The sequence below is a fragment of the Chamaea fasciata genome, unplaced genomic scaffold (assembly GCF_029207755.1).
Source record: "Chamaea fasciata isolate MVZ Bird 193981 ecotype frontalis unplaced genomic scaffold, bChaFas1.0.hap1 SCAF_9, whole genome shotgun sequence".
Taxonomy (NCBI): Eukaryota; Metazoa; Chordata; class Aves; order Passeriformes; family Sylviidae; genus Chamaea; species Chamaea fasciata.
This window is the reverse complement of record NW_027094094.1, coordinates 5,825,397-5,897,485: the sequence shown is the minus strand read 5'-3', so window position 1 is coordinate 5,897,485 and position 72,089 is coordinate 5,825,397. Positions and strand designations below refer to the sequence as shown.

The window sequence follows — 72,089 nt, the reverse complement described above, 5'->3', positions numbered from 1 at the left end:
GAAAGGCTTGCCAACAATAAAAACAATTTTTCCTGAAGCCTGTCCTGCACAGCAGCCGCTTATGAATGACTTTAGATGGTTTTACCTTGGCTGCAGCAGCGAGCCCCAGGGTAGGGATGAGGGTGTGACAGAGCAGCCCTGGGGGAAATGCATGAGAACAAAGGAGCTTCGTACAGTACAAAATCTAAGTAGAGGAGAGACAATGGAAATGACCCATTCCCAGACAGCCCAGAAACTGAATTCCTGCCGTCAAAAGGCATCCCTAATCTCTTAGTGCATTAAGGGATTCGGCAGTCCTCGCAATCGCCTAAGCATTTAAAGGTTAATTGCAACCAGGATCTCTCAATGAAGTTATGTCAGGGAATAAAGGTTTCAGGAAATTCAACCGCTGTAATTAAGAGATTGATATCACAGATTCACATCTTCCGGAGCTTTGTGCGGTGCCTAACACTGACTGCTCGGTTTCTCTCTGGGATTCAGAGCAACACGAAAAAGTCTCTGTGAGGCTGAAGGCTCCAAAGTCCAGCTGATCTTTTCTTCTGGGTCTAACTACTAAACCCAGGGCTGTATGGGAAGACTCCAGCCATTTCTTTAAAACTCCTGGATGAACAACAGCACCCCAGATACAAACATTATCATCTTCTTTCTTGTGGCCTTTTCGTTAAGAGTTTTGCTTTTGCTTCTCCTGCAAACGTCCAGATTCCCACAGTGACCCACAAAGGCCAATGCCATGAAAAGCCTGTTTCTGTTTCTGGTGTGACTGCTGTGAGGCTCTTGCCTGGGATTAAGGAAAGTGGGGAAGATGTAAAAAAGCTTCTGGATGTGACACCAGGAATGGCTGGACATTAGATAAGAGTGTAAGGAGCTGATGAGCCTTACAGACAGCACAGAAGGAGGATCTGTGTTTGGGGGTAGTGGCAGAGGAGTCATGTGGGGAATAGCCAAATTTCACATAATTGAAGGACTGAGTTGCTGGTGGGGAGCAGAGCCAGCACTGCCCAGGTAATCAATCACATCTGTGCCATCAGCTGCAGAGCTGGCAGCCGTGACACACACAGGCAGAGCTGGATAACAATTCCATGCCCTAACCCTGCCAGAATCAGCTCATTCATTTAGTGTCCAGCCCATTTAATACACAGGGTTCAGAGAAGAGTGTTTAGGAGCAAAGCAGACAAAACCCACATCATCTGCCTGCTTAAAAAACTAGAAAATACCCTCCTAATCAACTGGTGTCTCACAGCTCAAAGGCTCCTGTTTTGGGACAGGGAATTTCCTCATGGAACAAGGTAAGAACAAGCTGACATGTGGGGCTGGCATCCCAGATTCTGTTCCATCTGGGCAGTTTCCACAGAGAACGTGTCTGGAGTCTTAGCAGACCTGGAGGAATCCACCTGGCTTCTAGTCAGAGAATGTGTTGCAAGATGCATTTGTACCTTCGTGTTTCAGTTCTAAGGCACTCCCTAAGATCAGAATTTGTGGTTGATGAGTGGGAAGGGAGCACAGTCCAGGCCTCTCCAAACCTGGCAGCAGCCACTGCTGTCAGGCTGACCTGAAAGGCTTCACGCCCTGCAAAGCCTCATTGCCAGGAGCAGCAGAACTCCACAGGCCGGCAAAGGTGAGCCTAAAACTTCATGTCCAAGAGGTGAAAAATCACAAAGAGCTCATACAATCTTGTCCTGGCAGAAACAACAGCAAAACAAGCATCCCTGGGCAGGCAAGAGAGATGCTCTGTAATGCACTTCTGGAAAGTGCCCTGCAGATGTACTGACACTACCTGCCCAGCTCAATAACAGCCACAGAACAGAGAGCAGGCAGGGGGAAGGTCAGGTGGAAATTAGATTCCGAAAGAGACACTGTGCATTTAAAATTCTCCAGCCTCGGGAGGACAGAATTGAGTTGTTTATTCAGGAGGAAGCATGTCTGGCTAACATTGAGTTTGCATTTAATTGGCACTGATGAACAATAAAGTTGCAAACTCCTTTCAGCAGTGCATGAATGTGCAGAAAACAACCTGCCACAGAACATTATATAGGAAATATTGTCCTTTGGCATCCTGCAGCCTTCTGCCATGTGAATCACAGCCCATTTAACAATGACATGGATGCCGGGCTGCTCAGGGGAGGGAAAGGCAGCTCTGACCATTACACACCAGCCAACATCATTAGAGTCAATTACCCCATTAGCACTGAAACAGACCTGATACGTGAATAGGGAGCCTCAATGCTCTTCAAGTACAGCTTTCAACTGGAGATCAAAAATGGGCACAGGAAAATATCCAGCTGCTTACAACCAGCGCTCAGCACCCGGCAGCATTGGGTCCCTAATTAGGATTTAATAAGCTGGTAATTGTAATGGCAGTGGTCTCATTAGCCTGATGCCTCATTACTGTGAGCACAGATCAAGTTGAGAAAGCCAGTCAACCTTGCAAGCCTTTCCAAACAACCAGACAAGAGCTGATTAAAGCGAGCGCTGCTTTTGAGGCAGTTCCTAATGAAAAGTGAAATCACTGCCAATGGGAAACCAACAGTAATTTGTGTCACTCTTTTAAAGAACATCTTTAGTGAGAGGCATGGGACCAGGAAGTTTGTTAATACTAAATAAATGCCCAAAATAAAAAGGAAGAATTTGTAGTCAGCACTACAAAATCAGGAACACCGAACTGGGACAATGCTTGCCCCAAAGACAGTCCATGGAAGTTACTAATGACTGCTCAGGGTAAAATCTCTAAAGCAGACCAACACGTCTCTGAATCTCTAAGAACTTCATGGCCCTTGGTTACTCTCTGTGTTTATTGAAGCTGTCACTTCAGGTGCCCACTTGGACACTGCTCAATAGCAGGTGAAATCATGCTGCGTTCTCACTGCAGTGCTCACAGTGTCTTTGATCCAACAAATCTGTCTGATGACTCTCATCTGCCTCTGTTTGTGCAAGCTCATAGCTAAAGGTCTAAAATAAAGTTGGGCGTTTATCAATAACAGAAATCCAACGTGTTTTATAAATACTTTTGGTTTCAGGAACTTAGATAAAAAACTAGACTATTTCATGAACAAAACTGGAGCACAGATGCCATCTCATGCTGGGTAATCCCCTAGAAACCAATCAATCAAAAACTTCTGAATGCAAATCAAAAAGCCTTTAGGCTCTGTTGCTCACCTTTTTTCCAATCAAAAACATTAAGGTTACTGAGGCCAGGATTTTGCAGCAAGTCATTTTACACCACCTTTTTCATCACAAGAGAGCGACACATGCAGAGAATTGGCAAAATGAATTCAAAATAATTAATTCATTAAAAATAAGTATCAAAGTGGCTTCATTAAAATCAAATCTCTAACAAAAAAAAAAACCGAACATTTCTGAGCTTGATTTCTGAGTATCCAACTAGACAGCTTTAAAGGTACTGTGAGTGGTTAACAAGGCAGACACATGTAAAAAATCTTATACAGGAGAGAATTGAAGGATTAACCTTTTTTTCTTATGAAAAGATGCCTGCAGAACAAATCTTTATATAGGCTGCCTTTCATTCTCATAAAATACCTCGACCTAGCACAGACAGAAAATTCTGCTCGTACCCTCATGAGTAATTTTGGGAAGGCAGAGGATGTATTTGCACAGAGGCCTCGGAGCAGCAGCCACCCCACGGGCTGTCACTGGTGTCACTCAGCATCTGTTACGTCCCTGTTCAGAAAAGTAGCAATGGTCATGGCCACCAAAAATAGAGGAACTCCTCAGGAGCCTGAAAATGAGATTTTATTTTTTAAGCAGTTAAGGGGGTCTTTCTGTGCTGATATCAGCACTAGTAGTCCCAAGCGCCACGGGCTGCTGTCTGTCTGAATCTGCAGGAAGGTTCAGAGAGAACACACAGCAAAATCCTCTCCTTGCCTGGTTTTGCGTCTCCCAGCAACATGAAATGTGTGCCTTGGTGGGAAAACCCCCAGTGAGTTTGGATCAGTAACTTTACAGCATTATCATAAGGGGACCTTTTGTTCCAGTCACAAGATCTCCTTTCCTTCCTTTAAAATGAGATTTCTCGTGGTGTAACTCAATGACCTCCACAAAGCACAGTTATCCACTAACATCAAAATTAATGCTAATGCTAGAGTAATGCAATTTATGAACAATCCAAAAAAGCATTCAGCACTTACAATTAGGACATAATTACGAGTTTGAAAGGAACCCAAATAACTATACCTGCTTTTCCTCACACAAGTTCCTGGTCTGAGTATACAGACCCTTGCAAAACAATTCCACAGATCCTCCTGGTGTAATGGAGTAAGGAAGTCCTGGTCTTTCAATGGCATTTGGTGCAACATTCTGTTGCTACTGGAACCCACAGGTTTCCCTATATTTACCCAGAGGCCAGGCAGCTCTGTTATCTGATGGAGAAATCTATCCATGCACTCAGAGGCTTGAAAAGGTGGGATGAGTTTTGCCTCTCCTGCCCAAAGCAATTGGGCATTTACCTCACATACTCCTCAGCAGCACCATGTTGGCTGTGGGGAGCCAAGGAATGGCCCAAAGGGCACCAGGGCAATCCTGTGTTTGGCAGATATTGCAGTCTGACCACTTTTCTAGTCACAGATGTATTTTCTTTAGCTCTTTAGGTACTGCCATCCCTCAAGTGGTGTGAGCAGAGCCATTTCCTCAGGGGAAGCCTTTCCACCACTAGGGCTCAGAAAACACTGCAGGCAAACTGAGCCCACATCATCTTCTTTACTGTTTCTCAGTGAAGGAAATGATCTGCAATGAACTCTCTGAGGTCACAGACCACAGCAGACTCTAAGAAATTGTGTAATTTATTTTCTAACCAGACTCTGTGTGGATCCTTCCCATGTCCCAGTTTAACATAACATCCCTATTTGGTTTGTGCATAATTTAAGGAACAGCTGAGTGCTGTTTCCTTTCCATGTGCAAGACGGGATGCAGCCACATGTCTGAGCACTTCCCTGCACAAACATCTCAGCTCAAAACTGCAGCATTTGGGATTTTGCAGGGAAGTATCTGTCAAGTTCAGCAGAGACAGAACTTCAGTCTGTGTCTGTACCCCTGACATCCTTCACCACTGGTTTTTGTCGCCTCATTTCACTGTTTTCCTTACAACCATCACTTCATTTAGTGGTGCCAGTTTTGTTCTATGGTTTAGAGGAACTTAAAGTATATTTTCTTATTAAAATCTGGACAAGAAGTTATTCTGAGGTGAAACAAACCCCTGACATGTTGAAGCAATGGCCAGCACTGATGGCTGGCCAGACACATCCATCTTCAGCATATAGATATCCCCAAAGAGCCCCTCCCAGTGTCTTTCAGTAATCAGGCAGATTACTGAAAGCTGGGTGTTTTTATCTCTTCAACTTCCAGGAATTTTCCACCAAGTGGGAACAAGCCTTTCTGACAGCTCTGAGCCAGAGTGAAAGGCAGAAAAAGTGACAGGCTTGTATGACTTGAGAATAAAACCAGAGAGAACACATCTGCAACTTCATACATATTGAAGCAGGCTACAAAAAAGTGACAGCAAAAGAAAATCATACAATGTTGGAACCTACAAATCAGGAGAACCTGACTGACAGCACAGCAACATCTAGAGAATAACAGACTACAATTGCTGGTAGAAAATTTAAATACATTTAAATTAATTCTCCCATTCCCGAGAAAGCAATTATGTTGACGCTGGAAGTACCTAAGATTTCAATCTGTTTTGAAATATCAAGCTGTCAATATTTTCATCCATTTTGCAAATAACCATTAAGGGGAATTAAAATGCAACATTGCTCAAGGATTGCCAGTACATCATCCACACAGGAGAGAGATTAAAGCTGCCTTGACAGCTGCAGCCTCACCCAGCTGCAGCAGATGAACAGCCCACTCCAGAGCAGCACTCAAGGACAGGAGCTCGGAGGGGAAAGGATGCAGACAGCTCTAACAGGGTGTAAAGGCTCTCCAGAGCACATTTGGACGGCCAGAAGCACAGAACAGGATTGCTAAACCCAGAGGAATTCAGGTCATGATGTTTCTCCTTAGAAAAAGACAGCGGGACTGTCTACGTGCATTGGTGTTCTCCCTAAACTAAAGAGTCTTGTCCTTTCCCAGCCTTTCCCCTGCAATCATCTGCTTTTACAGACACACAGAGTAGTCCAGACTGTGCCCTGGGCTAGGGGGGAAGATGGAGATTTGAAGGTGTCCAGCATCACCCAGTCAGAAGACACTGGATAGCTGAAATAGAGACAATACTTGAAAACCACATGAAAAGTCGCAAATTTCAGACACAACTCAGGCAACACACTGCAGAAGCTAAAAAGACCTGAAATTGTGCCTAGTGGGGCACACACAGGTTTTGCAGAGTCTCAGTTTGTGGTCAAAGATAAGCTCTTCCAAGTGGTGAAATGCTCCCTCCATTCTGCTCATGAGTTGTCACGCCCAACATGATCCAGGACTTCTTTATTAGTTCTTTAGGATTCTGAAACTTCTCAGAGATTAACACTGAGGGCCAAGCCTGTTGTTTGAAATTTATCTAGCCAAGAGAAGAGCTATTTCTTCTGTTTGAATATCCTTCTTTTGCTTTAAATTCAGTTTATTAGCCTTAATTTGACTGATGAAAAATCAAATAAGTCACATGGTTCAATTCAAAGCAGCCAGACATGTTGGGCTTTTTCCTGTGCATGTGTAGGCCACAAACAAAGAGAATAATATAATAATGGCCACAGCATTTGTTTGTATTCACCAGAAGAAGAATTCATCAGACTAAAGCAATCTTAAACGAAGTCACTCTGAGGATGCAAACCAGCAGAAGGTTAAATTAGCTCCTCTAGGAACTAACTTCACATGTATTATATTTTCAGGATGTTTTTAAAAATCAATAGAGCTCTTGAAGTACTTTACACACAACCAACAACTGGCTGCAAAGCAGCTAAATCAGTTTAAGGGTGGTTTGTCCTACCTGGGAATGGCTAAAAGGAAGCACAAGCGGCATTTGGTGGTACAGTGACATCCTGCCCCCCTCAGCACACAGCTCCCAGCCTGGCTGAGCAATCCTGCTCTTCTCAGAACACTTTTACCAGCTCTAAACTTTGGAACACCTGGAAAAACGCCCTTGACCAGCCAGGAGCAGTCACTGCTGCTCTGGCAGGACAATGGTTTTGTAGTTTGCCCAGCTTGATTCGGCTTTCTGCTCCTTTCTTCCCCAAAGCCCACAGGAGAGCGGTGTTTTCACAGAATCACTGACTGGGTTGGGTGGGAAGGGACTTGAAAACCCATCCAGTGCCACCCCTGCCATGGGCAGGGACACCTTCCCCTGTTCCAGGGTGCTCCAAACTCCATCCAGCCTGGCCTTGGACACTGCCAGGGATCCAGGAACACCACAGCTTCTCTGGGCGCCCTGTGCCAGTGCTTTACCATCCTGAGTAAAAAACTTCTTTCTAATATCCAACCTGCTCTCTTACAGCTTAAAGCTGTTTTCTTCTCACTTATACAAACACAGAGCAAAGGATAATCTTTTGTTTCCCTGTTTTCTAGGCAAACCACCTCCCATTCCTGAAGGTTAACCCTGGGCTACACACATTTCATTACACCTGTAATTAAAAACCTTCCTGCAGCACATGTGGCCCAGGCCTGAGGCTTTGGGGACCACTGTGCACCAGCCCCTGCAGAGCTGAACACAGACCCTCCGTGCCCATCCCACCCAGGATCTGGAAACAGGAAACCACGATTTGGATTTCTTACAAGAGCCCAGAGATGACACAGCTCAGGGAAATGTGCCCCAAAGGTGATTCCTGACCTCTGCAGATCACTGACTGTGGCTGTTTTCAAAGTAACAATCCGAGAAGCGAATGTGATGACGAGGCATCAAAGTGCCCTGTAGATGAAACAGCAGCAACTGTGGATGTGAAACGTCAGCCAGAACAGCTGGGGCTGCTGCACTGCTCTGCTCAGTCTTCTTTGCTCAGTTTGGACCTTCAGGTGCCTGGAGATTCTCCCAAAATGAGCAGCTGTGCTGGCAAGCTAAGAGGACCTGGCAAGTGTCAAACTTTTCAGTCTGAGTTTCAGAGAGTTTGCAGCAGACTTGCCAAAACTTTTTGCTTATTAGAGTAGATGAAATATTATGCTAAAAATTTTGTTTCCTTTTACCCAAGGAAATCCCCAATTCATCAGCAGGGTCAGAGTGTGAAACCACAAATTTCCACCTGAACTTTTGTCACCTGTGATTCGTGAGAGTTCAGACCTTTAGGTCTGCCCAGCAATTCCTGTAATGGAGAAGCTTTTTCACATGAAGAAATTGCCACTGGGAAGCCATACAGCAGGAACTGTGCTTCCAACAGAGAGAGGTCACCATGACAATCCCACAGCACTGGGGTCCAGCTCATTGCTGTGCTCACAATAAGCCAACAAGGAGGTGAACAGTGAAACATGAAGTTTCACACCCAGGGAAGTGCAGAACATTGACTACGAAGAGCTACGGGACTTCATTTCACTCAGCAAGGGGGGGGTGAGAGCTCCAGACCACATCTGATTGCAGTGACTTACGAAGTGATGCACTGAGAAAATGTGATCCTAATTCTGCTTTCACAAGGAAGAGCTGCCACTATCCACAAATGGCATCTCGGCACTCTAATAAACAGCTCTAAGGAGGGTTGGTTTGATATACAGCAGTACAGTAAGAAAAGGCAAATTCAAAGCTGGGAAACATTAAAAAAGAAATAACAAAACATAATTATGCCGGAACATGAATGAACTGAAGGTGCAGTATTTCATTCCATGCCACATTCCCAGAAGGAACCAGGAAACAGAAGTATGGAAGCAGGATTTCACTTCATGGGTGTCTCTCCCCTGCATATCTGTAACTATGGCATTCTCTGCAGAAGACTGGAGCCATAACTGGAAAGCAGATTTCACTTGAATATGCATTCAGAAGTTGTAACTGAGGGAACAAATAGGATAATGAGATTATTGCCAAAACAAGTAGATAATCACCAGGTATGACGCATCTCTGCATTTTAAGGGAAATGATTATCTTACAGCTTGGATGGAATTCTGCCTCAGATCCATTCCAACAGACACCCAAACTGTGTACCTGAAACAACTGAGGCTGCCTGAGCAACTGGGAACAGCAGGTGCCCGCTCAGTAAAGACTTAACACAGAAGGAATTAAGAAAAAAAACCCCAACAGGCCTGCTTTCCTTCAGCTCTTGCACAGGTAGGACTGGTCCTGTTTGCCAAGTTCTGCTTCCAGCTCCTTCCACGGGGTGGGTTCAAGTACCAGCAGCCCATGGCCAGTAACTGGCCCCAAACCAGAAATCTGGGAGCACATCCATTTACTGATGTGTGCTGGAGAAATCTTTTGTTTCACGTTGACCACAGAGGAATAGATAATATGACTCAGGAATAGATAATCCTTAGATTTCAAGTCCTGACCTGTTTCAAACAGGCTGAATGTCACAGCTGAGCGACTCCAGCCACAGGAACAGGCAGCTGTGGAGGTAAGAGGTGAGCTTACAGTCCATCAGCTCTCCCACGGTGAGTGTGTAGAGGCATTTGGGGTGTTTGCTGGCAGTGCAATTCACTCCATGCTCACTGGATGTTTCCCTTACCCCAGGGATCACCTCAGCAACTCAGCAGAGCCTGCGGACCCCCATCCTTCCCATCCCTTGAACAGGAGCTCTCACCCTGGCAATGCACATCACCCACAGGGCACCATCTACCAGCCATCCTGAGATATTGATTTATGAACCGCTCTCTGCACAAACCCATCCAGTTCGCTGATAGATGGCAAATGGTGCAAACCATGAGTAACAACAAATAAATTACCTGCTGCTCTCCAACAGACTCCAGTGCCGACCCAGGTCATCGTAGCAACTGGAACAGTTTTTCTTAAGGAACAACTAATTGAAAAACAAGACTAATGAGGCAATAAGTGCTATTACTAAATCCATTCTGTTGTCATCATTAGGCGAGTCAACATTCCTGTTCTGGGCTAATTAGGTCAGATAGCAGAAGCTCAGAAAGAAGAACATTAACCAAGCATATCTGGAGCATTCCAGAGACAGCCAGAAGGGATTTCTGAGTACTCACTGCCTATGGAGTTTTGGAATCCCCTTAACAAGTCATTCCAGTTAGATCAAGATACATTGTTTTAATCCTTTCCCTCACTCTCTCTAGCAAAGCACGAAGCACTTTTTCAAGGTGCTTTCAGCTGAGGCCAAATCAGCAAGTTTGTCTTGTTTCGCTCATGCAGTAATGCTGATCTTCTGTGCTTCCTGATACACACCTCACAGGTGACTCTGGTCCCCATTCAAGGCCACTCTATTTCAGTGCTACAAGGATGAAATTTAGATTCTCCACCCTTTTTCTCTTAACAGGCATTAGGGAGACATAAAAATATCTTGGTGGGCCAGTATCCCACTGACCTGTGCTAAATCTATGAAGTAAATTCCCATGGCTTGTAACTACTGGAATGACACCTGCCAGACTAAGTCCACACCTGGTTCATATCTGCCATGATTACCAATAGCTGAAGTTTGTAAGCTTAAAAAAGATCCTTGTTTATCCCAGATGAAATCCAGGATGGTTGCAGTCAACTGATCCTAAAGGCCCACACTGTGAGCTGAACTAAGGGCCCCTGGACACCTTGTGCATGTCAAGGCATCACGCAACAAAACCAAAACAAAACAAACCCACAAAATTCTTTGTTCTCTCTCTGCTGGAGCTGGGTTGAAGACAGGAGTCAAATTCAAGGGGTTGTTTTTTATTCCATAGTTCAACAGAATACTCCTTTCACTATGGTTGTCACAGTGTACATGAGAAACATTTTTCAGTCACTCAAAACATGCCCTTTGTAGTTCTTGGGGGTTTTGTTTGGTTTTCTTAATTGTAAAAAGTAAATAATCGCGTCAGGGACAAATTAAAAGGGATGAGTCTGGTTGATCACATTTCTATCAAATGATAGGAGTCAAAAACTTCTTCAATGCATTAATCTGTAAACATTTCCCCAACAACTGCAGGAAGGAGATGCAGCTGAAGAAGAGTTGGGTACTTGGTTAGACCCCCCTCCCACCCCACCATTCGTACCAAAGACCATCTTAAACCAAGTATCAACAACTGCCAACCATTAGTCAGCATGCTGAATTTAAATATTTCAACTTCTCAAATAAAGAAATGAAATTAATCTAAAAATATTTTAATGTAGCAAGCTTGGCTATAGAACCAGTGCAACATAAAGAGGACACCCATTGTAGAACCAGCTTTACTGCTTAACAGAGTAAGCTACAGATGCAACAGATTCACCACAAGTTGGTTAAATTAACTACTGAAGTTAGGATCATGCTGTTGGTAATTGTGGTTTTACAGTACCAATGCTCAAGTTGGCTTAGTTTGACTGTAAGTAAAATGCAAGTTTACAGAGAAACAAAATAATTTAGTATAGTATCCTGAATTCTGTTCCGTGCTCAGTCACAATGATAATGTCTTCAACAGATAAACAACATTTCAGCATTATGTAAATAATGCCAAAACATACAGGAATTGTAATGCCAAATTTACAAAGTAATACAGTGCTTAACAAACAGATTCCTCAGGCATGGGGGCCAGTGGTGACAACGCTAAACAGGACTAGAAGCATCCAAGCCCTACTCAGTGCATACACAGTGGACCACAATGACAGGAATGCTTTACCTTTTGATGGAATTGTCACTCTGGGAGTTTGTGTCCCAAACGTAACGCAATGGAAAATGAATGTTAAACCCTCGCTCAGAGATGAAGCAAAAGCACTACATGTTATTTACAAACCTGAACCAGTAAAACCACTTTAAGAACAGAGAAAAACTGTGATCACTTGACAAAGATGACAGAGCTTGGTTACTGTACTGTGTGAACCAGGATGGTAATGAAGTTGTAAACAAACTTTAACCAAATGAGGTTAATGCATCTATTCTTAACTCAAGAATATTGCCATTTCAGCAGACAGTGATTTTTAAAGCTAAGGACACTATCAGAGGTTTTATTTTTGTTTAAAGCCAAAATTTTAAAAACCTGGAAGCTGGAAAATTTTATTTGTTCCTCATTAGCCTTATTAACTTCTCCACAGCACACTTCAACAAGATTTTCAAACCCTTTGATTTTATCTAATTCTGCTCCAACTTAAGTAGCTGGTAGCAAAGTTGAAGTAGACACTACCAACGCCTGAAAATCCCTTCTCAGAGTGGCTTCGTTTCCACCAGGGGATGAGTTCAGACTGCTGGCATTGCTCTCCACTGAACACAAAGCACTGAAGCATTAGGTCTTAATTTGAAAAGAAACACTTCTTCACAATTAAACAGGCTTTGCAAATATGCAAAGGAAGACATAGGGAAATCATATTTGAATGTCAATCCCAGCAGTGTCAAACTCATTCTTCCTCCCTCACCTTCCAACCAAACCACACTGCCAAAGTGGCTGATGAGACACTGATGGAATTAAATCCACTGACATAAAGCCTGGATACAAAACAAAAAGAAACTTTGTCCCTGCCGCATCTATTTTTTTCTTTTTTTTCTTGCATTTTGTAATGAACCCACACAAGCATGAAAGGAGTTGTATTGGTGTTTTGTGTTGTTTTTTAAAACAGGCGTAAGAGTTGTGTCAGACAAAACTGAACAAACTTTTATTTCACTTCAGAAAGATTTTTTTTTTATATTACCAACCTATTTCTCTTCATAACTAAAGGTGATAAAAAATAAATCCATAGTAATGAAAAAACCCCCAAACCCTGTAATCAAACTGCTTTTTCAAGTATGTTTCTCCCCTCATGAAAGAGCTGCATTAGCCATCCTGCTGATTAAAACCCCCATCACAATGAGCAGACAGCCCTTAGGCCCAGATCCCCTGAAAATGGGCTCAGCTGGATCTCCAGGACACCAGACTGGAGGCAGATGGACACATGCACATTCTATATCACTCCTGAAATCCCTGATTTTGACTACATCCACTGCCACAGCCCCATCACATTACCCCAGGCAGGAGAAATGGCACAGGAGCCACAGAGTGATGTTGGACAGGTACCTTTGTTCAGCCCAGTGCAAGTCTTGTGCTGATGGAGATGCACTTTGCAGAGCTACCAGACTGGAGACTTTTGCCCACAATGTTTTTACAGAGCACAACATAAAGCATATCCTGGTATTTTGTTCAGTCTGGAATTCTCATCTCCATCTATTGCAATTATGAAATCATAGAATCACAGAGTAGTCTGAATTGGAAGGGACAAGGATCATCCAGTCCAACTCCTGAGGCCAATGAAAAGTCAGTGAGGGGGATTCTACAAGAGTTGGTCCCTGCATTAAACACTAATACATGTGAAAAATAAATGGGGACAAACTTCCAAGTTACAATTAGTGATGGTGATAGGTTCAACTTTTCTTCCTTCCTCCTTATTTTCACTTCCTATTAATGCAAGAGAAAAGTGCAACTTTGCAGCATGTTTGTTCACATCAAGTTTTTCCTCAAGAACACATTTTGCAGTAACAAAATATGGTCTATAAAGTCGCAAAGTGCACAAGCTGAAGGCACAGAGTACAAACACATAGGAAAAACAGATTTCAAAATACCAAGTAACAAAAAAAGAGACAAAAGAAAAATCTGGAATTCAAAACTCCCTGACAGAAGATACATTTATATGGGACCAACTCTTGAAAGGTGACAGGTTTTAAACTAACGAACAAATACTGCAAAATAATGAAACTTTATTCTTATTATTTAAGTAGAAGCTCCAGAAAATAACTTGAAGTTTAAAATCAAATACACTGACGTGTTAACTAGTTTTAAGAATGTCCTTAATATTAAGAAAAGAGTGCAAAAAGGATTCTTTCATTCTAACGCTTTTGGAAGCTGCTGATTTCGGCTGCCATTCCCACTTTGAAAGGATTGTTTTTCAAGGTGCATTCCTCACAAAGGTCACAGAAGAAGAACTTGTTGATAGGCCAGACCAAGGAATCGTGTCTTTCAAAGTCATCCCAACTGTAGCAGCAACTGACATTTTAATATATAAAGAAGAAAGTCTAAAACTCTTCTTTGAGGCATAGTTCGTGTCAGAGCTTGAGTATCAGCAGTTGCCAAAGGAGGCTCCAGATACCACCTGTGCTCCTCCAGTGTCTGTTCTGGCTAGGAATAGAAGCTGATCCAGTATATTCACTATCTGTATCCCCTGGAGCTTGCACAAGCTGATGAGCCATCTGAAATTATAGAAAAACGTTGAGAAATCCTCTCATATTAAACTTCCACATTATGTCCCTTGCAACCCTTCCCTCAATACACAGCAGTGTCTGCAAAACATTCACAGTATAAAAAGAAGCTGATACACCACATAAATGGCCATTCAGTCATCTCAGCCTATAATAGGAGTTAATCATAAAACTGTGAGACATTTTATGGTAGGGAATAAAGCTGAACATACTCAGCTGAAAGCACATGAGGAAGCTTGGTGGTAAGAGGGCCATAAAAATGAGCAGAAGTTAACAACAGTACCAGAACAGATACAATTCCCCAGTGGCTCTACATCTAAGCAGTTTGTATTATTTCTTGGCATGGTAAAGGTTACATTGCAGGCCGCTGTTACATGTGGAGATGCAGCTTCTGACATCTCCCCACCCTGAGAGGCCACAAGTCCACCAGGACCTGACTGCCCAAGCTGTGAGGGGCTGGAGCCTGCTGGGGACCAGGGTTGGAGCTGTACTTACTGTAAGTTAACTCTTCTCCAGCTCTCTTGCGTGACTGGTCACCTCTGTGGGAGAAGGCAAAGAAAGGTGTTTTCATGATAACCTCAACTAAGTATGTCCCTGCTCCTCTGGACCTTCAAAGGTCCCTACCAACCCCAACCATTCCGTGATCTTCGAAACAACAGTGAAACACCTCAGCACAATCAGCAGCTTCTACAGATTTAGAAAGAAAATGCAAACATAGTAACAATACTACTACTGCAGGAATCTTCATTTACTGGAAGTACAAGCTGTATTTCATAGATTTAATTAGCTCATCCTTTTGCTACAGACAGTAGGCCTGACCTCATAGGATAATCTTTTACAAAATGAAGATGAGGAAAACATGCATAAAATTGTTTTCCTCACTTTGAGCTCCTCAACCAAACTTTACAGAACTATGTGAAAAAAATTCTGCATCTGTCAGTCTGAAAAAATGCTCCTGAATCTTAGAGACTCTAAGCAAGTCTGAGCTGACAACATTTGCTCTTTAAGCAGAATAGATTTTAGCACTTAATGGTGTTGATAAGCAGTTGCTCTTCAACTAGAAGCTGACGTGCAATTACTGCTACTGAATACACCTCATTGTGCTGTGTTCCTCATGGTTATTGCTTTCAATCTTACTAATTCTGTAGGTGGCTGATAATAGTTCTGCTTACAAGTGCATTTCACCAGTTTCACACTGCTCAGAGAACTAATCGTGGCATTTCAAGTACTAACAGTCTATATCCACAAAAACAACCGGTTTGAGAAATGTTTTTCTTTAGTTACCTGAAAATGAGAGACTTGGCTGTGAAGTTCTTTGGCTGGTTCTGTAAGGAGCAGAGACTGTATGAAAGGTTGGGAAGGGTAGGAAGGGACACCGACCATTGCAAGGCAAAACACATTTCAAAATACCAGCTGTTTCTGTGGATATAGACTGTTAGGGGTTGAAACGTCACGTTTAGCTCTCTGAGCAGTGTGAAACTGGTGAAATGCACTTGTAAGCAGAACTATTATCAGCCACCTACAGAATTAGTAAGATTGAAAGTTTGACAACACCAAATTGTTCCCTTTTCTGTTTTGTTCTGTACATTACATTCCTTGGTCAGCATTATACACCTACTCAGTTACAAAGTCTCACGCTTCTATTTCTCAGGTCAAACGCACTGCTTTTCTCAGCCCAGGGTCTTAAGGTTTTATTTTTATGTTTATCTCTCAAAAAATTAGTTTCCTCAACAGACAGCCTTACAAGGAAAGTGTCTGCACCACTTCATTTGCATTTGGGTCAACAGCAGAGCTCTGAAGCTCAATAATTTACCAAGCTCTGAAGAGAGAGATGACCTTTGAGGAAAACCACTGGGGATGAAATCCAGAAATACACCCAACACTAAACATACCCACATCTAGTGGATGTTCAAATTACAGGGCCAGACTCTCAGCATTGCAAAGGTAACAGGAAAAATGAAGATTTTTTTTCTCTTTATGAAGAAATGAACCCGTTGGGAGTAGAACACAAGGCTTCCCCAGCCTGATCTGAGATTGTCAGAGTACTGCAGAAATGGAGAAAAGTGCTGTGCCTCTACCTGGGCAGTAAAATAGAACAGCACAGAGCAACAGGCACTGCCCAGAGGGAACAATTTACAGTATGAACGTTTTCTGCTGTGCCTTTTATTGTTCCTCTCCCTTTTCCTCCTCCCCGGTTCAACACTCAGATGGGAAATGTCTATTTAAAATAAACACCTTGCCTGTATAAATAACTCTGAAAGTAGAGTAAGGAGAAAACTGACATTTTCAGAAGCACCGTGAATAAAAGAGAGTTTATAGAAAATAAACAGCCAAAGTAAAGGTTGGAGTTGAACAGGAGCATGATCAGGCAGTGGAAGCACAACCAAAAGCCAGGGATGTATGAAGTGCAAGCAACCTGATTCAAAAAATTTCAAGCCTTACAATCATCTACTTTTTAGGTACCACCTGTGGAGCTGTTAGTGCTCAAAAGATATTGAAAATAAGGCCATATTTCAGAATTGTGAAAGTTCTTTAACTCTTAAATTATTTCTTCAGCATTTTTAGGTGCATCCATTTTTACCATTTCACCATTGTGCACTGTCCTGCACAATCACTACCGAAGATCAGCAATTATTACCTAGTAAATCCATTCTGAATAAGCTCTCTTTGAAGTTTCTGGTCTTGAGCAGCATATTCCTGAAGCTCAGATTCCACAGCAGGGGGTAGAATATTTGGGATGAATTTAGAAAATAAAGCTGGTGCCATCTGTACCCATTCTGTATGAAGAGAGAATGCAATAACAAAATACACAGAAAAGATATTTTGTGAAAATTTTACTGCTTGACAAATGTAACTTTATTTTGAATACATATTAGGATCCATTAAAAAAAAAAAAAGGAAAAAGAAACCCCCCTCCCAAATCCACAGAAACCATGCCTTAAAGCAGAACAAATATTGAGACTGTTGATATCAGATGTTTCCATGCAGATAGAAGAATTACTATTTTTCTCAACCTCATTATCAAATTGAAATTCAGTTCTTGCTGCATCTCACAGGACCTGCAGAGTCTCTGGACACTACTAAGGACAGGCAACTGATGATCAGCAGACTCACTTGGATAATTAGATAATGATTGTAACACTTTACTTTGGGAAATTTATCCCCAGAATGCACTCTTCTCTCCCCTGAGCCTTACTTCTAAAAAGCACAGTAGTATCATCATACAACCCTACTCCTCCATCCCCATTTCAAAGGAATTCATGCATTTCTCTCACTGATCTTCCAAAGCTTTGACAAACACTTTTTCAATGTTCATAATATAATTCTAACCTGTACTAGTTCAGCTTCAGGACAGAAATGTGATTTAATTTCACTACACTGAACATTGTTTTACAGGAGCAAGACAATTTACCTTGAAGTTGCTTCAAGGCTTTAAGACTAAGAAGGGACAAAAATTGGCTTTACAGCAACTGTATAGCAAGTTCCGAGAAAAATACCCAGCCCTCAACTATTTCTGCAGCCAGACTCTCCACAGGCTGTAAGAGTTACCTGAAATTTGATCTTTACGTAGAAAAAAGGGATGCTTTTAAATTCACCAAGGAATTTATCACGAGCCCATCACCTACAATATGAAGTGTGGTCAAGGAACAACCACTCTGAATTGCTTTCAGAAGAGTAATACTTTTATACCTATGTATACAAACTTCCTATCTTTGGGCCTGAACACTTCCTAAAATTGAAATTAACATTGCCTTAGAACTGATGGAAGTATGCTAATTTTGCTGATGTAAAAATAATCTTGAGTACAGAAAGTGCATTTTGTACATGTAGAGTCCACTATCATCCTGGTTTGTACACATGATAAAAATTGCACTGAAGCTTTTTGTAAAGGATTCCCATTCTCACTTCTATTTCCATAAATGAAGACTGCAAAAATAGACTGAAGCTCAGGCACAATCCTTCTCTAAGGCATAGTAAGAAACTGCCACTACTGTAAAAGGAAGGGAAACAGGTACCATTTATTTATGGATATTTCGAACACTTCCTGTTTCTAAAAACTTCTCAAACACAGGGTAAGGCTCTCCTCAGTTCTCCAAAACTTAGAAAACCAAAGATCCTCATACAAAATTAATTAAAATCTGCATCATTTTCCTTTCAATGTAACTGTTGTTGTGTAAGATGTCATGATGTATTCACAAGTTAAATTAAGCTCTTCCACGAAATAATACCAACAAAACAATGGCTTCATAAAAGAAACAGTCAATCATTTCACCTCATGCCAAAGATCTGCCTGTTTGAAGAGTGACTCTCAATACAACTTTCACCACTTCAATACTTCTAAATTTCTACCGTGACTGCCTCATTATCATCCTTCTTTCCTTATTTTTACAGGGAAGGAACGGATCTTCCCTTTGCCCCCACAACAGAGGGTTGGGTTGTTTATTTTTTAAAAAGTATTTGGTATTCACATGGTATCTTGCCCAGGTGACAGGCAGGCTGGAACTGAGCATTCTGATGAACAAAACACAGCACACTTTGATTGTTAACTGTGCATTAGTTCGGGAGTGGACACATTTTGGCAAACAAATGACAAGCACGAGATGAGATCAGTACAAACATTTTCCCTTTTTACCTGGTCGTAGTGTATACAGGCCTTTCACAATATTTGCCATGGTTGAAGGAGTTATTTGAAACGGTGTTGACTGAGCTTCCAAAAGTAAAGCTGAAACAAAATTAACACAATCAGTAACTTTTTCAACCAAGAAATACAAGCTCTTACACATAGATATTTTAATCAAAAAAATACAGTAATTGTGGGGTTTTTTGGCACCTGATGTCCTCACAAAGAAAACAGCCACATATGTGATTTCAAGTTATTCTCAAGAGTAATAAAAACCTCTAGACAGAAGTATCCTGCTCAAATTATGTATAGTGAAAATGTGTAACAACTTATTTCCATTCACCGAAGGTAGCAGAGGTTCAATAAAACCAAGCATGTGGATGGCTTTAGGTATTCAGACACAGAACCGAGGCAAACTCATACCAGGTGTGTCAAACACCTGAAGATCAACAAATCCTTTCTTTACAGCATTTAGAATCTTGCACACAAAACTAAGGATGGATTGAAAGTCTACGCACGTGTAGTGCAAAAATTGTAAACGTTGAAGAAGGAAAGTTGTTCTTTGAAACACAAGTTAATAATTGCACCTTCCTCTTGAGGAAAAACTGCCAATAGCATATTTACTGTTTATGTTGTGATGTACAGGATTTTATCCTTTTTTGTATTTATATGATCTTTGTACATACATCTGAATTACAGAAACACACATACACACCAAAAAAAGAAATTAAGAAGGTGTAAACCAACTGCTACCTCTTGATTTTCATTTCTCCGCCAAGCACTTGAGCACTCTTCTGTGCCACCACAGGAGGAGAAATGACTTACAGTTCTACCTAAGGGACACATCTCTTGGGTTTACACTGGAGAAGCTCTGCTTTTTAAGCTTCACAGCATCTCCAGTTCTGGCTTCAGCATTTGCCACTAGAATACTTAAATAGAAAGAAAAATCTTCACTAGCATGTCTTTTCTTCTCTTTCTGAAACTATTTAAGTGGCTCATGTCACAGGGAAATTAAAACAAAGGACTTTTTTGTAACCTTCAAGTAATCAAAGTTGTTAAGTTTAACTGTTATAGATGAATTTGTTTTACAAAGAGTAATCTTAAAAGTGCTTGCTCAATTCAGCTGAAGCCTTGAGGGTGTGAGAGCCTGTGATTTGTTCTGTAATGACATATTTACAGCCCCTTTCCTAAAGATTTGTCAAACAGCCTCTTGGAAGGCAAGAAAGTTGGAAATCATAGAATTAAAATGGGCATAGTGCTTTATAATGTGACTATAATGCACAATCCAAATTACATGTGTGCATACACAAATATTTATATAATTAATTAGACTGTGGCCACTTCAGCCTAAGCATCACCAATACATTTGCAAAGTATCCAAAGAACTGTGAATTTCTTCTTCATATGCAGATGTTAAATTACACAAAACAAATTACTTAAAACAACAAAAAAATCTTCATTACTTAATTGCAGCTTCAAAAATTAACATTTCTTATCTTGCTTTCTGCAAATGCACACATCACCTGCTACAACACAGATTTAAATCACTCACTCCTGATTTACAGTCAAGGAATACAAGCATGACAGTATTGTGTTCAACAAGACAAAGTAATGGCATGTATTTCCTGATTCTTAATAAAGAAAATTAAAGAATATCCTGTTCAATAAGCCATCCAGTATGAACTAACCCGGCTTGTCCAAAGACACCAAGCCTCAAAAAATGAATAGCACTTGTGTAGGATTTGTGTTTTCAGAACGATTTCCACAAGAGCAAACCAGACTCCTCTCTGGATAGAACCAAAAGATCTCAATGTAAATTTAAAGACAAAGTTGTAAATTAAGATGCAGAGATGTAAAACTTCTTTGCACACAAATTCATGCTCAGTTTTGCAATAAAACAAACTTAGACATTCATTCAATCCTGTGTTACGTCTTGATAGGCTCACTCAAGGAACAGAAAAAGCTCTGCCAGACATGCTGAAATTACCTATGTTGTTATTTTACAATCTTACAAACGACCAACAAATTCTAAGGCTTTGACTCTTGCTTTATTATAATAATTAGCGAGAGTCTACAATACAGAAGTTGTACAGACTCCTTCTACCCACTCCCAGAACTGCACCTGCAGCATTTACAGAGATAGAGGAGGGAGAAGCAAAATAAAACTGAACCTCAGCTGAATGAGAGTGGTAATGACACCATGATACCATCTGACCACCTTCACAGTGCTCATTAATTAATACTACATTCTACAGACTAAGTAACTAACATGTGAACAAGTTAATTAACCTGTAAAGAGTCTTGAAAATAACTCCTGGCAGAATCAAAGAGAAGTATGGGTTCCCATGATGAAATGCATTAAATGCAGAGAAGATACAAAACGTTTTGAAATATTCTTGAACACAACACCCAAAATGGCCTCAAGGAATTCTGAGGAACAGTGAATGAACCATATTGCAGTGAGGTTTGAACCTGCAACACTTGAGATACTCCGCAGTGATCAAGTTACCCCAATACTGCACAGTAGCACTGGAAAACCATGTCCCTGGATGAACATTTAAGCTACTTCCTAATTACAGTGGGGCAATTTGCACAAGATCCAGGAGCCCAGTAATTCCAAGAGCAGCAGATGATATCTTAACAAGCTGAAATTCCCTTGTTCATAACTCAAGACTGACTTGCAGAAACTAGGGTTTAGCTGTTCTAAAAAGCTTTTTCTACCCTTCAACATTCCCTTGAAAACAGATTTATTTTATTTGGCAAAGACATAACTTTTCTGACAGAACAGTGAAACTTTTGCATGTTAGTAGAACAGGGGCTTTTTTCCTTCCTCTGTAGCAATCTAACAGAACTTCAAAGTAAGCTATTTTAACAACTCATACCTAAGTATGACTTAGGCAGATGTGTTCAAAGTTGTAACTACTCAACAATGCACCTGAAAAAAACTAGAGACCACGTTCTCACTAACTTCCACACCAAGGCATTAAGTCAGCGGTAGCTCTCCAGTCCCCAACAGCAGCAGCAGAACCCATTGCTTAACATAAACAGATGCTGGAGATCTTTGTCCTGCAGTACAAACCCTGCTTTTTAGGACTCAATTCCACTATATATGCAATGTCTATATTGTTGTACAGAGTAACAACTTCAATACTTCCAGGGAATTGAGCCCTTACATGAGTGCACAGCATTCCTGCCCCTTGGGAGGATCTGCAGATCCCATGGAGTCAAATCTATAGTAGGATAAATTACTTTTCCTTCATCCAAATGACTCAGGGTCCATCTGACCACACAAACCTTTCCACTTCACTGTGATGAAATCCCCTGCACCTTGAAGGTGGGAAGATGGCTCCTTTATCCCAGTCCATGCAAAGCACTGGACTGAACCCCAATGCCAACAGCAATTAAACAGGGAGGGAACTGCCACAGCTGGCAGCCAAAATGCCGCTGAAAGCTTTTTTTGTTGCCGTTTTGGGTTGTGGTTTTCTGTAGGTTGGTCAGGTTTTTGTGCTTTTTTTTTTTATTGTTATTTGGCCTTTTTTGGTTTGTCAGGGTTATTTTTTTACCTGCTGCCTATTTTATTATTACATTGTCTGATGAAGCTTGATCATATATTACTTTTTCACTTCTTTAATCTAGGTACAGTTCCTCCGTGTTAATTACTGATCTAGAACTTCAAAAGCCTTTTGAATAGAAACTGACTTTCTCTTTGGCTTAACACTCACATTTGCAGTTATACCAAACTCCTCATGATCCTGGGGTTTTATCATCCTTTGAGCAGAACTAAAAATAAATTTTTACCAACTTAAATTCTTCATATGTTTGCAATGAATTAAAATGTAGATCAAAAAAGAAAAAGACATAAAAAGTTTTTATTACTATGCATTTGCCACTAGGCATTTAATAAAGCCACAGCTTACTTTTAAAATATCCATTACGTAGACCAAAAGCTTTATTAAGTACGTAGTAAAAATGCTATGAAATAAAAATTCCAAGTCTTAATCACATGGAAAATATTCAGTGCTGTAAAAAGAATAAATATGAAAAACAAAGCTATAAATGTAGTGATAGATGCTTTTGGACTTGTATAATAGGGAAATAGGGTGGTATTTTCACATTTATAATTTTATGAGGTCTTATTGAAATTGGAATATTATTCCTATTTCTTTGCCAAGGAGCCAGATGAACCATGATGGTCATTACCTGAGACTGTATTTTCCAACTTAATTCGAGATGCTGCAACCGAATCAATATGAAACAAGGAAAATAAGAAATATAGCTGCAACTTTTTAAAATGACCTAGAGTTCTTCCATGAAAGGTTTAATTCAGAGACAAAATTTGCATGTAGATTGTTATTTAAAGAATTAGAATGTGTTCTACAACACTAGGTAACAACCCAGACTGCTTCCAGTATTGTTAGAACACAATTACTTAGACCCAAGCTGTCAAATTACAGCTGCGACTTCAGTATGAGTGATGGCCCCCTTAAACTGCTGAGCATGTAAATATTGATTATTCCATCAGATCTGCAGAGCACAGAGGGAATAAAACATTAACAGCTACAAAAGCTCTCTTAGTTAGTCCTGGAGAGTGTAAAGGTGTCTGCTGAGGTCAAAGCAAAGGGGGACATTAATGCGACAAGAGTTTTGAAGGAATGGTGAATTTTCCTGCAATAGCAGCATCCCAGCACTCTCCCCATGGGCTGGAAAAGAAGTGGAACAATACTGCAGTTGATTTTCACTATCAGTTATCCATGTCTATCAATATTCAGAAGGAAAGAAGGAAGGAGAGGAAGGAGAACATTGTTTAAAAGGTTAGAATTGGAAACCTGAGGGGCTTAAACTCTTTGCCAACATAAAATAAACTAGAAACTAAAGACTGAAATTCCCAATCCTGTAGATGCATAAAATTCTTTAAAAATTATTTTTAATGAAGAACTTTAGAATAAATGCATCCCTTCCCTACATCTCAAAAAAAAGGACTTTTTATGCTACAGAACCTTCTTGCCCCCCAAATCAATTACTGTCAGAAGCTGGAACCGCAACAGCTTTATAGCTGGGGAAAAGAGTATATTAGCTTTTTGTTTCAGAAGAATTCTAACAGAAATCACCCTGGTTTAGTCTGGCACAAACACACTGAATTAATTGGTATTTTCTCCTAGTGCTCTGCTACCTTTCTTCATTTTTAAGGCCCTGAGGAAGAAATCTCATTTCATTTTACCTATCCTGACACATACGCTAATTCTAAGGACAGTGTCACACCACAGGCCAGTAATTCTGCCTTTTTTAATATTTCCTTTTTAAAGAAATCTCCCCTTTTTTCTGTCTCGTTCTTAAACTTAAAAATCAAGAAATATAGTTTACGAAAGTGGCAGAGTAGAGTTGTGCAGATTTTCTTCTCATACTAACTTTTCAGAGTTTTAGGAGAAAGCAAAGCAGTGTCTAGAGGCTGAGTAACATCCAATATATTACAGAAGGAAAGGGCCTCAGTAATCAAAAAAGACATTTTTAAAACACATTGCTTCTATCATCACAGTAGTGATTCTGAATCCCAGACCAAAAAGAATAATGATTTCGAACTCTTGAGAGCACTTTCTACATTAAAGCTTTAGTTCAGATTAGAACTGTGATTTTGAAACAAATTTACTGATCATCCCCACTTTGCCGCTCCTCGGTTGGTATGACAGAGCTGCCTTGGAGCATATTACTTCAATTCCTTTTGGGCAAGATTAAACCAGATGTGCTCAAACTGCTACTCCACGGCACTCAGTCCAGAGGAGCAGACATGAACAAGCGGGAAATAGAACTCTCCAAAAACTTAGGGAAGGCTCAGCACTGGGTCCTCAGCACCAACATGGAGGTGGTTTCATATTCTGCTCCCTTTACACCACCCCACCTATTCATGCAGACATTGCCTAAACCAAGCCATGAAACCCTCAGCTCTTCCTCCAGGGCCCTTTTCAGATAAAAGGCCACAGTTCTGCTGCACCAAACTTAAAATGATGCTCCAGGCACTGCTGTCAAAACCAGCTCAGGACAGACATTTTCCTTATGAAACACAGTCATTAGATGTGACATGGAAATGAGAAGCTCAAAGAACAACCTCTTCAATGTCAGCAGCATGCAGAAAGGCTGGGGGCAATGCTCTCTGCAAGAAGCTGAGAAACCATCAGAGGGTTTTCTCCTCTTGTCAGGGTGTTTTCTGTGCAGTTAGTGCATCAACACAGTAACAGGTTGCTTCTCATGTGCAGATTGTTTGAGACAGATGTCAAAATTGAGAGGGAGGGAAGAAATGCCACTTCAAACAGGGTGAATGTCAAGTCAATCTGTCTTTTTCTTGTCTATCTGTGCCACAGGGTGAGGCAAGGGGAGTAAATAAAAAAACCCAGCACACACCAGAACAAACCCTGTGGTCTCTGTTATAGCTGTAGAGTCAGGCCATGAGCTTGGCATCAATCACAGTCCTTCTCTCAGCCTTTTGCACTGCTCCTCTCAGACAGAGAGTCTGAGTTCACAAACAAAAGCTGGACATGGCATTTATTAATGAAAAGCACTTTGTCAAAGCAGCACACAGCTGAAGAGATGAGGAGGGTGCCTTGCTTCACTGACATCAGCAGGCTTTGGGAGGTCAGCACAGCAAAACACAGCTGCTAAATAGGTAGGGCTGGGTGCCCAGAGAACAACAAACACTCCTACTGAGGCACTGCACAACAACACAGCAACATCCTCCCTGCTACATTCATCAACCTCTAACAGATAGAAACAGATTCATTCTCTGTAATTTTGCACTACATTTCTACCCGCTGAATCAAAAAGCTGGACAACCTCGTTGTTAAAGAGATGTTAGCAACCTTTTCCAATGGTCCAGTCAACTTTTCTGGTACTTTTTAGAAAGCTGCAATGCACTGGCAATATATTTTCTGTCTTTATAAAGGAAAAACCTTTTCCAACATAAACAGCCCTTCTATTGAACTTTAATACACCTCCAACAAAAAAAATAAAGAAAATGGAACAACAAGCTCTCTTCCCCTCATCTGAATCCAAGTGACCTAACTAGGAAGAAACAAAGCTGTCACACGTAAAAATCTTCAGAGAAAAGACTTCCTCTGTAACTAACTAGAAACTGAAAACACAATGAAGTAGGCTGTGAGTGGTCTCCCTCCTCCTGACTTTTTCCAAAGAACTTTTTCTTGGAAACCATGAGAAAAACTTCGACTTTGGCAAACATAAGTGATATATTTCTACACTGAGTTTTAGCTCCAAACTCACACAGGCACTGACAGAAAGACTTATATTCAACATCTGCATACATGCCTTTAGAATCCACACAAAGTAACCGCTCGGTGTGCTCAGGCTTCAGTGGCTAATTCTGTAATTACCCCAGGCAACAAGAACAAAGCCAGAAGTGCTGCACAAAGCTGTTTTCCCTCAGATAAAGTTCACCTGACTTCCCAGTTGAGTAACTACTGTACAAAAGTGCAGGCAGATTTTTTTTGGGGAAGAACCAACTTGTACTGAATGATCTGTACTATTACATTGCTCCTTCAAGAGTGAGAAACACTTCTTGAACTCGGAACAGTAATGTGTAAGGCAAGAAACAGCCCTACACACCCAGATATAAATGGCTGAAGTGCTACAGCAAAGAATTTGGAGAAGGAAGGAGAGGAAAACTGCCCTCTAAAGCAGCTTTCACCTCTACGACCAGCTTAACTTTCTGCTGCTTTTTTCTTGGTATGGGAAAGTCATCGACCTCCCAGAGCAGGATTACAGTCCACCATTCACCTTCCTTTCTTCAGTTTCCAGGAAGAAAATAATTGCAAACACTTGTAATTTAAACCCAAGTGATCTCTCCACCAAGGAGACACAACATCATGTTCTTAATGGCTTCTCCCTCTTTTGTTAGATTCAAAAGCAAGCTTGGTTTGGGCACTGAGTTGCCAATATCCAAAAAGAGAAGAGTGGCAGTTACTTGCAAATGCTCTGCCATTGAATTTTACCTGCACGTATAAGAAGTAGAGAGTTTCAGCAGCTGTTAGTCACTTTCACACAGTAATTGCCATTTTTCTAGATGAGAATAAACAGGCAGGATGTTTCCAGGGCACAGAGATTACAGTGCAGGACTATCAGAGGAGATAGTGGCTGAACAAGGAGAAAATAAATCTGTTTCTGAGTTTTTCTGCTTACAAGTCACCTCATGCAGGACTGTAGCAGGAACAAAGATGACATTCTCCACCACCCCTTCCCTAGTGACATGGGGATATTATCTGCATCTTCTCCCCCTCCCACCCTCATTTCTGAAGCTGCCTGTAAATAAGATGCTGTATCTTTGCTTGTTACATTCAGTTAAGCAGTTCTGCACACAGCAACTTCTCCCAAGCCACTGAATGCAGCAGTCTTATCAGCAAGAGCCAGCTTCAGCTTTGTAAGGAAAATAATCACGTTATATTCACTTAGTTCAAATGTACCCACTTTAATTTGAAGAGCATTGACTTGATAAATGTGTGAGTGTAAAAGTGTTTCACCAACAGCTGTGTTTGTGGATCTGTGTATTGTGGTTTTTATTATGTATTTACTTGAACTAATGAGAAGTGCTCCAGACAGTGGAGTGCTTTAGAAAAAAAAAAAAATCACCTCTCCAACCTCAAATGGAACCAAACTGGATTGATACAGGAAAAATTTGTCTAAGTAATGTTCACTTAGGCAATATTGCCTCTGCAAATAATGAATTGACACCTTGATCACTGAAATTTTTGCAACCAAGTGCTCAGAGAAGTGCTCCCACCACAGAGACAGGTGTTGATCTTGCACCTTCCTGCCTCCCACCAGCCAGCACAGGAATGAGGGCCCTCAGCCTGGAGGAGTCTGAGCGAGATCAAATGCCAAGGAAGAGATCAGGGCTGCACTGCTCTGCTGGCTTCTCAACCCTGTCTTTCTGAAGTAGGGCAGGAACTTTTTCAAAAATCAAATGAACCTGAAACGTACTTACAGTCCTTCCTGAACACAGCTTGGAACAGAAATGCCAGCTTCCAGGCTCTGAGAGAATGACAAGGTACCATAAACAAAACCCACTTTGGACAAACACAGCAACAAATTTCAGGAGCAAGAGCAGATGCTACTCTGACCCTCCAAGTCTAGATCACAAATGGATTAAATCAATTTTGTAATTTGTTTTTGTTTTTCTAACCAGAGGGGAGGCATGCTTACTCTCACTGAAGTGGCAGCTGCAGCATCTCTTTAAAAAACAGTCCCAGGACTCCATTTCTCCAAACCAATCACAACGTCCTTGACTTTAATTTCCAAAGCGCCCCATTCATATCTGTACATCTTCCCTCTCAAAATACAGAAACATTTTTTTGCTGAACAAAATCCGTGTCAAATATCAGCAAAGAACACCACACACTGACATTGAGAAGCAAAGTAAATAGCAAACATCAACTTGCAATCTATTTTCACAGAGCCCTTACATTTCAAAAAAGGAAGGTACGACTCATCTGTTTGGGTTTGAATTTCAGGAAGCTGGAAGAAACAGCTGAGAAAGGCAGAAAAAAATACAATACTACAAGTTTTTTCAGCACATCTGCAGTACTACATCATGTGCTATGTATCTTCAATTATTTCCCAAGAACCTGTTAGCAAGTTTCAAATTTTATTTAGGCATACTTTAACTCAATTTATAGATCTCCTTATTCAAGATTTAATTAAATCAGATCACAGTTAGGAGTTCATGCCTGTCAGTATTTATCATCTTTTTAGGAGGGAGATAAAACCCAAATAACTTAGCTTTAATAAACTCATGGTCAGACTGAAAGGAACCCAAGGAAATGAACCTCTTGCTCATTAAACAAGAGACTTCATATTCAGCAACACAAACAGCTTACCTTTATTTTTCATTTTTTTTTTCATTTTACTCCTGCAATTAACAGAGCTGGGGAAAAGTATTTCTGATTACACACACACACACAACGCCACGGGTCTTTTCCCTTCAACAGTTCATCTGCAATTTCTATTTGATTCTGCTATTATCACTGCAGAAAGTTAATTACTTAGCAACAACACATCTGAAATCACTTATGTCAGAGGTTCATTCAGTGTTACACCTTTGCTTTGACACTGGGAAAAAAAATTCTTTGCCTGAAAAATGCAAACATTCTAATACAATATCAGCCAAATTCTCCATGATCCTGTTGCAGCAATCATCTTACCAGGTTTCATAACAGTATTTTTTTTGGCATGAAGTAAAACGTTGGGCCCATGGCTGGGCATTTCTCACTGTTCTGCGATATTTGAGGTGATGTGATCTGCATAAACTCCACTCCCATTGCTCTGATGCTTTGCTAGCTGCCCTTCCCAGGGGCCAAGCAGCGAGGTCCCTGTGCTCACACAAACCCTCTCAGAGGACGCAGGTTTCACACAAACACTGTGGTTCACCACAGGAGTCACACTTCCCGTTCACTGCTCCTGTGGGTAACACTTAAAGCACATTATATTTGCATTAACCCATTAAGCTAGGAGAGAAACTGCTGTCAGCATTCTGCAGCTCAGCACCTACAGCAGTACTCGAGCACATCATGGCAATAACCCCAGAGGTATCACAGTTCTTTGACCACACCACATTCTTAATGACACCTGTCAATATTTTGATAATAAAGTTGAAAAGTAACAGCAGTAATTTGAAGAAGTTGAAGTTGAAAAGTAACAGAACAATAAAATGTTCATTCTGCCATAATCACAAGTCACGAGGGAAAATAAATATTGGTCCCCCCAGACCTCAAGCAAAGCGTCACTTCATACAAAGTCAGACTTCTGAAAAAAAAAAAAAAAAAAGCTGAAGTGTGTCACATTTCCTCATGCCTCAAAGGCATTTGTATTGAAGTTCACTAATATTTGGCATTTTATCCCCATTTGCTGTGGATTTCCATAGTATCTGAAAGCACTGCGGCTCTCCAGGCTTCCATTATAAGAAAAATTCAAGAGCTTTACTTACGCATTAGGTTGTAAATGTGCTTTTCTGCAACATGTTCCGTAAACAGCTTTATAAGGTCATCTTTTAAGTCTCTGTTTAGCTTGGTTTCTATGTAAAATTTATTCTGGAAAATAAGACAGAAGTTTTCAAGTTTGTTTCTCATAATAGCAAATAAAGTAAATTACATTTTAGAACTTTTAGAAATTTTGTAAATTCTCGTAACACCAAAATACAGCTGGACAACATGTTTGTAACAAAAAAAAGTATTTTTCCCAATGACTAGAAGTGATTAAGCCATTAAAATAGATGAGTTACAATAATAAATCATCAGCACAACTATCCACTTCTGTGGTTCATTGACAATCTCACAGGATAGCTACTCAGAATGAATCAGTTGTGGAAATAAGTGATATATACAAATCTACACAAAAGTGAACTACATTAAAATTTTTAGGATTCCTTTACTTTGACCAATCAGCATTAATAAAGAATTCATCTCCTTGAGGGAAATTCAAACAAAATTATATTCATGAGCTCCTCGAGGGCCCCAATACCTAATGTACTGTTTGGTATCAATGCTCCATTTCCTGCAATTAATAGCAAGACTTCTTGTCTGTGTCTTATTCAAAGCGGTGTTTCAAAAGCTGGAGGGAAAAAATTTCTTCAAGATACATCTTCTACCATTAAAAAGCTAACTTGTAAGTAGAACAGCTGAATTCACTAATTTGGACAAGAGGTATAAGAGCGTTAAGCAGATAATCTAACAGAAAATCAACTCAAAAATAATTCAGAGAAACACTTTTCTAAGAGATTTACTAGAAGAAGAGATAAATTAAGGGAGAAAAGTTTTTCCACGCTTTAAATCAAGTTTTTCTGCTATTCACTAAAGCATTTAACAAAACCAGAACTCTCAGAACACAGAGTAATCTTCACGTTTCTGTGTGAAACCCATTCTTCTCTTGGCCATTACCAAAACTACAAACACATTGCAACAATCTGTCCAGACAGAAAGCCCTTAAACTTTTGAAAGAACATTCACCAGCAGTTGTTTACCTTTAATAAAAATTGAACCTGGTAGAACAAAGGCCATCTGAGGCCTGAACACACTCCTCTATTGCAGTTTAAATTTTTTGCAGTGATGGACAACAGCCTTAAAATGATTTTTTTTTAAATTTACTAAACTTGCTGCTGGTGGTTTCCTCTGATATCCTGAATTTATCCTGTCTGCAGAGGTTTTATCAAGGACCAGGACTCATTTGCTTTCTCTCACCTGGGCTTGAGAACAGAGATTGAAGGAAAGGGTAGACACAATATCGTAATACCCTAATTAGAAACAGACTAACTTATTGGTAAAGGTTTTAGTCAACAGTGAATTGCCATTGCAACAGAAACCCACAGCAACTAAAGATACACTTCGAGGAAGTGTTAAGCTACACACCACACTACAGCCTTTCACCAGAACATTTTCCTAAACCAGTTTGCACAAGATGAGCAAGTTAGTATGCTTCATTTTGCTCAGGGGCTGGAAAGCCTAAGCTTTTAATTCTAGTAATTTCATTACTAGAAAAACAACAAAAAAACCCCACAAGCCAGCAGTTACGAGACAGTACAAGCACAGAAGAAATGTAAAATACTCTTCACATTTGCTCACTTGGAAACACCTTTCCAAAAAGATAGTTCCACCTGTGTGAGCTTAAACAGACGACGAAAAAGCATCTAACTGAAGTACTTCATTTCCAATCCACAGTGTTTTTAAAGGAGAGAGCAGAAGGGCTGTCACCTCCCCCATTCTTGTTAGGGGTAAATCAGGAAGATTTTCTGTATAACTTGTCACTACCTAGGCTGTGCCAGGGTCTCCTGAAAAACATCTCAAGTCACATGAAGGTCTAACTGACACATAAAAAGTAAGCAGATATGAGTAACTGAGAAAGTCAGTTATGATACAAACATCAATTCTACAAAACACCTTATGACAAAGCAATCTGGCAAACCTTAAAAGATGAAATTCAGTTAATATTAAGAGATCAATAAGTTCTTAAAAGAAGAGAACATAGTATATAGGTGTGCTTATCACATCATACTCACATATATTTGTGTATACAGACACACACAAAATGCCCTCTAGCTGAGAAGCAATAAAGTGCAATATCACCCAGTAACATAACAATATTTTGGAGGTAATGAAAAAAATTTAACTATCTCAAAACCACAGTGCTCACAAATGTTAGGCTCATATAACATGACAAAATAAGATATTTTCAGCTATATCTCAAAGTAAAATGAAAAACTGACATTCTGTAAGGAAAATATATAATCTAAATGTTATTTTTTATTCAAATGGAAATGAATTTTCATTTTTTTTCCTTCACGTGTGTAGCACACTGTGATATGTACAACCTGTAAGCACCCACAATAATCTCACTTAAATTTACAAAACAGTTTTCTGCCAGGAACAAAGCACTGTGTATGAAGCTGACTTCCAGTTTCATTTGTTTTACCTTCAGTTACATCCCTGAACTTCTGCAGGTGCCTAAACCCACAGAATCTCCAAGGGTCTTTTGGCCTCTGTGCTTTTCTGACAAACCTGCTGCAGCAGCCTAAGACTGAAAAAATCCATCATCACATGAAAAAACCCAAGTGCTGCCAGCAAAAGGAGGAAAAAGGAAACTCCCTCAGTTGCAAGGTCAGTCCTCTTAGCCACCCCTCCTGATAAGCCTGGAAACACCCCTTGGTCACCACACACACACAGGGTAAGAAATCACCTTTCCTACTTTGGTACATATCAGGAAAGAAAAGTGTTGCTGCTGCTTTCAAGACACTCAGGACTAAGACTAAGACAAAATATTATGCCATATTCCTGTTCTACATACAAGCTTTAGTTTTTCCCTCAGCTTCATAGATTTGAAAAATATTTAAATGCATATTAAAAGTTTTCCTAAGCAGCAATATAATTATCCTTTCAGAACAAAGTCCTCAAGAGCAACTCAACAGCCTTGGAAACCCCTGATTAAAGCAATCACAGAAACGGAAAGCCTCGTCACCTCTGACATAAAGGCAGAGTTTAACAACTTCGACCACTTCAAAATGCTTGGAAAAGTACCTATTAAAGCAACTGCAAAGCTGTAATTTAGACTGTAATTAGGCTTTCACCTCTTGCAGTTGTTTTTCCATTGTACTTTAGGACCAAACAAAGGAAACTGTTGCTGCTGTATGAGAAAACTTGATTAGACACTACAATGTAAGATTCTAAGAGTACCTGTACATAGAAGTACTTCTAAATGCATCCAGAAAAAACTAAGAAACACGTTTTTCACCCTGACTTCTCTAGACATACTTCCCACATCATGCACAACACTGAAATTATTTCAGTGAAAAAAAATTACACCTAATTTGCCATTAGTCTTACAAAGCAGCTGAGCCAATCAAGTCAGCATTGTTTTTTGGCAGCAAGAGGAACTAACAGGTCACAGAACCAGATAAAAGGGCAGATTAGAAGATACCAAGTTCAAAAAAAGGCAAATTCCTCTTTTAATGCAACAAAGCTCTATGGTAACACAATGTCAAAATACTGTATGAAGTTACCTAAATTCCCTGAGACACAGGAGAGCCTCCTAAAGGCTACTGCTTCCCAAACTCTGTGAAACTACCAATCAGAAAAACCTTGAAGAATTTGAGGCTTATTTAATCCAGTTTTTTGGTTTGGGGTTTTTTTTTTCTCATTTCTAGAGTGATGCCAATACAATGACAGTTACAGGGAGAAGGAAAAATTTCAAGCTTAAGTTATTCATTACCACAAACCAAAAAAAAAAAAAAAAAGGCAATAAAAGTTTTGGTACTTCAACAAAAAGGATGCAAAATACTGGTTTCTGAACGACTCCAAGTAGACCTGACAGTGCTACTAACATTATTTTGTCTTTATCCAGCCAATATACTGAATTGCTTGATCAAACGATAAAGACATTTCCAAGACACATTTCTTCCTGTCTTTTCTGAACCTGCACTATTTGAAAGCAAAAAATAATCACCTCCACAACCTCCCCAAACTAAGAACCAAAACTTAACAAGTCAATAAATTACCGCTTTTCAAAAAAAGATATAAATAATGAACTATTTGAGATGGCTTTTTTCCCTTTATTCCCTTTTTTCCCACTCCCAGGAAAGAAATATTAGGGCAGAAACCAACTGCAAAACTCTGCATTTAAAAACCATGGCTTCCCCTTCCTCTCCCCATACAATTTGATCAGTATTGTTAGGCAGGCACCAAAACTAGGCACGAGTCTTAAGTTTTACATGTCAGAAATCATTATAGCTGCATTTTATTCTTTTCACTTTCAGTCAGCATTTTGTGTACGGACATCATTTATTTGAAAAGAATTTTCTAAAACTTACCATATATATGAAAAGAGGCACAATGCTCTGCAATGCTCCCATATACTGTCCAAGAGCTACGTTAAATCTTTCAATATAGAGATCTGGAGGGCTGGCCTGCAAGAAACCGTAAAAGTCAGGTTGGAATTTGAACAAGAGAAAGATCTGGAACAGCATGGGCTATGCTCTCACAGCAAACTCAAACAGCTACAAAGGATTTCATACACCAGGTCCACACAAAGCAAGCCACACATCATTCCAGAGTTTCTGCTCTAACTCCCTTCAGTAACTAGGTTTTCCTAGGACGTACATCAGTGCCCAGCACAAGGTCCATTCAGTAAGAAATACAGTGAGCCTGTAACAAGCTGACATTTAGCATATGCAAATAAAAACACTTTTTTCAAGACCAGAGGTTTGTTTTGAAAGCAGCAGCTGTCATGCCTAGAATCCATAACCAAATCTGCACAAGTGCCACAGTGTGTGCTCCCACTCCCCTGAGCTTTCACTCCACCAGAGCAGGGTGGCATTAAACAGCTGCTTTGCAGGGAACACTGTCCTCCACAGAAAACCTTTCTAAGTTACTGCTGGGTCACCTCAGGCAAGGCAAGTGTTCAGGGGGTTCGGCTTCACAAAGAAGCAACATCTTCAGAGAGAGTTCTGCATTCAGGTGTCACACTCCAGGTTTGGCATGTGGAAATCTCCAGCCGTGCTCCAGCACACGGCTCCATCCCCCTGGAGCCCAACCCTACACTTGCCTACACAAAACCTGAATGTGCTTTTTCTGGCTACAATACCCTATTTCCCAAAGAAGGGGATAAGGAAGCTTAAGAGATCTGTTCAGCAGCAGGTGAAGTTAAATGGAGAAGAGAACCAGAAGAATGGGAAGCACTAAGTACTGTTTCTGTTACAATACCCATTTGGAAGCCTGCAGGGGAGCTGCACTGCAGCATTCAGAAGAGCACTTAGATACCCACAGCTGGAAGTGCAGCTACAGCAATGTCTTTCTCTACTATCCAACACCCCAATTCTCCCTCTTACAGTGCCCTACCTCTGGCCCAACCCCTGCTTTGGTCTTTCCAGAGGGGCTGCCTGAGTTCCTACTGCTCACACCTACATAAGCCCAAGGGCAAAGTGCTGTTTGCTCATCAGAAGCAGAACTTCTCTTCCCCTGCATTGTTTTCCCCTCTGACAGCCCCAAGCCAGAAGAAGATAGAGAATACAGCAATAACTGGGACCTTGCAAGAAAACAAGTTCAAAGATTTTCCTAAAGCCAAAGCATCTATGGGATGAGAAACACTCAAGGCTTCGCTGCACCTCGACCACCTTATCAGAACTTAAAGCTGTCTTCACAAACATTTTTCAGCCTTTGTATGGACACTCACTAGCAGCCCTAAGAGAAAAGTTAATATTTATGGTGATATTTTGCTCTATCAAGTATTCTGAATTTATAACCTTCTTTTATTCCTTTAAAATAGCTTCTTTTGCCTCCCTTAATATGCTCAGTGAGCACGTGGGTAATTTTCACAGCAAACACCAATACAGAGCAGACAGTTCAGAAAGGAAAGCAAAACTGGCAAAGGAAGAAAGAGTGTTATTCCATATGCAGTTGCCAAAGGCTATGTATGGTTATTCCTCATTTTGATCATAAGGTTTTAATCTTATTGCAAATGCAGTTCTCAGGGTGGCCAAACAAATTTTAGTTCAAAATGCCAACAACATATAAAAGTGGCTATGAGCACCAAGGATTCCCTTTCATATATAGCTACATATACAATTTGTTGCAAATAACATGCAATGAAATCTGCATTCTAAGCAGTATGTATTCCTGCTTCACTCCTTTTCAACCTCCACTTTAAATATGGTTATACCCTCTGATTTGTATACAGCTTCTAAGATTAAAGAAAAAGGGAAATTCTACTTGAAAGAACACGTCAGACAAAAGGAGACCATAGCCTGACACGGGGCACCACTCTTCTCTCACTGATAGATTGCCATTTTCATTAAAAAAACAAAACAACAATAAAGCCAACAAGAAAAAACACAGACAGAAGCTGTATGGGCAGTGGAGATTTAATCCCAGGCAATGTGTGCAGCCAGTCTGCCAAACTTTTGACAGGGGATATAAGCACTGATATCTTTTATTCCCAATGCAGATGAGAACTCTGCTTGCTCAGCTCCCAAAGACCAAGGGGAGCTGTTTATGAGGGGACAACGTCTGCGCACCCAGCTGGCTCCTGAGAATGACCTCAAGAGCCCTTTTAGGAAGGATATCTGGGAGCTGTCAACCACCACCTCACCTTGCAATTAAGTGGAAAACAACTGCTCTGGATAAAGACAAGAAAAGCTAAGAGAGCTCCTGAAAGCTTCAGAGGAAGTGCCTCACTAGTGTAAGGCAAAGATCAGGTCTTGGTTTTAATCTCTGCAAAGCAGAAATTATGGTGGTGTCTGCTTTATCAGCATGAAATGTCACTTTTCAAGTTTATTCTCCTGATAAGAGTTTCATGTCAAGCCTCAACAGCCAAGACATTAACAGCAATGGACAACAACAAAAAAAAAGCAAACTTGACAATCAAACTCTGCTCAGCTAAAGCTTGACTTGTAAACTACCAAAATACCCAAGCCAAAGAGAAATCAATAATAGTATTTTCACAGCTCATCTATGAATTACTGTAATCTGTGTGGGGAAAACAGAACCATCTGTTTACTGTTCATCACAGTGTTACTGTATAACTGCTCCAAACTCCCAGACTGAAATCAATTATTTGCTTCAGCACAGGATCTTTCTCCACATCTCTACAAGTCACATTTATAGGACAGTAACTGGAGCTGGAATAGTTTTCATATAAACAACTTGAATTTTGTAAACTAAAAAGCAGCACACGGCAACAAATTCATGAGTAAACAGAAGTTGCTAAGATTTTTATATTAAGTGGCCATCATTAGAGGCCAACTTGTATTTAAAATGAATACTTATTCAGATACAACTATTAAAAGAAAAAAAACCAAAAAACTGCTTTGGCTAACACTTTTTACTCCTGGTCCTAGTCCAGAAAAAGAGAACACATACATTCAGCTGTTTAAATTACAAGGGGAGGGGCAGATGTAAGCATGACATTTACTTCTTACAACTCCCCAGCAACTATTAAGTCTTCAAATCCACTCCTATCTTACCTGAGGGATGTATTACAGAAGCTATTCAAAATACACACTCCTAGACTAAGGTTTTCCAGGAAAGAAGAGGATCCCTCATTCCTTCGCTCCTCATCCTGAATCCTATCAAACTGTCAATTCAGGGGGTTGGGGATGGTTTTTCTGTAAGTTTGTTGGGGTTTTTTGAGTTTTGGGGTTTTTTTTAAAACACTCAATACAGGCAGACAGTTTAAATCATTTCCCACATTTGCTTTTATCTACCACTTGTAAGGTTAAGAACAGTTTTCCAGCAACAATTGTATTGTGTGTCTGTCCACAGGAACAGTGAATATTTGAATAGATTTCTCAAACTCTGATGCAGTTGCATTGGCTTAACATCTTCTGCTTGGCTGTGAGTCAGCTGCTTCCTAGAATAAAATACTATGGCTGCTCTTTAAAAGCTGATGTTAAAGACAAAATTGCATCTCTTTACACACCACAATGGACATCTCAGCACCAACAGAAATGAGAAGTAACAAGAAAACACATCTGAGAAAGAATGACATACAAGACACTGTCAAAACAAAACAAACAGCTGGAGATCCTGCATACTAAATTACCCTTTCCTTATTTGAAATCTAGTCTCTAGGTATTTCAATGCACTTGTGGACAAGAAACTACATATCTGAAAAAGATCTAGGTTTTTTTCAGCTTGAAAACCAGTCTCAATACCATTCTTAAACTGAACATATGAAATCAGAAGGCAGCTGCTGGCTCTAAACAACTCAAACGGCTCACAAGAAAGAAACAGAGACAACAGTTCTGTGCTAAAGGAACACAAAGTGAATCTGTTTATGAAGAGTCGTCTGGCACGAGCAGCAGTATGTGTAGTAGAGCTTACATTCCTATGGTGAATGGGCAGCTCCATTTTCCTGGGAATATGCTCCCTGCCAAAATGCCAGCACATATGCTGCAGCATCCCTCCCACGCCTGCCAAGTGAAAAGGGAGAATGCCTATGACTACTCAAATTAACCTGTTATTCGTGTAAGTGCTCTGAATCTTCTAAACCACTCTTTGTTCTTTCTCAAGAAAATATAGTTTGTTTACCTTGCCTTGCAATGTATGTGATGCCCAGGTCTACCTCACTAGACATTGGTTTTATTAAAACATTTTGCAAAAAACAGACATCAAACCAAAGCACAACTGATTCAAAGGCTGTGTCTTCCTAGTCAAGCCTGCACTCAAACCTGTTCAAAGCCTCGTGACATTTTCTCATGTAACTGTCTTACAGCAGGTCAGCAGGTGCGGGCCATGCTCCACTCCCATTTCTACATGCTTGTAAAACAAAAAGACATTGTATCTAGACCATCAAAAACCCAAAACATCAAAAATCAAAGACCAGTGTAAAAAGACCGTCGAAACTATGTAGCAGTAAGAAATCTTCAGCAGCTTTTCTATCTATTAAATCCACATTAATTTGTGCTGTGTTTACTTGTATCTTTCTGTAATTGCAACAAGGTCTGCAGCCCCACATAGTGTGACAAGGCACTAACCAGAGCTGCAAGACTACAAGCCTTTCCAAAAAGCTGCAGGCAAGAATGCTCCTCTCAGCTTAACTTGCTGATGGTTGTGTCATTTTTAATGCAATTCTGACAATCTGGTCACACTTCAAGTCAAAAGCCATCTTTCTGATGTCTTCACACAAAGATACAAACATTTATAACGCTTCTGGCTTCTACCATCTGAGTTCAAGACATCCACGTGATCTGACTCAGTTCAGTGAAATTCACAGCAGTAAATTCACTTTAGTATTAAAGCTGCTTTTGCTGATACCTTTACCAGGGGTTCTTTGAGCACCTTTTTAAAGCCCTCATTCAGGACACCCTGACCCTCATACACATTCTCCCAAGGAAACATCAAGTGGGACAACATTTTCTACACTGCACTGACTGGTTTGAGAGCCAACAAGACAAAAGGCTGAGAAGCTGTAACGATTCATATCAGGCAGGAAATCTTTCTGGCATTGCACAACAAAGACTATAAACCTGCACGTCCTGGGGGCCAAAGAGCAGACATGCAAATTATCTACTAACACCAGTGACTCCTCAGTGCAGTCATGTTCATTATAAAAAAATATAACGCATCATCATAAAAAACCCCACCACAAACAGAAAACAACAGATCCCTTTTTCTCTCTCTTCTGGATTTAAAAAAAAAAAAAAAAATAGTGCAATAGGACAAATAAATGGTTTTCAGCTCTCAATCATTTCACAAAGGAAGCACTGAGTTTACTCTAACTGAAAGGAAAATATTGTACTGCACCTGCACAAAAAAGCTATGTTTGTAACAAGCCAGCTCAAAGCCACAACACACTCTGATTGTCAATGCTTTGAGTACTTTCCAGCATTTTTTGCTGAAGAGATACGTAATGGGTAAAGTGCTTGATTTTAAATTACTTTATCAGAGTGCATAAGAATAAATTAAGCCAGAAACACTAGTGCTGAATGCAAATCCAGTTTTACTCATTTTAAAGAGATGTATTTAATTTGAAAGCATATGTTTGTGCATCCACCCTACCTCATACATCTGAATGACTCAGCAATCACCCACAAAAACAGCTGACATTACTTTAAACCACAACTTAATGAACCATGTCCATTACCAGTGAAATGTTTCCAAATAAAGCATCTTGGAGAAATCATCTGCATGCTACAGGCTTCACAGACCTCAAGACAACAGGAAACAAGTTAATTTGTGCTTTCTGCAGCGACATGTTGTTTTTTTTAAGCTGACAAAATCCAAAATTCTGATCAACTCAGGAATAAGGGAGATTGAATCCTCAATTACTGAAAGTCTGCATGGTAAAACTCTGTCTTAACTAATGCAGAGGAGCTGGTCAGACATCAGCTGCAGGAAAGGAAAGCAATCCTTGCTGTGAGTCTCTGCACAGCAGCCTGAAGAGAGGATCATTAACTGACAGCTACAGTAATGAGGGAGCTGGAAAAGGCTTGGCCCCAGATCAGCCTGATGACAATTCATCTCATCTCAATGTACCATCACTCAGCAAGCACTGCTCACTGCTTTTCACCCAATGTCCAACACACAGAAATACACCAGCCCAGCCACATTCTGCTGTGGCCTCTGCCACCACTGAAAGTAACTCTCTGGAGCTGAAAAGCTGTGAAACAAACAAATAAACCTTCAGGAATGCACGGGGCAACAAACACCAACACTACACAAGCTGTCCTGCAGTCTGGAAAAGCCAAAGTCACACGGGATGACCGGGGTTTGTTCTGAGTGTCCCAGCTCAGGACACGAGTGCCCATCACTCCGCTGACTCCAGCTGTGGCCAGCTGCTCAGGCAAGCACAGGGCCCTACACACAGAAAGAGGGGAAATAAATATACATGTGGAGTTTCTGCAGTGAATGCCCTGAAGAGAGAAACCAAACTCCATTAAGACTAAATCCACGCAAGAGCAAGTCTGACCAGTCCCCTGAGGTGCTCCCACTTTGACTGTTTGGTATCTGGGTTTTACAGGTTTGGCTGTTGATGAGTGGCTCCTGTAGGAGACAGCTTGCTCTGGCACGTTGGATAAATGCAGACATTCTGCAGCCCACTTGCCATTTAAGTGTTACACTGCTGTGCAAAGTGCTGGCCTGTCCAGAGAAAGACATTGCCTGCCATTTCAGTTTCCATAACCATCTGTTTTCTTAAACACACCACCATTCCTGCTTCCACTGGGCTACTTTTGCATCTCTGAACATTAAAAACCAACAACTGCATCAAGCCATAGCTTGCCAAATAAACAGAACTCTTCAATGTTGGCAGGTGAATGAGATTATGTCAGAAAGCAAAACATCATAAACTGTGCATTAAAAAGATTCACATATATACGTTTTTCATTGTTTGCCCGTGGGAACCAGAAACTTCCAAGCAACCAACATTTACAAAGTAATTTGCTATTGTTGCTAGAGTAAAGACCTAGAACTGCATTTTCAACATAAATCCCGAGTGACTGAATGTCACCAAAATGTATTAAGATCAAAGAAGTATCATGATAATTAAACATATTGGAGTAGAGTAATTTCTTAAAGAGTAAATTTCACAACCCACAGGTAAAACAGTTTCTTTATAGAGCAGTTTTTTTGAGGCACATGAGAGTTTTACCTCCAGCAGCTCAAAAAGATCCATTTGTCATCCAAAAGCCAAGTCACGTTCACACATCAGAGAAAACTCACATAATGCACCCAAAGATGGTATCGTGTTATATTACAGGTGTGTCTAACCTACATAAGGAAGCTTTTGCAAGGCTAAGATTGCATTAAACAATTGTCTCAATTATTCTTTCAACAAGCTGATATTCGGAAGGCAGCCCTGTTTTCAGGCAGAAGTATTTAGGCTTATATGGGCTAAAAAGCAAACTTTAAAATCAGCAGCCTCAGTCTTGGGACTTAAGAGAAAAGAGTCAAGGATTAACATGGAGTAAAGAATTTGGGGCATTCCCAAATTCAAATCAAACCAAAGCAGTGTATTACCATGGGATATATCAGAAGAACTGGCCAAACCTGTATAGCTGAAATGATTCATAGTTTTCACAAACAGGAGAAAAAATGTACAGGCTGCACCAGCTCAGCAGAACCAAGGGAAGGCTTTATTTTAAATACTATGTTCAACAACTCCAAGCAACTTTTACAGAACACTGAGGCTGTCACTCCATGAAGAATAGAAAGAACATAAAAAAGAAGAACCTTGCAAATACCATGCCTATTAAGTGCTGGGTGGTTATTTTTCTTTATAAGGAAAGCCATAAGAGGAAAACAGGGCAACAGAAAGGACATCAGAGAGATCACAGTGCTATACATTTTGGGAATGCACGTTTAGCCAGAAATACCTGAGGCAGTTAAAGCATTAAGACTGTTTTGGGCTGACAGAAATTAGTTATCAAGGTGTTAGAAGCACTGAAGAAGCTGCTGTAGTTTAGGGTTTCTTTGTATTTGGCTTCTCTACTTCATGCACTGCAAATCAGTACAGAACTCAAACATCAACTATGGAAGTGAAAAAAGCTGCAGGGAAAAATCAAGCAGTGTTGCTGCTACAACAATGACAATTTCAAGTACATATCTGGAGATTCTAGTCTAAAAGGAATGTTCAACAACGAACACATATGAAAACAACCATGGATGCACAAGTAAGATGCAGAGAAGAATAGGGATATACAAACTGTACATACTAGGACTGCTGTAAACCACTGACATCTACAGATAGGCAAGAAAAATGCAGAATAAGCTGTAACAGAACTCTGCATGCAGGAATTCTTAACTTATACTTCACAATCTATATTTAATTCACCTATTTTTTTCCCCTTTAGATTTTCCCTTTTGTGCTGCTTGTGGTGCACAAGAACCATAAACACTTTATACATATTCACACAGGAACGGCAGACATTTATCTCATGGGCTCAGATCACGTTTGTCTGAGGTATTTACATCCCAGGTTATGCTTAAGATTCCCCATTCACCATTCTTTCATTCCATATCATACATTCAGGTTCAGCCACTGCTCTCCAGGTGGTTGAGAACTCCAAGGTCTGGCAGTGCCAAACCTTTGGAACCAGTAGCTGGTTTTCTGTCTGACAGCCCATTAGTGAGTGAAGCAGCTGACAATTTTGTAAGTTAATGTAAATCAGTCTTAACAGCAATCCCCTCCACGGGCCACCTACATACTGTCTGATATAATCACAGATCCCAGGAAAGAGAGAATTAGATTGTGCAGCTTCTTACCTGCAGCTCCTTTGAGACTCTCTCTAAGTGGTTAGTTATCTTTTTTATTAGGTCACTATACATCTGTTCCGAATGCTGCTGGCATACACACTTATACACACAACTGCAGAAACAAATATAGGAACAAACGATGAACTCACAACAGTTTGCAATGAAGGATAACAGACTTCAAAACATTTGGTTCAAGTTTCAATTTAGAGGATAATAGAGTCAAGTGAATGATGAACTTTTAAATACAGTCCTAAGCTTGGAATGAGCTCCAGCAGGCTCTGAGGGCTCCCCTGAAGGCTCCAGGGTGTCCATCCCATTCCCCCTCCCCAGCTTCATCTTAACTTACAATGAGCTCTCTTAACAGTGCATTTCAAAACAGCCAGGACAATTCTGTCAAGAGCACATTCCTACTTCTGCCTTTTGTCTCTCCTACATCACTAAAATAAGCAGGTAAAAATTCTATGAATATTCTAGGGCAAAGCCCTTACTAAAAGAAGGGGAATGCTGACAAGCACCATAGAAGTTGCATCAAAACCATGATAGCATTCAAAAGAAATGGCAAAAGTGCTAAAATTACAGACCCAAGCGTGCTTCTCCGTTCACTGTTACTTAAATTCTAAGAAAATTCTACATTTTCACACTAAAGAAAGATGCAGAAAAAGAGCAACGAAACTATTTCTGCATTCTATGCCCTGGCTGTGTTAACTCTGGTCTTCAGCGTTACCTTCGATTCTTAAGAACATTTTATTTCTCTCATACTGCAATATAACATCTGCAAAACAAGGCTATTCATTGAAGACATATTTACAGCAGTTGGAAAACAAATACATGTATTACTTTCAGCAAGATGTTATTTGAGTAGTCATCACTGTCAGGACTAACACCAACATCCATCTGTACCAAGCAGCTTTTACTCCTCCGTCAGCATTTCAAAATTCAGCTGCCAAATCCAAGAGGCCCAGGGAGACTTCACCTGGTGTCCTGGGCAAGTCATATCTCTGTTCTGCTCCCTTCTCCACCCCTCTGTACCAACAACGGCGACTGCAAGCAATTTAGGCCAGAGTCTGCTCTTAGGACGTGCAAACAACTGATTTTCAGGGAGGTCCAGACCCCAGCCTTGAATTCTGCAGGCTCTAAATGGCCCCAAAAGCCCAAAGCTATGGGACAGCAATAGTTTATCTCCATAGGGGAACTATGACTTTCCAATTCTCTACTGAAAAGATGGTACAAAGGGAAACTACAAAGATGGCAGAAGTCTGCCTATTTGGTGAACCATGTTACTTCTTAAAAGCCAAAAGACACCCTACACCTCTCATATTATTATATTTTAAAAATAACTGGGTATCTGTAGTTTAATATTATTTAAATGTTATCAGTCAAGGTCATTCTTTTTCTTTCATATCAAGTCTACCAAGAGCAGATCCTATACTGAAACAAGCAACTGCAAAAGATATTTTGGTACAATGCGCTTTGCTAAGAGCAAAAATATCAATTTGGCTTAGATCAAAGAGAGAAACACTGCTAAGAAAAGGGAGACTGATTCTTGTGATCTGCTACAAAATCAGTCAGCTGGGTAACCAGTGCAAATGGCCAAACATGTTTGGTCCAGAGCTAACCAGCAGCTCCACAGCCACTTCCACAAGTCAACTGCTTTATTTGCATGCAACTAAACTGAATTTTAAAGTACACTTCTCCTTAGGGTTACACACACTATTGCTGCATCTATTTCTGCAACATGTTCTGTAGTCAAACACCAGTCTTCCCATGTACACACAGGGTGTGTTTACATTTCATTTCAACACTTCTATTTAGAGGTTCCTTCCCCATTTTGAGATCCTGTTTTCAGTTCCTGATTGTGGGCTAATTCTGTGAATCATCTGTGCCCTGATATTACCCAAAAGAAGTCACAAGCTTGTTAACTAAACACCTCAGGAAAAGGAAATCCCAAGAAGGACATCAGGAGGGTAAGCAGTGGATGAATGTCCAAGCTCTTCAGGTTGTCCTGAGGAACAGGAAACTGCACTGGGAGGCAGTGGGGACTGCCAGAAGTACAACTTAGCTGCTCATGTTTTCCCCATCTCAAACCTTCCTTCACACCTCTCTGCCAATTTATCCAACCCTTTTATACCTGGAAGTGACTCACAGTTGAAACCAGACACTAATGACACTTTGACACCTTACAGATAAAATGGTTCATGGGAAATATCTGCACACAAACCTTGGAAGTTATTTCCCAGCTCTCACAGCTGGGGAGTAAACACCTACAGCTATCACTGACCATGTCAAATAGGGCAAATACCCAAATATTTGGGGATCTAAAAATGAATTTTGAGTTTGCATTATGGAAAACTTGATTCCTTTAGTCAGCACAAAGATGACCAAAAATACTACTCTATTTTCACCTCAGTTTCACTGTAAAGAAAAATATATATATATGTAGCTGTTTCAATCACTTCAAGAAACATTCAATTTTTCAGACTAAAGAACTGGCTTAGAAGCAGAGGAGATCTAAACACCAAGTCTGCTACAGACTCAGAAATACTCCAGGCAAACATCCTTATTAAATTCAATTTAAAAAAAAAATCAATTATCCCCTCGTCAATCTATCTTGTCCAGATTGTCACTCAAAGGAACAGTCTAAAAATATTTTTTTTAAAAAAAATCAATCTCCTGTCTGGGAGAGGCTGTGGCAGAGTAATTACAACCACAGACATCAATTTTAAAAGAGAACTGACACACCAGCTTTACCAGTAACACTAAACCATGGAAAATATTTAGCCTTGGTAATAATAAAATATATTCAACAGATATCTCTGCATCATTACAGTCCTGCACCAAGTGCCCCAGATGTACAGGGGTTATCCAGGAGAAACTCAAACCCCAGTATTCTTTCAGTAAATAAAACTTTTGAGGAAAAGAAAGATGAGAAGGATGAACTCTAGCTATCTGCAAACCATAACTGGGTATAATTAAACAATTAACTTTGCACACCTACTCTTTATCAGAGATGACTTTTGAGAAAAGTCTTCTTGCAGACTCTTCGCACATTGGGGATTTCAAGCTGGAAAAGGATTCTGATTACTTACACTAAAGCTGGCTCTCTTAATTCAAACAATCACTTCAATTATTTATACACATGATGACTGGTAACTGAGTCCTGATAAAAGCAGTTCCAAAAGTTTGGAAAGAGAAAGTTTATTGAAGTTTTCAACAAGAACTAAGGGGCAAAACTGAACATCTGCCTTTCTTTCATCTGCTTTCCTAACCCAAAGTTTTACACTGCAGAGACCAAGGGGCTCTGAGCAAGTGGGCATGAGACAACAGAGCTGGAGGTCTCTAAAAACAGAAACAGCCATCAGTGCCCAGAGCTGACAGCATTATTCCAGAGGACAACACTCTAGTGAAGGAAACCAAGACAGCAGAGCCACAGTTGTGCTGCTGGCAAGGGCCAGGGGATTTAACAGCATCTGGGCCAGTAAATCCAGCAGAATTTCCATCTTTCCATCACCCACTTTCCATCCTGCTCACCAACACCTGAATACCTGCCACCTACAGAACAAAAATCTCTATTTCAGTTCATCTCTTAAGAAACTGCCAGGTCTCTAAAGCATTTAGGATTTTGGTTTGGAGCAGCAGAGTGATGTGGAAGCAAATCCCCACCATCCCCAGTACTGAGCACTAGTTTAGCCTGAAGGGCAGTTCTGTTGTGTGATTTTAAACTCTTTTACACCAAACTGCAGCTCCAAGACAGGCAGAGCCCAAGCCTTCTCCAGACAAGAACGGAGATACAAAGGACTCCTCCAAACTGCCTGGGACTGGGCAAGGGGAGAGCACACCAAAACACCTGAGGCAAAACACACAAATGACAATTTACATCAAAGGACCCTGGCACCAGGTGCTTCTGTTTCCCTCTGCACATCAGCCACACCAAATTGGTTCCTATTAGATCTCACAAAGAAGCCTTTTGGCACATTAAGTCAACTGCCTACCATGCCAATCTCTTTGGAGAAAAGGATGTTGAGTCTTTAATGCATTTCCTAGTACATTACACTGAGCAACTGGGATGGGTTTATTTTAATGTTACTGTTTTCAGCACTTCTGCATTTTACTTCTTTAGTTTTCCCTGTTAACATGGTATGTCAAGATATGTATCTATTGTTCACTCAAACTATTTAAACAGTAAACAGCACTGTATTTTGATAACTTTCCCATTTGTGTCCTCAAAGGTACAAAATATGACATAGATTTGGATCAAATAAACATTTCCTTTTAAAGAAAACATAAGTTATGCAGCATTTGAAGTATTTCCTTACCTGTATATTTGTTCATAGGAGATAGGGATGTAGTCACCAGGACTCTGAGTTAAAAGCTGATCTATGGCACTGTCCAACTTTGGCCAATATGTGCTCTTATAGTCTTCAATTGTTATAACATTCATTACTGCAAGAAAAAGACAGGAACAGATTTAGTAACTTCACCTAAAAGACTAGGAAGAAGTGAATGCTCTGTGATTTCAGATCACACCAATAACCAGGCCAAAAAACGTGGGAACGGCTCACTTCCACCAAAATAACCTCACCTAAAACTAAAGCCCAGACTTGAATTTGTATCTTTGTATTTACAAAAAATAAAATCAGAAAACCTGCCAAATCAGTGCTCTGGTATTTCTCTGGGGCCTAAGTAACACGGAAAAGCAAACTCCTGGGACTTCTAGCATGAAAATATAATAACAAAAATTTATAAAAAGATTAGTTCAGACCAATAAATTATGTAACTTTGTGGCAGTTCAGAATCAATTATTAACACAGCATCTTCACATACAAGAGAACAAGCTCTGGCCAAGACTGGTAGGTTTTTGAATATTCCTTCCCAGCAGATGTATTAATTTCACAAGTCTCAGGTGGGACCAGCAGCCTCCTTGGTCTAAAAGATGATGCAACTCCCTCTGCCTTCAACTGCAGTTAGGCTTCCAGGCAACTTTTTTGAATCTGTATTACAATTCCCCTCTAGCAGGGACAATTACAATCCTTTTCCAGATAAAGATCACCACAGGGAAGAACAGGAGGTGTTTAAATTAGCGTTCCCCACTGCTCCCTGAATCTTCCCAACTGCACCCTCTTGCACGGGTGACTCAGGGCACCTCCACAGCCACAGAAGGGTTTGGATCTCTCTTTTCAGGGAGGATTTCTGAACCAACCACTGGTGGCTCAGTTCCAGCAGGAGGGCGGGTTCACACCCTCCCTGCAGGGCCTCGCTGCCCTGTCACACCACCACAGCTTCACAGCACCCACTCAAAAAAGCCCTCAGTAACCAACAGCACCTCAGTCAAATCTATGGCTTCAATTCAAGCAATGAAATCAAATCAAATCCATCAAAACCAAAAAAGATCACAACTATCCAGCCTAGGAAATCCAGAATAATTTCTTCAATTTAACTCCACAGGTGGGTCTGGGTAAATGGAACAGAGAGTAAAGATACTTCTCACCCCACACAGACCAATTTAGACACAACACTGGAAAGAAGTATTTCGGTTAGGGATGAATTTTAAAAATATATTTAAATGTAGATTCGCTGATGGGTTTGAGAAGCAATATTTTTGAAGGGGTTGAAAGGAGCTGGGTGAGTGAGTCACTTCTGGCAGCGTTATAAGGAACAATTCTAAGGAAATTGGCAAAACAGTTACGAGTATCATGAGGAAGAAAAAAAGACTGTAAAGAGAATGTGAAATGGAGAGAGGTGTGAGACAAGGAAGTGCTGGAACTCCATCTGTATGAGCAAGTATTACAGAGCTCTGTGAGTGTAGTGTTAGGGTGTTTCAGCCAGAGACTTTGCTTAGAGAAGGGTGTTAGTGCAGCACTCCTGGCTCCTCCTCGCCCAGCTGCAGCCACTGGTGTCCTCTGGCCTCACAGCTGTTACAGAATCAGATCTGGTTAACCGCAAAGTGTCAGAGCAGTGACCAGGTCCCCAAGCACTGCAGGACACTGCCCCAAGAGCCCAGGCTGCCATCTGAAAGGACATCCCTGTTTGCTAACCAGAGAGAGAGAGAAAAAAGGTCACAGGGCTGGCAACACAAGCAGCAGGATTTCAGTGAACAAGTCCAACAAGTCAGCTCCCCCATGGAAAAGGAGCCATGCAGTCAGCAAGAGCAGAGCACCTCCCTGGCAGCAAATTATTATTTTATAATAATATTATAAAATTATAGCCCTTATTCCTTGCCTTGTTTGAGCTCTCATCCCTCACAGAGCCCACACTCCAGGTTGGTGTTCTCACCTTTACTATTCCTGCTTACACTCTGCAGCAAAACCTGAGCTTTTGCTTTTTACTTTGTTGCCCCAAAAAAGATGGGCCTGCACAGAACCACTCTGTTCCACAGGAAATCCTAAACTGGAGTCAGCATGAACATAAGAGCAAGTCTTGCTTTATGATTTTGATGTATAATCATGCCCATATCTGGTGTAACATATTAATGAGCCCTATTAACTTGAAAGAAAATAGTCAAGTAAGATTTGCAAACACTGCAAAATAATTTTAACAGGCTGTTGAGATGCTGGTGTTTTTTTTCTTTTTTCTTTTACAATGCGGAAAAAGAAAGCAGCAGCAGACAGGAAGGTCTGCCCATTAGACATGCTGCACAGGTAAAGGACAAAATGCTTTTATGAAAAGCCCCACCCCATAAAACTTACATAGAAAAGTCTGCATAGAAAATTTACTGATAAATTCACAGTAACATTCTAGAAAAGCTTCGTTCCCATTCAAAAGTCTCTCACAAGTACTATGTAATTTGATTTCCACACTTCAGTTCTGAAACTAAGCCAACCACAATATTTACATAGCTAAAAGTCCAAGACTACAAACTGAACAATCACTATTTTTATTCTTCTAATCCAGAAAACAAAGTACTTTAAAATTTTAATAACTGTCACAAGTTAGTAACATCCTTTTTCTCCTCCAGTGCTTACACACACAGAAGAGAAGGGCAGACTAAAGACCTTCCAAGTATAAACTCAGCAAGAACAGGGTCAAGACCAGCAGGGAAGGAATCACACAGATTCTTAGCAAAGAAAAGACAATTTTCCCTTTATTTTTTTTTATTTTTCTCTCTTTTTAGGTTATCATGCTTAAATGCTTATCCCTGCCTTAGGTGTTCAAGATTTAAAAAGATTGGCCCAACAGTTTCTATTCCCAAAGTGCAATTGAGTTGGTTTCTGGGAAGTGACAGTGATATTTTGTAAGAAAGGATGCTAGAATGCAGGATTTTATCCAACTCCAGCAAGGCTGGGGAGGTGGGGCTGGGAGAGAAATCAGTCTGATAGAATCAAAAGAAGTCAGTGTTTTCCAGAGAATTCAGCATTTCCCAGAAAATTACTAAAGACTTCACAAGTAAAGCTTGAGCAACAGCTGCTGCTTTCCATAGAAAAAAAAAGTTCAAAAAGAAAACTTCAAGTGAAATGCAGCAGTGAAACTATTTCAGTAAAAGAAGAATATGCATGAGCTATCATAACCTAGATATATCAGTATTGTAGCCATAATGGAAACACACTCTGCTCCAAGCTACCAAATTCTTTGATGCGAACTTCAATGAAAAGAATGACAAAACCCACTAAGAATAAAAATTAAAAAAAACAGAACAAAAAACCCCACCAAGAGCAGGTATACATCCCCCATGAAACTGGTAATAAAACCTTACACACACTCACTTTTTCAAATCTAAAAAGCAAGAGACAGAGCCGGCTGGCTGATCCAACCCACTGCCAAGTATGCAGACACCAGACCCACGATTACCTGTCACTTATTCTGGCAACAAAAACGAAAGAAAGTAACTAAGTATCTTTCAGAAGCTGGATTTATCTCACCAAGTGAGACACACGAAACTTTACTGCTCAATTTACAATCCTCACTGTTTCGCTAAACTGTACAAACTCTTCAGGCAGCTGTCCAAGAGTTATCTACAGACTGTGGCCCTGCGCTTTCCTTTCTCTCAGCCCCCATGTGCACGTTTTCACAATAGATTCTGCTCTGCCCCCCTGCCTGACACATCCCAACACACATTAGCAAGTTTATGAGTTTGCCCCGTGGTTGCTTCCAATTCTATTCTATTTTTATAAGCTGTTTCTCAGCCTGCATTAAGGCTGGCTAGTAAAAGTAACTTTTTCTTCATCAGCCCACTTGCCCACGCAGCAATGCACACACACACTGCACTGAACAATGTTATGCAACAGGGGAGGCAGCAGATTGAATGGAAATGCCAATGCACACATGTGCCTGTCCCAAATGGCACTGGCACCAACAACATTCATAACCATCCTTCCTTGAAAAGGATAAAAGAAATGGAAACTCTTCATTGTTCACCACAATCAAGTTCTGCTGAAATTACTATTATGGAAGAGTTTTTCTTGGAGTACTAGAAGTTGGTCATACTCTTTTCTCCCTCATGAACTTTGAAAAACACTTTTCACAGCACCACAGCTTTATAAATCCACAGCTGTGACTGAAACTGATCAACCAGAAATATTTAGTTTGAAATCTACTACAACAGAGAAGTTTTTCTTAAGTTGCTTTAAGTAGAAGAAAAGCTGTCATATCCAAAGCCACCTTTCTCCCTTGTTCTACGTGTGAAAATTAAACAACAGTGATTAAAGGATCCTCTGTCAGAGCCAGGACAAGAAACAGGCAACAACAACTCAGCTCCTTTAGGTTCCCAGTCAGTACAACTTCACTGCACTTGTTCGGTTCCCTTACACACACCACCACAACCATCCACAGCACAAAGGTGTGGAAAAGTTCTAATGAAGTTCACTTAGAGAATTTTCTGTTTTGCAGGAAAATAATTTAAATATACACATATATATATATATATATATATATCAGTAAGCTATTATGTTGGGATAGCAGTGCTGGAGAAGCGAAAACAAGAACTCCAAAACCACACCCTAAGCAAAATCATGATCCACTGCTGCTGCTTCTCCCCCTCAGACATAAATTGTGGATAAACTGGAAAGTCACCTTCCCACTTGCTGGAGATCCAGCTTGAAAAGCATTTTCTTTCTGAAATGGAAGGAAAAACTAAGATTCTGAATGTCTGGACTAGGACTTGAAGAGCCTAGTCTAGCAAGGTCAAACGACATCTCATTTCAACTGTCTCAGCTGTTCAGAAGCCACCCCAAGGTACCTGGAGCCCTGAGAAGCAAGGCAGGCAAAGTGCCAGGGAGCTCACAGGGTCTGGGAGTCTTAACTTCAAAGCAGCCAGCCCTGGCCATGTGCCACAAAACCCAGGCTTGCCCAAAAAGCAGAAATCCAGAAGCCTGAACTTTGAGGTTGGACATGGTCAGGACATGGACCTCTGGACATGGTCAGGCGAGAGAGCACTGGGGAAAGCAGGAGGACACACACAGTGCCTTTCCCATCAAAATTTGATCATGGCAACTACACAGTTGCGCTCTCAGGAATGCTTTTAACTATCCAAATCCAAGTTTTCCGACAGTCCATGAGAAAAAAAGCTCTATTTTGCCCAGAAGGGTGACTTTTGGAAAAATGCGGAGAACTAAAATGTACAGCAAAATCTCTTTCCTTCCCTCGATCCTAGCTCAGAAAAAAAAAATAGGGAGGAGATGTCATTTTTGTTAGAAACTACACCCAAAAGCCATTTTGGAGCCCACAAGGCCAGGATGGATGGAGCTCTGAACAGCCTGGTCTAGAGGAAAGTGGTTTCCCCGCCCAAGCAGGGGGCTTGGAACAACACGGTCTTTAAGGTCCCTTCCAGCCCAAACCATTCTGTGATGTTCCGATTCTGTTCTTGGGGCTAACTTGGGTAATTCAATTCCCTGTCGTTCTCATCAGACCTTTGCAGGTACTCGTCCCTTCCAGGGGCTCTGCCCACAGCTACCGCCAGCAATCCCACACAGGCTTCCAATTAACCTCTAGGCTTTTCAGGCTGAGAGACGAAGTCTGTAGGAAAGCACGACCTGAGCTGAAAGGCTCCAGAAAGAGCAGCAGCCGAGACCCCTGCCCACGCTCCCAGCTCCGCAGCCACATCCACCGTGACAGCAAAGCCGGAGAAGAAGTTGGGGCGCTGTGAGAGGAAAGGTCATTTTCGCCTTCCAAGGCGCCTCAGCCCGTTTGACTTCTCTTGGAGAAGCCTCTGAAGGCGAACCCCGCGCCGGGATAGGAAAGAGCGGAGCCCGGCGCCAGCAGGGAGCGGGGACAGCGGGGACAGCGGGGACAGCGGGGACAGCGGGTTCAGCAGCAGGCGAGGCCCCCCGTGCCCAGGCCCGGGTCACTCACGGAACTTGGAGGTGGAGGCGCTGATGTTGATGGCAGCGATGGCCCCGGCAGCCCCCGCCCTGCCGGCCGCGGCGCCCGGCTCGCAGCCCCGCAGCCCCGCGCCGTTGTGCTCCGGCCCCGCGGGGCGCGGCGGCCCGGCCGCCGGCAGCAGCCGCTCCCCGAGCAGGTGCCGCCCGTAGCCGCCCGCGCCCCAGTTGTTGTGGTTCTGGTCGTCCATCATGGCCTCGCCGCCGCCCTCCTCCTCCATGCTCTCCTCCTCCATGGCGGGCTCCTGGCTGCGGGAGCGGAGCGGGATCAGCGCCCGCCGCCCATCGCCGCCGCCTCAGGCCCGGCGGGGCTCGGCGGGCTCGGCCCGGGCCCCAGCCCAGCTCCGGCCGCGCCGCGCGACACTTCGCACCGGGCGGAACGCGGCGGCCGCGCCGGACGGCGCCGCCCCGGGGCATGCTGGGGGATGTAGTCCTGCGGGGCGGAGCGACTGGCGGAGCGCGGAAAGAGGCGCGGCCGGTGCGTGGTCCGTCCCCGGCCGCTCCCGGGGTTCGTCCCCGGCCGGGCCCGGAGTTCGCGCTTTCCCGGTTTCCCGATGCCAGGGAGGTTTTCTCTGGAACGGGGATGCTCCTGCAGGGCCCGCGCGGCGAGCGGGCCCCGTGCCGACAGCGCCCCCTGGCGGGGGAGCGGCGGCCGGGAAGGGACAGCCCTCAGGAAAAGGGACCGAAGGTGGATCGGGATGTCACCCGTCACACCCTCTTCCCTCTCTTCGGCACCAGCCCGGGCCAGTGCAAGGCGTCCCTGCCTATGGGGGGCTTGGAAACAAACCATCCTGAAGGTCCCTTCCAGCCCAAGCTCTTCCGGGACCTGTGAAGTGCCTGCACAGCTCTGCTCCCACCCCTTCTCCTGTTAATAGGGGGAATAACCTGCACAAATAATGTGTAAGCCCGTTTGTCTCGCAACAAACAATAAAAAGTATTTTATAATACGCTCTTCGCCAAGAACTGTATATATAGGACAAGGAAAAGAGGGGAAATTTAGGTCAGGTATTAGGAAGAAATTCTTTACTGTGAGTGTGGTGAGACACTGGAACGGGCTGCCCATGGAAGTCAGGGATTCCCCATCACTGACAGTGTTCAGGGACACTCTGGATGACCCTTGAGCAGCCTGGTCTAGGGGAACTTGTCCCTGACCATGGCAATGGGGTTGGGACTACATGGTCCTTAAGGTCCCTTCCAACCCTTTCACATTCCACGATTCTGTGATAATATTGTCTACTTGCCTTCAAGAACACTTATTTTAAGTTTTGTTTTCATTTTCACCTGGGTGCTGTGATGGAAGAATGGAAACGAGTAGTGGGTTTTTATTGAAAATAGATTTCCGCTGTGTGGGGATTTTGATCTTGCTTGGCAAACAAAACGAAAAAAAGTGATAAATGTAGATAAAATCAAAGGTGCCGTGTCTTCTTTCCAAAATGTCTCGTAAGAGTGAAAACTGTGTCATTTTTTTTTCCAAGTAGAAACACCAGGTTCTACCTTAGCATGAAAAAGAAAAAAAGTTGTTTTATTGTAGTAGTTTGAAGGCAAAACAAATGAGAGGCTCCAAGTCAGAGATACAATTTAATAGGAAAAAAAAGGAAAGAAAGTAAAATAAAATCGATGCAATAATACAAAAGACTACTGACAGAGTCAGAATACAACCTGAGCGTAGTGATGGAAGCAGTCCAGATGATGTGGTCTTCCTGAAGCAGTGATCCTGTAGAAAGGTCTGGTAGCTCGGGTCCTCTGGGAATCCAGTGGGTAAGCGCCCCTCTGGTGTTCAGAGTCTCAGCTTATATCCAGGCTGGAATGCTTAGTTTCTCCCTCTGGGCGGAGCATCCCACAATGGGATGGTGAGTCATGTGATAAGGCCTGATGGGCCCATTAACAGGAGGTAGTCCAGGAGGGGGTTATCTGTGAGCTGTGTAGCAAAGGTGCTGATGGCCCATTAACAGAAGATAAGCCAGAGTGGAGGAGGCAGGGAGCACTGCCTCACCTGGTTTCAACAGTTCATGAAGATGGTGATAGAATATACTTCAACCCAGGACATTATCCACCCCTTATTCTATTACCATCTACATCATCCCAAATCAATACCTTCCTTAAACTACACACACACACACATATATATATAATGAAATCCTACACACAGTTCTCACTTAAAATAAGGTCTCCTTGTGGTAGGTGTTTCTCTTTTCAGTTCACGTACCCGGGCTGCTAAGGAGGAGGTGGGTTTTCCATCCCACTTCCTCATGTCTTTTCCATGCTCCCGAAGAAAAGACCAGAGGTTACCTCGGGGTGTGTATCCTCTCTCCCTGGCTGGGGAGCGCCTGCTCCTAATGGCAGAGACTCTCATTGGCTCTGGCTGGATATGGTAAATTTCTTCCTTAAGTTCTTTTTTCAGTTTCTGATGGCCTTCTTCAATCAAGTTCCGGACTTGCTCAGCCAGTCTTGTTTCCACAGACGAGACATGGGTACGAACTGGGGCAGTGACAGTGTCCTCGTAAATTCTTAGTTTATTAGCCAAGACACCTACCCTGTCTTCACCTTCCCTCCATTGCAGTGTTGCCAGGTAACGTGAGTACATCTCGGGTCCAAGCCGTGCAAATCTCAACCACATCCGTGATGTGCACTGGACACCATCTGGGTTTTTAGGAAATCTCTCATCTTCTGAAAAAAGGATTTCCAACACAGCCAATTCCCTCAGGCATCGGATACCTTGTTCTATTGTGTTCCATTTTCCTTGGTGCACTTGGAGGTCTTCTTTACAAAGGTATCTATCCTTCACACTTGTTAGCAGTCGCTGCCAGAGGCTGAGAGGTTCTTGGCTTTTCCCAATCCCCTGGTCAATGACCACATCCCGGGACAACGATCCCAGTTGCCTGGCCTCACTTCCATCCAGAATGGTGTCATTGGCTGCAGCGTCCCAGATGCGGAGCAGCCAGGTCAGGATGGACTCGTTGGTCTGGCGGGTGAATTCCCTTCGCAGGTCACGCAGCTCACCCAGAGATAGAGAGCGAGTGATGATTTCTGGCTCTGTCTCTTCTGCTGATTGTGAAGGTCCTGCTGCACCCTCATCAGTCACTATGCGGACTGATTTGGTCCTTGATTTCTTCTTCTGAACGGGGGCAACTGCTACTGGTTTAGGCTGTTCCGGTTCGGTGATGGTTTGTGTGGAGATGCTGATGGCACCTTTAGTCCCTTTCTCCTCTGTGACAGTCTGCGTAGATGTGGACACTGTTGCCTCACTTTTGGCTTCTTTCTCCTCTGTGACGGTCTGTGTAGATGAGGACACTGTTGCCTTGCCTTTGGTTCCTTTCACTTTTGTGACACTCTGTGTAGACACTGACATTGTTGCTCTGCTTCTTTTTCTCTCTTCTTCTTCCTTCAGAACACGCTGTATTACACCATGTAGTGTTTTGATTCTAAGCATGGTGCGGGCCGTGCAGAGAAGACAAAGCAGGACTAACAACAACATCATGCTGTCCTTGGCATCCAGAGGGTATTCCATATTTTTAAAAACTACTGTGTCATGCCTGAAAAGCTGGAAAAAATCATTCTTCACCCCTCCCCACAGGGGCTGGGTGAGATTGTTGAGGCCCCAGATGTAGCATCCTAGACCAGAACAAGAAAACAAAAGTGGGTGTATATTCTGAATAATGTTCATTGCCTCAGAGTTTATCAAGCAATGGACATAATAGACTACTAAAGCAATTTTAGTACCATACCCTGGTCTACGCAGGAGCATTAAGACTGGCAGATAGTACTCCAGTTGTGGAAAAATATAGAGAGATAGATATAAGACACATGTAAGCATGTTGAGCATCATAGTGAACAGGTGTCTTCTTCAATACAAAATTGTAATTCTGACTTTTCTCAGTGCCTTGTGCCCCACGTTGGGCGCCAAAAATGTAGTAGTTTGAAGGCAAAACAAATGAGAGGCTCCAAGTCAGAGATACAATTTAATAGGAAAAAAAAGGAAAGAAAGTAAAATAAAATCGATGCAATAATACAAAAGACCACTGACAGAGTCAGAATACAACCTGAGCGTAGTGATGGAAGCAGTCCAGATGATGTGGTCTTCCTGAAGCAGTGATCCTGTAGAAAGGTCTGGTAGCTCGGGTCCTCTGGGAATCCAGTGGGTAAGCGCCCCTCTGGTGTTCAGAGTCTCAGCTTATATCCAGGCTGGAATGCTTAGTTTCTCCCTCTGGGCGGAGCATCCCACAATGGGATGGTGAGTCATGTGATAAGGCCTGATGGGCCCATTAACAGGAGGTAGTCCAGGAGGGGGTTATCTGTGAGCTGTGTAGCAAAGGTGCTAATGGCCCATTAACAGAAGATAAGCCAGAGTGGAGGAGGCAGGGAGCACTGCCTCACCTGGTTTCAACAGTTCATGAAGATGGTGATAGAATATACTTCAACCCAGGACATTTATAAAAACAGAAGATGCCACTCATTTCACAGCACTCTGGAACCACCTCAAGTTGCTTTGATAAAGGCAAGTGATGAAAACAGTTTGTCCCTGTTGTATGGGAGGGGTTTTGCACATTTTTGAGCTAAGAGTGTTTTCCTTAGGCGTAAAATCACAGCTTGAACATCAATGCTCTGCTCAAACCAACAGACATTTCTCTCCATTTTCCATCTTGGTAAACACCAACAAGTCACAATTTGGTCTCAGAGTCCAAAAGCTGATTTGGCACATCATACATAGATCTCGGATTACAGGTTCAGCAAATTCACAGGCCTGCTTTGGCTGCTGCTTCATTTCTACCTACACCTTTACCACATCTGGAAAGAGAACAGACAGGACATTTTTGTTCACTCTGCTACAATTTGTGTTTAGTGACTTGGATGTGCAATGCAATGCAAGTATCAGTAGAGCCATTTATAATGGATGTTAAACTTGGAAAGCTAAAGCAACAAACCATTTTCAGCTTCAGTAAGTGTTGTGATTCTCTGATAACCACAAAGAAAAGTAAATGGAGTTTGCATATCTTCACTGCTTCAAGGAAGGCATGTTTGTGTTCTCAGTCCTCAGAGCAACTCCACTGCAGGCTCCCACTCATCTGCTCTTGCTGATCTCAGGAGTGGGTCTCAGATTGTTTGCCAGTATTTAAAAACATCGTGACCTGAGGAGGAATCAGAAACTTATCAGCAGAGTTTTATCTTGGGTTTACTAATTTCAAAAGCACTTATGTTAACATCTAAGAGCAGTGGAAAAGTAAGACGAACCCGGCATTTTTCCGTTCTAAAATTTCCACTTTTCATTTTCAGTTCTAAAATGTCTTCTTTTCTCTTCCATACTCTCTTGCTGCCCACACCTATTTCTGTTGCCATCTCCGTAATTTACTGAACAGCTGGGGGTTTGGTTTGGTGGTTGGGAGGTTTTTGCCACAATCTTTAAAGGCACTTTGCCCTTCTAAATCCTTTTCTCAACGTGTCCATTCACTGTCGCTACACTCACTGCACTTCCTTGTGGCAGGAATCCAGGAAAGCTTAGGAAACACTTCACCAAGCATTTCTCCTCCATTGCCTTGCGCAACGAGGCGGCTCGTCTTACCCATCAAACAAGGAGCTCTTTCTTGCCGCCCATAAGGCAAATGACGAGCTGCAACAGTCATCCGTGGCTCACGCTATTCAAAACACGCCTGCACGCTGATAAAGGCGCTATCAAATGGTTCATCACTGCAGCAGCACTTGTTTTTGCACAGAGACTTCTCTGCACCGTTTCCTTTTTTCCTCGTCAGCACGGGAAAATTCGGCTCAGGCTTTAAATATTTTCTTGGCGAAGTTACATTTTGAAATACCACAACTATAATTATTTTCGCTGTTAGCTGAGAATACCACGTAGAAAAAAAATCAATTCTGACAAGACCCGAGGATCCTCAGGTCTCTGGAACGTCCCCGGAGACTTGAGGCTTGTCTCTCTGTTGTAACTAGCTCGTCAGTAGACTGCAGCAATTTCGATGACAAAGTAACATGCAGATGTCACACTTTCATTTCAGTCTCCCAGATCTGTATGTAATTACTCAGACAAGTATCACAAGCGTTCGTTACATCTTCATCATACTTTTTTTCTCCTTTTCGGCTCACAACTTTTGATGACCAGGTCACAACCACAAGCTTTGCTACAAATTAAAAGGGAAGATCAAGATTTCCTAGCAGTTCCCGTCCATGGAAAGTGTGAGGCACTAACGAAATATTTTCTACACAGAATTTCACAGAAACGAGACTATAAGGAAGCTTTTCCTTCTAGATTCTCAGAAGCAGACTATGACACTTGCTGGATGTTTCCTCTTGTGTAATTTCAATTTTATATGAACATTTGTATCAATCAGATAAGGGAATTTTGTTTTTCTCATTGATTTGTGCTTATAAAGCAGAATTATTAGCTAGCCCAGAGGAGCTGTTCCTGCACTCTGTGTCCCAGCTGGATGTATATAGGTAGCAGTTAAATGATATATGAGGCATATAGGGAAAAGACGTGCATGTTTTGGTTTATTTCCTGCTATCGGTAATAAACATTATGACATGGATACAATTTTTATTTTAAAAGACACTTCTTCTTGATTTCCCAAGCACCAATTCCACTGCAGTCAGTAGGAAAGCTTTCATTGATTTCAGTGGGATTTCAATCAAGCCCTAACACAGCATGTAAAATGCTTCTCAGATTTATAGCTCTGGTTCTAAAAGCCAAATAAAAACCAGAAAGTAATTCCAACAAGAAAGAAAAATTAATGATAGGCAGAGCCTTAAATAGCAGCTTGTCAGGAGGAGCGTGCAACACAGCTCTTTCAATGCTTAATCAAACAGCCCCTTGCTGAGGGCTGGCAGAGAGCAGATAAACCTAAAAGGAGGTTTAGGTGCTCATTATTTCTGAGACATATTTTGACAATTGACGATTTGCTCAGGCACAGGGAACTGATAGTCCCATCGCAGACTGGCAATTTCTGGCATACCTCTTTCAATAGCAACTCCCACTTTGGGCAAGCTGATTAGTGTAAAGTTTTCTCCAAAAATGTGCCAGTTATGGGATGGAGAGACCATTTTTAGTGTTTCTTGACTACATATAATTTGTGAACACTGACTATATACTGTCTCTCTTATTGTATCATGATGTCTCAGTTGGTCTCTGCCTAAGGAGGAAAGACAAGGGAAAAACACAATTTTATGTGATAAGTCCTTGGGAAATAAAGGCTGTTTAACACGTTTTGCCAGCACTATCAGTTTCTGAGCTCAATGGAAGGTGTCAGAGCCCAAGCAGAAATCACCTGCCCAAAGAGGAATAATCCTTGCCATCTTCCACAGGCAGAAGCTCTGCTGTGAACAAAGGAAATTCCAGCTAATCCCCACCAAGACAGCAGGAACACGCTCTTGCCAGGTGCCAGCAGAGTGCCTTTAGTGGAGAAGAGAAGCACACAGCCAGGGAACAGCGGGGTAGAGCTCTGATCAAAGGCAAACACGGTACTCCAGGGATGTCTGTCCTTTCCCTGTACTGTCCCACACGGCTGCTTCGCAGGGCAGAACAAAAATAGAGAGTCAAATCAGATCATATTCTCCTGAAATGAACTAAAGAGTCACACCATGGTCTGCCCCTGGTACCCCTGCACAAAACTCAGCTTGATAATTTGCACTTAGGCTACATGGGATAGTTTTACATAAGGCTGAAGTGTGTCTCTGCTTCTGTCCTTCAGCAAGGCTGTATTCCTAATTCTCAGCCTTACAAAGAGGACAGGACCCAGAACTCTGTGGAAATGTTCAAAATGAAAATGTATTTTCAAACCAACTCCCCTCTCTTTGTCTGAATGCTCTCACCACCAAGTTATTAAGAGCACAATGACTACAAGAGTATATGCACTGAATTTTTTTTCAGTTTCCCCACTAGCGGTCCCATTTCCTGCATCATCTGTGCCTGGTGTGAGGGCCCTGTGTACACTAATTTGCCATAATTAACAAGACCATGGATTTCCATAAAACCAGTGCCCTTTTGTCCACAAAGCTCTGTTTAAGCTCAGAGCTTAAGGTTCACTCCAAACCTGCCCTGTGCTGTGTGTGTCCTGTCACCTTTCTCTGTCAAGCCCCGACATGTTCCTCCCTCATAAATTATTTAACAGGATTATCTCAAGGTCTCTGTCACCGAGTTCCTGCATATGAGAATAGCTCAGTATTTGGCCCATGGGAACAGGAGACAGGACAGCCCTGACCAGCTGTGTTCCCTGGGCCAGAACTGCCCTGAGCACACTCTGGATGCTCTGTCACATCAGTCAGGCACAAAAAGCAGTGTCCTGAGCCCAGCCCTGAGGGCTGCAGGGTAGGAGGCGTGTGTACCCTGTAAAACAGGACATACATTTTGCTCTTGCACCAAGACAAAGCACAATTCTTTTAGTGTGATTGCACTACAAGCACATTTGTGGCATGTGATACGAGTTAATCCTTCTAACTACAGGCATGACCAGACTATTCTGGCCCATAAGCTGATATCAAAGGGGAGTCATGTTAAATAATAAAATATATTGCCTGCTATTCATTAGTAACCTCATTTTGGCTGGTTTCGGGCCTTTGGTCAGCCAGTCTCATTAATCTGGATGACAGTGAGCCAGTGCAAGCAACAGAAAGGATTCTCTGAAAATGCACAGTCCCTTACACAACCAGCCACCTGGGGCTGCCCAGGCTGTTTCACCAGTGCTCCTTTCCCAGCCTGGCATTCGCTGCCCACAGCTGGGACCACAGGATTGAGAAGGTCACCAGCACGTGCATTCATCCAGCAACAGGCAGCATTTGGAAATAAACACGAAAGCTTCAGTTTTATTAATGCAAAAGGAAGAAGCAAAACAGCATGTAAATTTTCTGCTGTTTCATCATGTTTTCTCATCTGACTTGCTCCATTATCTCCCAGTAATCTGCTGAGCCTCTGCCTCCACTCGGATGTGCAATCTCTTGTAAGATCTCTAAAAGCGACCCATTTATCAAATAAGTGCTTCTTGACTAAAAACAAAAAGTAAACTCTAGACTTCCCAGAGCAGATTTTGTTTATTTTGTCATAAAGTATTTCATTTCTTTCTCAGAATGTATTCAGAGAGTATGTGAGAGTCCATGAAAACTTTAGTTCCAGTGAAATAAGGTACATTAGTGTATGCATTAAGTGACATTTTCAGAGAATCTCCCAAAGCTTTTGAGCTTTAGTCTTAAACCCATGTTTCCCTTTGCAATTTTTTTTTAGCTGAAAATGCAAATACAAAGATGTGTTGGGTATAAATCATGAAAACTTTGGAAAAAAAAAAAGTTTAAAATATTTTGATAATACCTGATACCAATAGGTTTCTTTTAGTAGCAAGAAACCTTTTTTAAAAGGGGCATTATGAACATATTTATGTATGAAGTTTAGGAAATATTGGGGAGTTTTTCGTTATAGGAGTGAATAGAGTGAAAACTTTCCTTTCTCCTAGACTTTATGTAGGTAAGCGTAACAATAGAAACGTGCCGGTAACTGAGAGCCATCTATGTAACAAAACATTCTGGGCTGATTTCTCCTAAATGAAAATCAAAGCCTGAGCATAAACAGCTCCCACCGTGTAGAGCCAGCTGTAATTGGCCTAGAGGTGGAGCCAGTCATCTGCAGGGCTGAACACAGAGCAGCAGATGTTTTCTGAGCAATAAGGCAGGAAAACTGAGAAATAGTAATAATGTAAGTCAGCGATTTGCTTCAATAATGACTCTGTGGGTGTGATACATCCTCACCAGTAGTGAGAAGCAGATTACTGGAAGGTTTAGAATATAGCTGTGATAGCCACAATGGAATTTCTCAGGGGGAAATGTGGGAGGGGAGCCTGGGGTGAGGAGAAAGAATCTCTGCACAAATGAAAACCTTACATAAAGGAGAAGAGAGCAGGTAGCACCTTCCTCACAGAGCAATGTTTTGCTGCCCTACCATGCAGAGCCCTGCTGCTGATTACTGTCTTGCTCAATTTTTAAGTGTCAAGCAGCAGTTCTCTTGCTTTTTCAAAACCAGGCCTTCCTTGGACTGTTCAATCAGATAGAAGGAAAGCTTTCTTCATCACATCTTTCACTGGTTTTCACATCTAAGGCATTCTGGAAGATAATTTGCACAGCACTTATCTGGGCTGGCATAAGCTACCATGGTGCAGCAACAAAAGAGTGAGCGCCCAGTCTTTGTTTTTTATCAGATGCTGGATATCGACTTCCTCATTATTTGTATTTTCTCAGGAAATGGGAAAATAGTATCCATAGTTCCTCCTGCTGGAAGATAATGCATGAATTGATCATGTCGTCGGTTTTAAACCAGACTGTTTTGTTGTTTTTGTTGGTTTTTTTTTTTTTTTCCCAGGGCTATAAGAGAAGAGATACAGGTCCATTAAAACTTTTTCCCTGTAAGTTGTCATGGTGGGGAAGATTTTGAAGAGAATTGGTTTTAATTTTTAATTTTTTTAAAGATGTTTTTTCATCTGCTTTCAATTTAATACTCTCAAAGGAAGGTCCACCCATGTATTCTGTGGGACCTGCTGCTGCTTCCCACTTTCCATTCTGCATTGTCCAGAATTGACACCTGCTCTGGTTCACTCCAAAAATCTCTGCTGGCCAAACTAATGTCCCCTCTGTAAAATAATTTAGGGTGAAAGGAATTACACAAATGCAGGAGGTTTTTAGAGACAAAGTTAAACACAGAAATAACAAATGCAAGGGATTTTTATGTGTTGTTATTCAAGGATCAAAGGCACACAAATGCCAGCCTCTAGCCCTCATGATTACTGCTCTTCCTAGCACAGCAAGTGGCCTTATCTTAATCAAACTTCTCTGTCAGCGCTTCAGCTTCATCCTTTTCAGTCTCCCCAGAGCTCTGGCATCATTCACCACCCACAATCTTGTCTTGCCTGGCTTCTTTGCTCAGTACTCTCTAATTTTCTTCCTACTTCTTCAGTTATTTCTTCCCTTCAGCCTCTCCTCCCCCGCCCATGTTGTGTTTGTGTCCCCGGCTTAACTTTCTCCCCTCCCTTCCTTTCTGGCAGCAATACAACCTCAGCATATCAAAAACCTCAAAGACATCTTTAACTTTCCCTCCGGACTCACAGCCTTATCTCCTTCCCTCCTTTTCCTTGGGCACAGTCCCATCACCCCACCAGGATGCTGCCCTGGCCTGGGCATTCTTGGAAACTGCTACAGAGAACATTTTGGCATCCACCCTCTCTTAATCCCCCAAAGGCGCTGGTCTCCCGAGCAGGTTCTTTCCTCTATTTTCCTCAAAAAAAAATAGTGGCCTGTTTTTCTCACTTCCCCTCAACAGACGTGGCTATGTTCCCCCCTTATCCATCAAACCACCCATGTTACTAAATCGTCTCGGACCCCTCTTGGGTTTCTGGACCCTCTTTTCCATTGCATCAGACAGAAGCTTCACTTTCTTTATGATCCAGTTCTTGTCTTTCACTAAGTGTCAGGAAACCAACTCTGTGCTCCAATCCATTCAGGATAAAAGCCCTTATCTCCCACTTGTTAAAACACTCACTTAGGCACCTTTGTGCTTTTTCCCAGGCAGCCGTAAGTATCTGTGAAACTATCCTCATTATCCTTATAATTCTCCTGTGACATTACGTCAATAACATCCTTAAGTGCTAGGCTGTGGGTTTGCTGCAACCCTCTGACTCAGAGTGGCTCATGTGTCCTTCTGCCTCCCTCCCTGTCTATATCCATTCATTAATTGTCTGATAGTGAGGTCTGGGAAGGACAGACATCACCTTTCTCTTCCACAGCCCCCACCACAGTGAGGTGTCGACCCCTGACCAGCTGCTGTATTACAACAGCAGGGGAGTAAATCAATCCTCGGCCTTTTCCCATCAAAATTATGCTTCAATTTTTTATTTTTTTATTTTTTTTTATTTCTAATAGCAGATTTGTCCCAAATTCGCCACAGGCTGCAGGAATTTAGATACAAATGACACATATAACACTATGTAATGAAAGGAAGCAACAAACTAGCAAGAACATGGACGAGCATTATTGAAGACTAATTCTGACTTCATGCCAGAATGAAAGAAAAAATAAATATGGAGTTCCTGGCATCATATCAGCAGAAAAGTGATAAGAAAAGGCAAAAGCATTCCTAGGAGGTTTTTTATATGTCCCACGTTTAAAATTCACACCTTTGCTTCTATCAACTCTTTGTAGAACTTGTAGAACTTATCAGGAAATAAGAATCCAAGAAGGCGGCTTTTAAAGGAGTCTGGGACTAAAGCACCTTCTAAATGCCATCTTCTGATGTTACAAAAACTATTTAAACCCATCCTGGTTTTCTGGTTTTTCTATGGTAATAAGTAGCATTAACAGATTATGCTTCAGGTCAATCAGTTTCTCTGCTTTTGCCACGCCCTCTCGCAAGCTGCACTTTTCCTGCTTCAAGTCTGATTCACCAGGACAGTTTTTATTCCTAAATCAGAGACCTATCCACTTGGCTTCATACATGTCCCTCTTGAAGTGAAAGCAGAATTCAAAGAAAATACTCTTTTATATTCATGTGGCCAAAACCGTTCCATTTTGCTGTTAGACAACAATTTCTAAGCCATAAATCTTTACCAGGAGAACTTCTGCTGGCAGAATTATAGCGGCAGCAGAGCCAGCATAGCATTTCTAATTCCAAACACCACCAGTCTGACATATGCTTAAGTCTAGAACAGAGGGACTAAGCTTTTAAATAGCTTAATTCATTGCTGCAATTTCTTTGATAAATATCAGCTGAAAATGTCATGCAGGATCAAAATCATCGTGGAGGTGCTACAAAACAACACAGTGAATGGAAAACAATGCAGGAGGAAATAGAAACAAAATAAGCGTATTTACAGTAAATAAAAGGGAGGGGGAACAATAATGTCACTTCTCTTTATGTGTATTCATTAGTGTGGCTCAAGGCATGTGGAAATTTTACTACAAAACTTGCTGCTGCAGTGCATAATTAATAAAAGCAGATAAGGGGCTACTCTACTGTTATAGAAAAAATCTCATCTGAATCTAATCACCTGTCATAGACTTTTCCTTCATGCATTCCCTGATGAGACGCAGTGAGAATTACCATATTATAGGTGAGCATTTGTCTGCTGCTTTATGGAAGAAGCTAACATCCATGTGAAATAAAACCAAACAAAGAAAAGAAAACCCACAAAAACCTAAATAAATAAATCACTGTAGAGGAACTAACAGGATTAGACAAAACAAATTAAATACTTAGCAATCTTAAATAACTAACTTAAATAAAAGAGGTTGCAAATAGCCTGCCATATGTGTTACTTTCACAGACAGAAATTACTTACAGAAAGTTCTCTTAAAATGTTTCTTCTGTAAGTGAAACAGATAAAGAAAAGCCCATATGACAATAATAAGGAGAATTAGGTCAGCTCCTGAACTCATTCATCAGTGAAATGCAGCACATCTCTGGCTCATACAATTCCAAAATCATCTAAAGTGATTGTTTTCAAGTCAATCTTCCATCACCCACCTTTTTTTTTGCCAGAGGCCAGAAATAGCACCTCATAATTTATCTTCTATGTCAAGCTTTGCAGCAGCTACCCCCTTCTGAGCCACTGAACTCAGTTTGCTGCATCTGCTTTCAATATACACACTGGAACCACATTTTCTCTCTTGCATTCACCTGTCAAATATGGTTTAGGAGAACACGCTTCAGAGACTGCTAAGAAATGCTACATCCACAGGACCTGGAGCTTAGAATTCAGTGTGCCTGGGAACTCTCTTGAAAAGCTTACAGAACTTCAACTCATTGCAATGAGCTAAAGCTGCTAACTTATGGGTTGGATGCCAGAGACAAGTTGGTTGGTGATTTATAAATTTATAAAACTAGAAGCTGCCTTGGACTCAAACATTCAGAATTTCCACCTAAATAAATGCTGAAAGCTTCCATAATCTTTTCCCAAACACCCTGCATTGCAAGCAGTCTGGGACACTTACCTCAGATAAGTAAGGAGTGCCTGGAATTTTTCTTGGTTCACAGGTCAGGGTGTGAAACCTCTACACGTGCTGGCTGTGTGAAGATAAGGCTGGGGCATGACAAGCCCTTTTCCCTCTCCATCCTGCCCTTGATGCTCTGTTTTTACCAGAAGTAAAACTTGGCTGCACAGGTCAAAAGCAAAGGCACTTTGGGCAGGTGGCAGCTCCGGGCAGTCGGGAGAAGGATGTACCAGGGCTTGTGTTTGCCATTCAGCACATCCTTCCCTTTAGGAAAGCTGATTGCAAGATCCCAGTGCACCCAGGCTGTTATGCACCAGCTCTTCCTTCTCTGCAACTTGCCAGAAAGTCTCTCTGGCTTTCCACATTGCCCTAACAGAATTTAGCCTGATCCAGTAGGAACAACGGTGGTAGAAGGGACCACAACCCTCAGGCCATTTATCATCTGTTGCAGGAGTCTATTGGAAACACATGCCCAGTCCCAGGGCTCTGCTGTACCAAGTAGAGAGAAGAGAGAAATCTGGCAGCAAATCTCTGCTCTGCACAATTTACTGAGCAGATGTTGGACAGGATAAAAAGAACAATGGGGACAACAGGAGAAGTCTCCTGAAGCTGAACCTCACCATGCCAGGTTATTTATGTGTTTCCACACCCTCACTGCTCTGAAAACAGAGATTCACCATTTCTGTATGAATGTGCACAGTAAGACTCAAGTAAATGGCAAATAGCACATGGCAGTTCAAGTCCCTTTATGCTGGTGTCTGCTTCTTCATCTTTCAAAAAGCAGAAGCAGCAGCCAGTCTGAGCTGGAATGCAACCAGCTTTGTGCTGCAAAGGGAAGAATTCCCTTTAAGAGGTCAATATCCAACCTCAGCTTTGTTCAGCACCACCTCCTGAATAGCAAGAATTATGTTTGAAAGGTATGCCCCTTTGAGCAGCTGCTGAATAGGAAAAACTATAGGAGACTGCACATTTTTACAAAGAGAGGATGTGCTCTTCCCCATTTACTGATCCAATGCTCAAAGAGCTCAGAAATCACCTCCTGCAGGTGCCAGGCTGTGAGAACAAAACAAAACAAAAAAAAAAAGAAAAATGGATATTCTGGTAACTATGGAGAGGCAAAAAAAACCCCTGTTTTTCTAGGTCACTAAAAGCAGGCAAAACACAGAAAGTGTTTTCTATTGCCACTCCACTCTCCCCTGTGCTCTCTGCAAACATAAATAGTTCTGTGATTCATTGCAAAGCTGCTCTTCCCTTGCTGAATTTGAAAGAGAATATAATTGCTTTTTCCATACACCAGTAATGATTACAGGGACCAAGATGCCTTTTTGACATAAAATGGTATGTCATTCATTAAAATTACTACTGCCTGAGTGGGAAGTTTTCAGCAGAAGTGTCATCTTCTCAGAACATGCATTGAAAGGAAGTCAGATAAATAGAAGTTTTCTCCTCTTACTTTTGCACAACACATCAAACTAGTTTGCAGCTTAACAAAACCTGTCTGCATGTTCTCACAGGAGCTGTGGGTTTGTTAAAACACCAGCCCAAAGCTGATATTAAGAAATTAATTCTGTGTTATTCAAAGTGTGATCAAGTAAAATATTTCATCTTTTATAGTTCTTTGCATTCTAAGTTTATAGATTTTAGACAACTTTTGAATAAACAAGCACCATTTGTTGCACCCCTGACATCAGCAAATGCAAAGCTGTATTAGGTTTAAGGGGTATGTTTCAGTAGGAAGGGAGGTAACCTGGAGAGGTGGCCAGTGAAAGAAGCAGTGGACTCCTAGAAGCATCACCATCCAGTGAAGCACCCTGGCTAATGGTGCAGCTGTCCTTTCCGGCTTTAAAACTCCTTGCAGAAGTTCTCTCCAGTGATCAGAGCCCAGTATCAGCAGCAGACCTGCCAGACCTCGGTGGCCTTCATGCCAAGAGAACTTTGTATCACACGGAATCCCAGAGCTCTCATGCAACAAAAATAACGGTGTGCCCTTGGTCAACAGCAATTTGTTCTCTGTCTGTCGGTTCATTCCCTTGCAGGAACCCAGTGCCCATCAGGCAGGGCTGCGGGGCTGGGAGATAAAGGTGAAACATGCCCTTTATTCTGAGAGCAGAGTTGGAGGCAGTGACATCCCTCTGCCTGTGATGCACCTCGCTGTACAGCAAAGGCAACACATCAATTGCTGATGCTATCAAAGGAAATAGCATTTCCAGCCACATGGGAAATATGTCAGCAAAACAAATGGATTCAAATAAACAGCAGCAGAAGGCGCATAGCAATATTGATTCATGGCTTTTTATCCTCTGTCCTTTTGAAATGGTCCCTTTCCAGCACTCAAGCTGCTGTGATAAATACCTCCTCCCCCTCCTGCACGCTTGACTACTGAGAATACATTTTGTGCGATTTTTTTTTTGAGCAGAGAGGGGGAAAAAAAAGGATGAAAAAAAAAAAAAAAGACACCTACACTTTGTAGTGATTCTGGTTTTGAGCCATTAGCTTGCCCCGCAGTATCAAGCACAGCTTTGAACCTCTCCCTAATACAACAATGGCTGATTTGTATCAAGGTGCTTCTCAGTAAAGGCAAGGTATTTGAGAAAAAACACTGAATTATGTGTCATTAAAGGAAAGGTTAGCAGTAGAAATAGATCAAAGGAAACAAGATCAAAATTACTGTGAAGTGAGCAATTGAAGCAAGTGGAAAAGTCCTTCCCATTCAGACAGGTCACCTATTCAAGTCCAGTCTGAATCAAAAGTTAAAATGAGTCTTCTGTAGCTTTGGAGTAATGAGACAAGAGGTCTCTCTACTGGGTTTATATTTGAAAGACAGCCCCATTGCAAAATCAGCTGCTGTCAATTTTAGCAAAGGGCATGGCAAGCTTGTAAGTTTGGGTAATTCAAGTTATTTGAAACAAAAAATATTATGCTATTTTTTGAATAAGCACCACCACCAGAAGGACATTTTTTTTTCCACTTGACCATAAAAGAACAGGAAAAAAAATGTGCAAATGGTGTTTGTTAGCTCCTGGTTTATGAATGAATAAGAGCGAGGCCAAAGCTCAGGCAATGTCTGAGGGCTGTGAGCTTTCAGAAAACCCTGTGGTAAGGGTCTCAACTGCACAGGATTGTCAGCTACCAGCAGAAGTGCCATGTCCTGCTCTGCTGTCCCAGCCCCAGGGATAGACAGCTTGCTCTGGAGCTTGCCGACAAACAGGATTGTAAGAGAGTCACCAATACCAAAATAAAATGAAACCTTTGAGGAATACCACGAAAGATTTAACCCCTGTCCTTCAGCACACCTAATGCCCTGGTATCTCGAGCAGAGCAATGCTGCCAGTTGCCAGTCTTGCCTGACCCCAACACAAAACAATTTGTCGTCAAAGTGGAGGCAGCAGAGAGACATTGCTGACCCAATCCCTGTGCCCTGAGTGCACTGCTCAAAGGCTGCATAGGTACAGGAAGAGAAAAAAAACCCTTGCAAACCTAAGGAACTGCTTGTGCTGACCTCAGGTCACCCTGGCTGGCACTGATCTTGTGACAGGACGGTCCTTCCTGCTCATTCTAAGGGCACAACTCACTAAAATCCCCTCCTTGTGCTCTGGGGTTTATGGCCCAAAGCAGTTCTCGGGCAGGAATGTGGGGTTTTTAGTGAGTTGTTCTGCTAAACGACTTGTAAGTGCCTATTCCCCTCCTCCAACCCTAGCTGTCCTTTTTTACTGCTATAAAAATGTTAGCATGACTGCCTCCGATGAATTTCAGAAGTTTCAACACATAATTTAAAAGCAGAAGTCATTAGCAAGTATCTATTTGATCACTGACAGCTGAAGCAGTGAGAAGAGCTATCATTTAATAACATTTAAGGTTAAATATATTCCTGCCGTTTATCATCATTCACTTTCCTTAAAAGCACGACTTCAGGTAGTAAACTCTGAAGGGGAGGGCAGTGTGAATTACATTGTGTGGCAGATATAGCCATCAGCAGCAGGCTCTAACCTCAGACCAATCCAAAACAGGAGCCTGACAAACAATTTCAGGGGATCATCATATGACATTAAAGTCCTCATAATATCATCCTTTCATGTATGTGATATATTGGAGGCAGCTCTTGGGTAGTCCTTAATGGCCCAGCTGCCACCACAGTGATGTATGCCCTGTGTATTAAGGAAATGAAACAGGAATTATGCACAATGCATCATTTCTCCTGCTGCTGTCATTGGGCAGGGAAGACTGCAGCACCCTGTTGCTTCAAGATAAAACAGGAACCTTAGTGCTATCCACTGATATGGAGCAGAACAGATTATTTCAGTTGGAAGGGACCTACAATGATCACCTGGTCCAAATTTGTGCAGGTGCAGCAGCAGACACAGCAAATGAGGAGACACTAAGCTAGAAAGACCAGATCCATTCATATCATGAAATACCAGCCTGTGCCTTTCCCAGCTGCACTCCCTGAGGATTCACTTTACCAGACTCACCCCCCAAAACAAGCACATTTCTTCCCTGCTCCAAGCTCTGCTCCATTCCCTGTTCCAAGGATGAAGCTGGGAGAGTAAAGAGGTGGCCACTACTCCCTGATTCAGAGCCTCCCACCCCCTGGGCTGGTTGGAGCCGCTTTTGGATGCTCCAGGATCCAGCATTACCCTTTCAGTGAGAGAACTGAAGTCTCTCATCCTCGTCTGAATGTGAAGTATTAAGCGCTAATCTATAACTCAACATAGCTCCTGCAGGAGAATGCCAGTGCACAATAACAAAGCAAAAACAATAGCTATGTCTGTCA

General features: G+C 41.7%; 1 protein-coding gene across 1 annotated transcript; it reads right to left on the bottom strand.

Moving 5' to 3' along the window:
- Positions 1 to 14,065: 14,065 nt before the first annotated feature.
- CACUL1 (CDK2 associated cullin domain 1) lies at positions 14,066 to 53,731 on the bottom strand. Its single transcript, XM_066190842.1, has 9 exons — positions 53,331 to 53,731; positions 47,363 to 47,489; positions 43,059 to 43,161; positions 34,169 to 34,264; positions 29,801 to 29,903; positions 18,832 to 18,921; positions 16,837 to 16,975; positions 14,694 to 14,737; positions 14,066 to 14,189 (listed from the first exon to the last, which is right to left on the bottom strand). Exons 1-9 carry the CDS (start codon positions 53,590 to 53,592, stop codon positions 14,149 to 14,151), a joined length of 1,005 nt encoding a protein of 334 aa, XP_066046939.1. The 5' UTR covers positions 53,593 to 53,731; the 3' UTR covers positions 14,066 to 14,148.
- Between the last annotated feature and the right edge of the window lie 18,358 nt (positions 53,732 to 72,089).

Bases quoted from the DNA above. Each gene is read 5' to 3' on its own strand.
- CACUL1 (XM_066190842.1), bottom strand. From the start codon at position 53,592: ATGGAGGAGGAGAGCATGGAGGAGGAGGGCGGCGGCGAGGCCATGATG. The intron at 34,265-43,058 runs GTAAGAAGCTGC...GGTTTCTTGCAG, and splicing joins GAGTCTCAAAGGAGCTGCAG to GCCAGCCCTCCAGATCTCTA. The intron at 14,190-14,693 runs GTAAGTACAGCT...CTATAATTTCAG, and splicing joins TGGAGAAGAGTTAACTTACA to ATGGCTCATCAGCTTGTGCA.